Raw genomic sequence first — 69,899 nt, forward strand, 5'->3', positions numbered from 1 at the left:
AGCCTATGGTCTGGCTGCCATGTGCTCCGAGCCCTCAGTGGCGGGAAGATGCCACCGTGGGAGCATTTGTGTTCGGGACTTTAAAACACTGGACACAGTTTTGGGTGAGGTAAATGGCCATTTGTGGCCTCAGGAACTCTTTGTTTTTCCTGGTTTGTTATATAAATCCCATTATTGTTGTTTCCTGAGCCTGTATAGTCTTGCAATTGTACATATGGGTGAAGAACTCAGACCATGACCAGTAAACTATTGGGGCAGTGTCCTTGGCCAGTTTTTGTGCCCCGTGCAGCCTGGTATCAATCTCAGTACCTCAGCTATTTCTTATACTCTCTATAATTCACTATTTTCTGGTTCTACCTGCAATTCACTCAGGGTGTGCTTTAGAAGAGCCAAAAGAAGAGATTCGTTTCCTCTATCACTAAACAGCCTCTCCCACTGACCTTGCAGCAGGTGTCAGAAGGGTCTTGGTGGGGAAGGGGAAATGGAGGCCCTCAGTCACCCTCCCAGGGACCTGGAACTCTGTGTCTTGTCACCAAGGAGTGTGGGTGAGTGATCCTCTGGCCTCCCGACTCTGCCTCTGCTGCCATGTGCTTCTTCTCAGCTACAGTCCAAACTGCTTGTGTTGCAGGCCTGCTTCTTGCCACCGCAGAGCAAGCCCCTCAGTTTGGCTGAGGTCACAGCAGCCTCGCAGGAGCTGTACTGTTACCTTCCACACCAATTCCATTAATAGCTGCTGCACTGACCCTTCCAGCTCTCAGAGGCCCCTCTTCCTCTAGCTGCCCCACCCACGCACCCATCTTCGCTGCTTGAAAACCAGGTACTTTTTCTAAGACGTCGCTGATAATTCCTAAGTCTCCTGGAAGGAGGAGTTAACTCTTCTTTCCCTCCTAGAGCTTCCCAGTCCCTCGCTTCCGGGAATTTATTCTTGCAACAGGTGGGGTACACTCTGCCCCTGGCAGACTCCATACTTCAACATTCTTCCCAGGCCAGGACTAACATCAGGCAGGAAAAGGTAATTACTGAAAAGCCCTCACAGGTATCTGCTCCGCCTTAAGCCTGCAAAACCCTGTCAAGCTATCCGGATGGCTGCGGACAGGTTCGCCAGAGTCCAGGACAGACATGTCTGCAGTAAGACGGCTTTTTGTGGGTGAAATGGGGCTCAGCGATGTAAACTGTGGTGATGTGGCCTGTGCCGCCAGGAACGGGCTTCCCCTACGCCCCGCAGCGGCCCCTCCACAGTAGCTCCACAGGTCTCAGCGCTGCAGCTTGGGCGTCAGAGCCTCACAAGAAGTTGCTGCGGGGGCTCCTTCCCGCCCCAAATGAGGACCAATCGAAGGGGTCATCTGGCCAGTCTGCAAAATGGGCAGTCGCGACTGGGCTCCCGGCCTGGGTCCAGCCCCGAAGCGGTGGGAGCCAATGGCCGTGGCCAGGCCTCTAGCCAATAAGGAGGCGGGGTGGCGGGGCTGGCCGGCCTCTGGGCTCGTGTTCAGGTCCGGAGGTGGCAGCGGCGCTGGAGCTGGCGGCCGGCACCATGGTGAGGCTGGCGGCGGGGTGGGGACGCGGGGCGGGCCTGGGGTGGCCGCGGGCACAGGGCGCTGCCGGGCCGTGGCCGGAGCGCTGGCGCGGGCTGGGCGGGTGTGGCGGCTCCTGAGAGCAATGTGACAATTGCCACAATTTCACATTAATTGGGTGGCTGTGCTAGTTTGGCATAATAAGCCCCCTGCCCCTGTGCGCTGGACTGGACAGTCAATGACGGGTAAGATCAGGAAGTGAATTCTGACAACCTAAGACAGACGCAGTCCCCGAGGGGAATTTGGTTCCCACCTTTGCAGCCATGACGAATAATTGGAACAATTAGGCCTGGGCGTTGTTAAGGCACCACCAAAATATGTTGTTACTCATTGCCAGCAACTAGGCGCCAGAGTAAAGGAATGCAACTATGGAAACAGAAACTATTACTTAGTAAATAATATAGCCAAACACAGGTACGAGAATAGATAATAGTATATGGAAGACATAATGAATAAAGTAATAATAATAATGTAATCATAATTCAGATGTTCTAGAGCGAACCTCCAGTATGGAGGATAGAATATGAAATGTTCTTGATTTGCACTTGATTTCTTGATAGATAATAAGCAAGATGTAATGATATATGACACAATATGCACCTATGCCTTGGTAAATGATTAACCAGACACTGTGCAAAACACAATGAAGTAATTACTGTAAAAATGTATAAAAAGAGAAGATTGCTTTCAATAAAGCGCACTCAGATTTTCACTCTCCCTTGAGTGTGTCTGTGTGTCATTCCTCTTTGTCCCTATCCCTAATTCCTTCGATCACCTTTTGCTCATTCACATTCAACCCTGAGATTGTCTCAATCTCCCGCCACTGCTGGGCTGGTCCGCGGCAGCTGGCGCCCAAATTTAAAATTTAAAATAACTCGTGAACAAGCTCGAGCCATTGTAAGAAATTGTGAACATTGTCCTGATATTCATCATCCATTAAAAATGGGGGTGAATCCCAGAGGCCTGAAACCCTTAGCTTTATGGCAAATGGATGTTACACATTACTCCTCCTTTGGGAGGTTGTCATTTATTCATGTTGTGGTAGATACTTTCTCTCATGCTATATATGCCACAGCTAGAACTGGTGAAGCTGTGCGTGATGTAGTCCAACATCTTATAGCCTCGTTTGCAGTACTTGGAAAGCCAATAAAATTAAAAACTGATAATGCTCCAGCTTATACTGCAAAAGCATTTAAATCGTTCTGTCAACAATGGAAAATTGATCATGTTACTGGAATTCCTTACAATCCTCAAGGACAAGCTGTAATTGAGAGGACTCATCAAACATTAAAACACCAGTTGGATAGATTACATTCGGCATCTCACTATTCCCCACATCACCAGCTTCAGCATGCTCTTTTTGTTTTAAATCATTTAAATGCAGATGAAAATGGCTTAACGCCTATGGTGAGGCATTGGGGTACTGTAAAATCTGTTCCCTTGCCACTTGTTATGTGGCGTGACTTGCTCACTGGAACTTGGAAAGGGCCTGATGTACTGTTAACTGTAGGCCGAGGCTATGCTTGTGTCTTTCCAAAGGATGCCGAGTCGCCCATCTGGATTCCAGACAGGCTCATCCGTCATAGATCACGGCCGGCGGGCACAACGCCGCCGTCGCCTGGCGGCATCGATCCAGAGGATGAGGCAGGTGTATCTGGAAGCGGTGTCCCAGAGGACGGGGTGTGCGGAGCCTCCCCGGAATCCCAATCTCCCAACGGCAGAACAACTCCTCCTCCTTCTACGAATGGCTGAAGCTTTACTTCAACGGATGAATCAACCTCTTGGGCCTACATTAATAATTATGGCTACCTTAGCCATAACAGGAGTTCCTGTACAAGCTGAAAAATACTGGGCTTATGTGCCAGATCCTCCCTTGCTGCATCCTGTTAGTTGGAGTGAAGAAACTCCAATTAAGGTGTTTGTAAATAATACTGACATAATGGGTGGTCTGGCTGACTTTCATTCTAAAGCTGAAATGTCTGCTCCTTTTGATTATGAAGGACGTTCTGATGATGCTCCAATGTGCTTTACCTCGTCTGAACCTGTTCCATCTACATGTATGATTCTTACTACTAGATCTTTCTTTACTGACTCCCCACCTCATAGGCCTCAGACTGGACGCAATATATGGGTTTTAAGGTTTTCCTATTTGAATTTTCCTGTGGGGAAAAAACAATATTCTATGGTCCCGGATTTCCCCCTCCCATTGCAAAACTGTAATCATACTTATAGAGATAAAGATCAGTTTTGGGACTCTTTAGTTAAATATCCAGTTTGGCTGGACTGTGGCTTTCGTGATGCACTTGAACTGCTGCCTACCAGAAGTTCTGATCGTCTCTATGACTTTTCAGTCAGTCATCAGGATCCTCAACTGACGGCGTATGGAAAAGCTTGGTGGTGGTTTTCTCCTGGATGGGTGGCACCAACACTTGTCGTGCGCCCTGCTACATCACAAAAGACTATTTTGCAGCCTGACATTTTTCGGTTAACTGCGGCTGCACAGCCTTTGCATTGGACTGCTCCTACTGTTAAAGCAACTTATGTGGGTCTTCGTGCATGTGTTGGATATCCATATGCATTACTGTTGGGTAATAATAAAGATGTTAGCATTACTTATGTTAATAATTCATATTCTGTTAAATGTTCACAGTGTGTATTAACAAATTGTTTGTCTTCAGACAGAGATAGAAGACGCTTTACTACCTTTTTCATTGTCAAACGCCCTTCTTATGTTATGGTTCCTGTGGATTTACAAGACATGCCTTGGTATGATGATCCTGCTTTACAAATGTTTAAAGAAATTAATGCCTTGATCAGGCCAAAAAGATTTATTGTCTCTCTATTTTTGGGAATTGCTGCTTTAATTGCAATTGTTACTTCTCTTGCAGCATCATCTGTTGCCTTGGTGCAGGAAACACATACTGCTCATTTTGTAAATGATCTTACACAAAATGTGACTTTGGCACTTGCTTTACAACATTCCATAGATAGAAAAATGGAACAAAAACTTAATGCTCTTGAAGAAACTGTATTGGCACTGGGAGAGGAAGTACAGCAAATCAAAAAACTTCTCTCCACTCGTTGTCATGCACAATTTAAATTTATTTGTGTTACACCTAAACCTTATAATGCTTCTTTTGATTGGAATTTTGTTAAAAATCATTTGCTTGGTGTTTGGCGTGAAAGTGACTCTAGTCATGATATGTCATCGCTTCAGGCAGAAATTTCTGCAATGAGTCAAGCACATTTGTCTGAACCAGCATTGTCAGATTTTGCTTCTACATTTTCTGATTCCTTGCGTTCTTTGGCTCCCTCAAATTGGCTACATTTTTTAATTTCATTTGGAGTGATTACACTCATTGTTTTGGTTGGTTGCCTTTTAATGCCTGTATTCTTGAGGCTACTTAGCAAAAATCTGAAGATTCTTCGTCGTGATATGCATTTTATGCAGCTTCAATTTAAAAAGAAAGGGGGAACTGTGGCGGCTCCTGAGAGCAATGTGACAATTGCCACCATTTCACATTAATTGGGTGGCTGTGCTAGTTTGGCATAATAAGCCCCCTGCCCCTGTGCGCTGGACTGGACAGTCAATGACGGGTAAGATCAGGAAGTGAATTCTGACAACCTAAGACAGACGCAGTCCCCGAGGGGAATTTGGTTCCCACCTTTGCAGCCATGACGAATAATTGGAACAATTAGGCCTGGGCGTTGTTAAGGCACCACCAAAATATGTTGTTACTCATTGCCAGCAACTAGGCGCCAGAGTAAAGGAATGCAACTATGGAAACAGAAACTATTACTTAGTAAATAATATAGCCAAACACAGGTACGAGAATAGATAATAGTATATGGAAGACATAATGAATAAAGTAATAATAATAATGTAATCATAATTCAGATGTTCTAGAGCGAACCTCCAGTATGGAGGATAGAATATGAAATGTTCTTGATTTGCACTTGATTTCTTGATAGATAATAAGCAAGATGTAATGATATATGACACAATATGCACCTATGCCTTGGTAAATGATTAACCAGACACTGTGCAAAACACAATGAAGTAATTACTGTAAAAATGTATAAAAAGAGAAGATTGCTTTCAATAAAGCGCACTCAGATTTTCACTCTCCCTTGAGTGTGTCTGTGTGTCATTCCTCTTTGTCCCTATCCCTAATTCCTTCGATCACCTTTTGCTCATTCACATTCAACCCTGAGATTGTCTCAATCTCCCGCCACTGCTGGGCTGGTCCGCGGCAGGCGGGGGACACGCTCCGCTGGCACGGCCGCCCGCCGCCCTTCCCCGTCCGCGTTACTCCCGAAACAACACTACGTGCTGAGCGCGAGCCCGCTGCCGTCGTGCTGAGAGCTCCTCGGAGGGGGTACTTAAGTATTTACAGGGTCTTGAAACAGGAATGCTAGAAAACGGTATGTGCAGAGACTGTTGCCTCCACCATTCCGTAGGATTTGATGGGTTGTTATGTTTTTGGTCGTTTATTTTTAAATCTCTTGAAGGCGAAACCAAGCAAAGGGATGAATCGATAGGCTGCTATTTATTACCCCCTGTGCACCAAAGGTGGCACACAGGGTCCATGCTTGTACCTTGTTCATCTATTGTACCAAAAACGCTGCCGTTTCCTACATATCCGCATACAGTATTTGCCCCTGCGAAGTATTCTAGAGTGTCCGACTAAGTAGAGCTGCATTGAGTAAAACTTGTGCACCCGCAGCTGCTTACCCGAGATCGAGGCTTGGGTTTTATTGATTTTCCTCCTGTTTCCGTTAGTTTATATCTGCTCTTTTTTATTTTTTTCCAGCGTAATTTCGATATTTGGTCTTTTTCTGGTTTCTAAGGTGGAAGCTTATGACGTGGATTTTGTAAAATTTGAATTTTTGTGTCTATGTTGACTTGGTCTGTAGTTTTGGTCTGTATTGTCTGCGGATTGTATTGGCCCCTAGTTTTCTTATAATGTCTTTTGTTTCAGCTGTAGGGTAATGCTAGCCCATAGAATGAGTTGGGAGGATGCTTCTTCTGTTTTCTGGACTGTCTTTTTAAACAGTTCTATTGAAGTATTATTAACATAAAATTAAAATGCTAATTTGGAATGTATAATTTGACATGGTTTAACATTTATTGATAACTCTTGGAACAATCACCTTGAGAAAATGAACATATCACCCCCAACTTTCCTTTTATTTCTTTGTAAATCCTTTCTGTTCACCCAAACTTCCCCTACCACTACTCTGCTTTTCTGTATTTTCTGGAGTTGTATAGAAACGTGATCGTTTGTTTGAATTCTCTGCTCAAAATTATTTTGAGATTCATTCATGTTGCACATGTATCAATATGGTACTTTTTATTGTTTTTCTTGGGATAAAATAGGGATGACACAAAATTTATCATTTTAAGTGTGTAATCCAGAACATCGCTTCTATTTCCAGAACTTTTCCATCATTAAGTCTTTCCTTCGGTAGTATATATAATCTGTAGTTCATTCCATCCAGTGTATTTTTCATTAGACAGGGTTTCTTTTTCGTCATTAGCATTTTGATTTGAGCAATCATGTCTCCCCTTATATTCCTTTTTTTTTCTACCAACTTGAGCATATAGATGTTTTGTAGTTATTTTAATGTTTGTGTCTACTAAATTCGATCATCTGTCATTCTGGGTCTGTCTTTGATTTTGATTGCTTTTTCTCTTAAAGGGTCATGTTTTCTGACTTTTTAAAAATACACTGACAAGTTTAAATTGTATACCAGACATTATGAATTAACAATATTATTGGGTGCTAGTTTCTTTGTTATCCCTTTAACAATTGTAGGGCTTTTTTCTGTGATGCAATTAACATACCTGGAAACTATCTCTTTGAGACTTGGTTTGATACTTTCTTAGGTGGATTCAGAACAGTCTTCAGGGTTGGCTCATTTAGCCACACAGCTGTGGCTAAATGTGGGTTAGCAGCTCTTTATGGGCTGTGCCTGAGACTGTGTCCTGAGAGTGCTCAGCTGTGGACTCAGAACGACCCTTTGATGACCAGCGGGGTGCATTTTTGTGTCACTCTTCTCCAGTATAGTTGTCATTCCTGGCAGAGAAAACCTTACATAAATGACAGTAACATCAGTGAGGTGCTACAGGTTATTGAGAGGAATGCTGGGTATTTAGGACAAAGGGCAAAAGTGGCAAAAGAAGAAAAAAGGGCAAGTGTACTCTTGCTAAGGAGACTAACAATTGTTTTGTGTTGCCTTCATTAAAGTATGAAATACAAATTTCTCACAACTAATGAAGATTCTGAAGTTTGTGGGCAATTTACCTTTCAATTTACTTTTAAATAACAGCAAGTCTTGCTGCCTCAGTCTCTCTCACATGGACTTTTCTCTTCTTAACTCATAGATTCCTGGACTTTGGGTTTCTCTTCCCTGTGCTGCAGCCTGAAACTAAATTCCCCATCAGTCTTCTGGGGCAGTGTAGAATTTATTGTTTTTCTGGTTTGAGAAATCACATATATTGTGTTTGCTTTTGTAGACCATTACTTCAAATGGGGTGTTTGTGGACCTGGAGCCCACCGTGGTTGGTAGGTACTCAGACACTTAGACAGTTTTCTTGAGAAGGTGGGAGAACCCCACTAAAGCCCCTCCTCTGCTCCTTTCAATCCCTCTGCAGAAAGGCTAGGACATACAAGCAAACGCCCTCAGCCATGTTAGGTGAGAAATGGAAAAGTTTCCTTGAGTGAATGTGGGGCGCTGGCTCCTGATTTAGAAAATCCTCAAGTAGAGCAAAAGGCTGCTTTGTCAGCAGCAGGATGGCTGATGAGGGACCAACTGGTGGCTGCCTCAGCCCTGGTCAGGTGGGGATGTAGACTCTGCCTGCGGGGAACGTGGGCGCTCGCTGGTCCCTGCTTAATGCCATGCTCTCTGTCCTGCTGGTGCACAAGTCTTGACCCGTGTATGAGACATAGAAAGTTACGTGGAGAACATTCATAGTGTTCTTCCAGGTTAGAAGGCCAGTAGTAGATTAGAAGGCCAAGGAGAGCTGCAGAGAGAGAGCGAGCAAGTCCTTTCAGTGGCCCCTCGGGAAGTGACAGAAAGGGCACCCTATGTGGCCTTTGTCTCCCAGGCTTTAGGGTGACAAATGGGACTGACTGGCAGAAGTCATGCTGCTGACCTGGTGGCTGTGTAGTATATAAGGGGTCTGGGGGTGTGAGAGCTGTTTCCCTTCTTGGGAACTGGTGGAGCTGGCATTTGTACCCTGAGCTGACAGAACAACACATGCCTAGTAGAAGAGACGTGCTTGCGAACCTCTGCCCTGATGGGCTCACCATGGGCCTCAAAGATGGCAGCACCTGTGTCCTCTCCGCAGATGAAGTGCGCACAGGGACCTACAGGCAGCTCTTCCACCCCGAGCAGCTGATCACCGGGAAGGAAGATGCAGCCAATAATTACGCCAGAGGCCATTACACCATCGGCAAGGAGATTGCTGACCTGGTCCTGGACCAGATCTTGGTGAGAACGCGGGGAAGGCTTCCCGGGGACATTGTCCTAGACTGAAGAGCAGGACAGGTCATTCTGGATAAATTCAGGCTGGAATGGTGAGTCCACAGGCTGACGCTGTGGTGTGACCACAATGTGTGCACAGTTGTTTAGTGTCTGCTTAGTTTTGCCTCTGAGCATGATGCCCGTTCGCCGTGGATGATTTCAGTACATGGACACATGCCAAGGAATGTTGGGGGTGGCGGTGTGGCTGCTGCAGGCGTTGACCCTGGTCTCTTGTTTGCTCTCAGGTGGACCTGTGCACGGGGGTGCAGGGTTTTCTCATTGTCCACAACTTTGGTGGCGGCACCGGCTCCGGATTTGTGTCTCTGCTCATGGAGCGGCTGTCGGTGGACTATGGCAAGAAGTCCAAGCTGGAATTTGCCATTTGCCCAGCCCCCCAGGTGTCCACAGCTGTGGTGGAGCCCTACAACTCCATCCTGACCACCCAGCGACCCTGGAACATTCCAACTGTGCCTTAATGGTGGACAATGAAGCCACCCATGACATATGTCGGCGCAACCTGGACATCGAACGGCCTGCCTTCACCAAGCTCAATCATCTGATCGGGTAGATCGTGTCCTCCATGACAGCTTCCCTGCACTTCGATGGGGCCTTGAACGTGGACTTGACGGAATTCCAGACCAAACTGGTCCTATACCCTCGCATCCACTTTCACCTGGCCACCTATGCCCCAGTCATCTCTGCAGAGAGGGCCTATCATGAACAGCTGTCTGTGGCTGAGATCACCAATGCCTGCTTTGAGCCGGCCAACCAGATGGTCAAATGTGACCCTCACCACAGCAAGTACATGGCCTGCTGCATGTTGTACAGGGGTGACGTGGTTCCCAAAGATGTCAATGCAGCCATCGCCACCATCAAGACCAAGTGTACCATTCAATTTGTGGATTGGTACCTGACTGGGTTTAAGGTGGGACTAGGTGACATTGGGGGGTTTTCCCTGTTGGCAAGCAGCAGACCTGCAATAGAAGGCTTCCCCTTTGTGGAGAATACCTGTTTTTCCATGTCAGCTCAGTACAGGGGGAATAACCTTACTAATTAATTTGCTAAGTGCCTTATTCTTCAAAATGCTGTATGTGTCCTGTTGCTTACAACCACTTTGTAATATCCATGGGACATACTGATATTTTATGACACCTTGATGTATCAGATTGACAACTAAAGTGACTCAGAAAAGTCTAAATGACAGATTTCACCAGATTTGTGAACATTCATTAAATCTTACAAGTTATTGGTTGGAATTGAAACCTTCATTCCATATGTCTAGTTATCATGCTCTTGATTTGAGCAGAGGAAATTTTCTTCCATTCACTCAGTCACAGTGACCTCTGGAAAGTTAAGACATCCAAGCAGCCTCTGGGAGGTACTGTGAGAGGTGCTGTGCCTTGTGTCCAGGTCTCCTCTCCTGAGTCTCTTGTGCTTCTGAGCCAGCAGGGAGGCCGCTCTGTTGGAGACAGTGAAATTGCCGTTTCTACTGTCCCCACAGCAGACAGTCCAGCCTGGAGGACCATGTTGAATTTTCACTTCTCCTAGTGTGACTTCCCCATCTATTTACTCGGGGATAGCATTGAAAGTAAAAGACTGGAAAACTAAAAGCCTCTTCCCCTTCCCCCGGGGTGTTTGTGCTTAAAGAGATACTCTGTACATATTCATGGTATATTGTGCTGCTTGTTTTATGGATGATATTGACCGAAAGAGGCCAGCAAGATGAGCAAAGGATGCACACGCCTTTCATGAAGGTGACAGACTGCAATCAGTGTGCACAGGTGGCCAAAGAGAAGAGGGAGCTGGCAGCACTCCCAATGGGAGAAGCCAGCTGGCCTGGCTTTAGAGCTGTGGGAGGGCAGGGTGAGAAACCCCTCTCCTTCTTTCTGCCCCTCCCAACTCTTCTGGGGGCTGCCTGTGTGCCTGACTCTTGCTAATGGCTATCTACTCCAAAGGAAAGAGAGCAAGAGACTCAGTGCACTCTCAGGTGTGTGTTTGTCTCCCTAAGGCTCTCTCTGCTACTCTACGGATGTTTTTATTTTTTTAAAGATTTTATTTAATTTATTTATTTAATTTATTTATACAAGCACTGGGTACAGTCAGAAGCGCGGGAGGGTGAGAGAACTCACCAGAGCCAGAGCAGGGAGCAGAGCAGGCAGAAGGACCGAAGCACACTGCTGAGGGGAGCAGCGGGCGGCAGGAGAGGTCTGCGTGCCATATGGGACCCTCCTCCGGTGGCCGGGGAGCAGCCGGGGATTGAACTGGCGCTGCAGAGGCTGCGGGCAGCTTCGCAACCCAGCGCTCAACCGCTGCGCCACTGGGGAGGCCTTCTACGGATGTTTTTAAATATAAATCTTCACATACAATTCAGCTAGCTTTTCTTTTAAAGAATACAATATCCTTTGAACATAAACTAGAATAGATTTCCTGTTCTTTTGCATGATCACACAATGTAGTGTTTCATTGTGTGGGTGTCTAATTTAACTAGCTCCCAATGATGGATATTTGTTTCGTTTTGCCATTACAGTGTTTTAACCTAAATATATAAAAATCTTTGTGCTTTGTGCTCTTAATTGCATTAGTTCAAAAAGTGAAAACAGCTACTACCAAAAATTAATAGCTACTACCAAAAATTAATACCAGTTTCTAAGGGCATCATTTAATCTTGGTCCACAGCTTGTTTTTAAAATAAGCCACCACTTCTGAGCCTACAGCATAAACTTCACTCTTACGTTCTTTTCTCTGGCAGGTGGGCATGAACTACCAGCACCCCACTGTCGTCCCTGGGGGAGACCTGGCCAAGGTGCCGTGGGCTGTGTGCATGCTGAACAACACCGCTTCCATTGCTGAGGCCTGGACTGGTAGGGTAAATGGTTTTCAGGCTTTTCTGTCCTTTCACCATTAGGATTGCCCTGCCTGATGGGGCATCTGCATTTACATTGTTGCAAACTATCTTGTTTACTTTTGTGGGCCATGGTGGGAGTATTGAGATAGTCCCGAAGAGAAGTAGAGGCAAGAAAGAAGCAGGAAAGAGAAGGGGAGAAAGAAAGCTAGGAGAGAGAGAGAATCCCAGAGTGAAGACTTGCCTGCTGGCCTTTTGGCCCCTTGGCCCCCCTGCCTGCCGTGTACCTGGTTGCTGCAACACATGTAAACATCAATAAAAGCTTGAGAAAACCAGAGGGCTCCAGGACTCCTCCTTTACCCAGTCTGCTTGAATTCTAGAAAACCTGCACTGTGGGCTTCGTGCCCCTACAGCTGGCCTGACCACAAGTTTGATCTCATGTATGCCAAGCGAGCCTTTGTGCACTGGTTCATGGGAGAAGCCTTGGAGGAAGGGGAGTTTTCCGAGGCCCGGGAGGACCTGGCAGCTCTGGAGAAAGATTACAAAGAGGTGGGCGTGGATTCTATGGAAGCAGAGGCCCAAGAATGGGAAGAATACTGAATGGAAGAATGTGGCTGGCAGGTGTTCCTCTTCTTCCACTCTCTTCCCACCCCTTGGCATGGGTGCTTTCAAATTGTTCACCATTAACGTTTCCTCACCCTGTTGCTGTAATTGGCTAGGACAACCGTTCACAGGAGTAGACGTGACCCCATGCCAGTCCGGGGCGTGTGGAGGCCAGTTGGCTGCCGAGTGCTGTGCTGTGGGAGGGGGTGCACCTTGTGTGTGTGAGGCGCCACTGTGCATCTCCGCTAATGTGCCCCAGGGGAGATCGAATTTTCAACTCAAGGTCTCCAAGTAGAAGGTCTACTCAAGTCTAGGAAAAGAAAGTTTTAAGTTGGCCATCTTTCAAGCCTGAGGTCCATGGGAGGGGGTTGTCACCAAAATGCCCAAAGCTGTAGGTCAAATGTGTAAGGATATTTCTTTGAGAAAAGTGTTTATTTAGATTTCTGCATGACATTTATGACCTACAGAAGTTTGACACAACTCCTCTCTGAACTCACTGTCCATGTAAACTTGAAGGCATTCTCCTCTCTCTGCTAAAACCCCTGCCCCCATGGCACTGAGCACTGTGGGAATGGGCTCAGCAAGTGTTTAACCCTTTACTTTAGGTAAAATGTGTTAATTGTTTGTTTATATAAGAGCTAGAAATATATTTTTTTCCCGAAGTCCAGAAAATGAAGTCCAAAAAAGGAAGTCACTAGGTTAGTTCAACTGTAGCATAACAAGCACCAGCACACACAACAAATCCTCAATCTTTCTGCCTTCATATATTCAAAAGGTAAGAGAAACCATCTTCAACTGGACACTCAGTTTTTCATAAATGTTTATTACCAATCGAAGGAAACATGTAGCCTCCACTAGAAGGTGGCATGAGGAGTCTGTCTCAGGTACTGCTCTGAGGTGGGCTCTTCCCTGGCCCACACCCCTTGGGCAGCCGAGTTGCACTGGGTTGTCGGGGCATCCTTTGGCTGGATCCTTCCCTGCTGCTGCGTTCTGCCAGTGCTGGGCCTCCACTAAGGGCAGTGCTGCCTTTGTTTCTCCCTGAGCAGACATAGAACACGATCATTAGGGACAAGGCAAAGGCCACGATCACAACAGCCCTACTCTATTTGTGTTCCTTAGCAATATCAACATGTAGACCTCCCTGTCACAGTCCCGGTGGCCAGAGTTCCTTTAAGTGTCCTGCGGCCCAGGACTGCCTGCGGTAGCACATCCTAGAGAAGGCAATGGCAGAATGCAGGGCAGAGCAGGGCAAGGAAGAATGGGGAAGGAAGCTCAGCTTGGATGTGGTGGGTCCCTTGGCAGGCAGTGCCAGAGGGCTGCATTTCTCCCCTCTGCCCCCGGCTCTTCCCTCTGATTGCCAGCTGATGAGAAAATGATGCAGGAAGCATCAAGAGTGGAGTTGGGTTTGGGGATTTGGATCTTGGAAGATTTCACGTTTCCCTACTTTCATAGTATCCTGTCAAGCCTCTGGTCTCAAGTATGTACCCAGATCCTGTAATGGGGTTCCTGCCAAGGCTGCTATGGCCTTGGCCTGACACAGTGGCTAATTACACTTAGATGGGGACCATTGGTTCAGCTATTCCTTCGTCATTTATTTTACTCTTCGTGAAGACCTGTAACCACACCTGGGCCAGAGCTCTATTTTAAAGGAGTGGCTCTTACTCCAGAGGCAGGACAGGATTTGGTTTCTTAAGTAGGCTGGTCCATAGAGCATGTCTGCTTAGGTATAGAAGGACCCATTCCAAGGGGCTGACAGAAATTACGGGATATTGCCACACACACACACACACACAAAAAAAAAAAAAACCCAAACACAAAAGTGGCTCCTGAGTCTCAGGACGATGCTTCCCAGCATCAGTAAGACCGAGAGGACCTTACTGGGGACAGGCTGGCCCATTTGGTCACAGTCCCTTCCTATGGCCTGGCAGGGCATGCTCTGTGGGTATGCGTCCTCAGCATGAACCCCAGCTCCACCACAGTTAGGCAAATAGTTGGCAGTAGGAAATTGAGTTCTTGGAGATGAGGCAGTGAAGTTTCTGAGGGACTTAGAAGAAGACATTTGTGTTTTCCCATCTGTATCTCAAACAATCGGAGGAACCTGTATGTGTGATGCTGTAGACCCTGGCTCCTTCAGGTCAAGACTCATTTTCCATGTTCTTTAATACTGAAACTAAATTCCCCCCAGATTCCTGCAGGAATTGGCCCTTGAGAGAATTTCTGGGCAAGGGTCTTTGCTGCCTGTGGGTAGGAAGTGGTGATGTACCTAGAGCTGACAGCTCAGATATGCCTGTGTCCCTGGGATTCACATTCGAGTGTTCATACACACTTGTTTCAACGAAAAAGGGGTTCCCCAGAGCTGAGGCTGGTGGGGTGGCCGGAAGAAGGTGGGCCAAGTGACCCATGGGAAAGAGAATTGGCACCAAACACGGCCTTTGGTAAAATGACAATATTCTGGTCCCCAGTGACTGGTCAGTGGGCACGGGTCATCTATGCATTCATCGCCCGTGCCACCCTGCAGGATCGCCCACAAAATGCTAGTTTCCCCGGAAATCACAGCCTTCCCCAGGCTGCGACAGATTTAGCTCTTCGGTAGCAACTGGCCTGACCCCAGGTGCCTCAACAGCCCATAAACTTTTGGTGAGGCCAGAAACAGTTTTTGGACTCAGGAGTACAGCTCAGGTCCAGCTCAGCCTCAGCACATGGCAGGGTAGGTCTCTGATAAGGCCTATGTTTGAAGCCAGCTTTTCTTTGTCCTGCTACACACCTGAATTTCCTCTCTCCTTAGGATAATGACCGAGATTGTTCTGGGAACAAGGATGAGAGCAAAGTAGAAAAGAGCAAACTGTTCATTTTAAAATCTGATGAAGGTGATAAACCCTGGAAATAAACCCAAGTAACTTAGAGTCATAGGTGTTAAGTAAGCCATCTAACAATGAAAGCAGACCACTTCGCCAGCTCTGCAGTTCTTAAAGTCTTCAGGAATCACGTTTTCCATGTGGAGATCCCCGCTTTGTTTCCTGGCTCAGTCATGCCCTCCCTGGGGGGCCCCAGCCAGGGGCTTTTTGGACTGGTCCCTGGGAGATGTTTGCTCAGCTCCCCTGCAGCTGGTTTCTTAGGGTCAGATGGAATGGAGGCTGGGGCTGAGCCATGGTGACTGTAAGCTGAAGTAGGGATGGGATGCGGGTAACGAACTAGATGCTCCTAGGCCTACACAGACAGTAACTGAAGGTGAAAAACAGTCCTGCTGTTTTCACAAATTGGTGCTTATCCTTGTAACCACTCAGAAATTTGTGACCCTTACCTAATGACGCAAAACCCCAAAATGCACCCGCTTGTCAGTCACCAGTGACTTGGGGAGTCCTGAAGCTGGAGAGATCTCACAGCTGGTTGCCATTTACCGTTGCGGTGGCCCTCCTGATCCCAACTCGCCATCCCTGAAAGCTCTGTGGCAGAGTTCGTGGGGATGGAAGGTTTAAAAGGACAAGCTGAGGACAAGCTGCTTCTCCTCCCTTCCTGCCAGTCCCGAAAAGCTCCATGGTAGAGCACCCCCTCGTGGTAAGATGGTCTATGGGGTCATTGGCTGTGTGCACTGTGCACTGAATACACTGGGGCAGGGAGGACAGGCAAGAATTGCCTGTGAGAAAAAAACTACAGTCCTGCTCTGGAGCACACTGAAGCCAGGAGCTGCCAACACAGCAGGTCACCCCCAGTAGCTTGAAAACTGGCCGGCGGCCAGGGCAGTTCATGGCTGCTGCTGGTGAGATCACAGGAAAGTCTGCTCTCCAGTTATATGGTACTGATGCCTTCTCTGGCCAGGCACACGATAAGGAATTAATGGTCCCAGAACACAGACATGATGACAAAGACCCACAAACACACGGATGTGCTCTTTAAACCTTTAACTCAGCCTACTATTCTTGGGAAGGTGCTCTCCCAGGCATGCGCGCCCACAGCCATGCCTCGGTGTTTCAGGGAGTGTTAGTGTGAATGTCCTAGAACAGCACTGTCCAAGAGAAAAAGGATGCAAGTCACAGTATAATTTAAAATATTCTAGTTGCCACGTTAAAAAGAAAAAATTACAGGAAATTTAATATAGTTTAATCAACCCGAGATATCCAAAATATTATGTGGTCGATATAAAAATCACTGATGAGATGTTACATTCTCATTTGTGCCAGTTCTTCAGCATCTGGCGTGTACCTCTACCTACTGTGTGCCAACCACTGCAGCCAAGCAGGCTTGTAGTTTCAAACAACTCCATCTTACACTTGCCGAAGGAATTCCTTTTTAAAACATAGTTGCCCTAAACTTAAACAAAAAACACTCAACTAAATTCTTCCTCAGTCACTCCCTTACCATGATAAGCGTGACCCCTCTGTGCTTTGGGGATCTTCTGACCCCCGAGATCTGTAAGCTTGTTGGTGACATAGGCCACTACGTGGTTGGGGAGCAGGAACCAGGACGACCTAGTGTCCATGCTGCGGCCTCAGAGATCCTAGTCTTACCTGACGGCTTCTGCCTCTCAGCCACAGCGCATTCCTGGCACGACCCCTCATCTGCCCTACTCCCCCTGACCCTTCCCATCGGCCACTCTCCCAGGCTGCCCTCTACTCTCACTGGCCACCTCCATAAGGCCTGTGTACCCTGGAACCCTGGCCACCGGCCACCTAGTCCAGCAGGAACAAGGCCTGCGCATTAAAGGAGAAAATGACCAGATGGAGCCCAGTGTTCCATGCCATGCCTGTACCTTCCCACCTCCTCTATCCTCCAGACCCCTCAATGTCAGTGTTTCTAGTGCCATAGCCATGACCTAGTCGCTTACCCTCCCAATAACCAACTCAGGTCCAGCTCCTGCCTTCCTCCTCAGCTGCCTCCCTGCCACTGCGCCCTGCCCTCCAGTCTGGTTAACCCCTGCTGCTTCAGCAAGCAGGGAGCACTCCTCCCATGACTGGATGGGGTTCCCTGTGGTGCCCGTCCATCTCTGCCACTGTTGGTTCATGTTTCTCCCTCATGGGTCCAAGACCACGTCCATCTCACCGTAGACCCACTGTGCCCTCAGCACCGAGCCTGTCCGTCACCCAGTGACTGGGTGAGCAGCTTCTGTGCCCAGCTTCTCTGAAACATGCCCATTGATTCCTCAGCTCAGTCTCAGAATCCACTCACTCCACCCCTGACCTGCCCTTATGCCTCCGCTCCCCTCCTGTGCTTGAGTTCCAGGTGCCACCTAGACCGGCAAGGTAGGAGTTTGGGGAGGGATGTAAAAGTCATGGCGAGAGCGCTGATGTGGGAACTCAGGCCCATACACACTCCAGGCCATGGGCCCCCACATCATCGCCTGGCAACACCTGGAAGGTTTCCCCAAACAGAGCCACCAGGCAAGAAAGGGGAATCTTGGTTTTATCCTCCAGGATGGCCACTGAGTGATGACAGCAACTAAGAGGCCAAGATGGTTCTCATATCTAAGGCTTGCTCCCCACTGCACACCATGCTACATTTCCCTGCCCCTCGACCTGTTGTCCTTCTCTGGGGTGGGGTGACTTCCACAGGAGTGCAAGTGTTACCCAGTAAAGTTAGCCTCTGGAGGGAAGGAGGTGGGCAGGTGAAGGAATTGGACCCACACCAGAAGTCTGCAAGTTGCCTCTGATAAATCAAGTTGTGAAGTCACGTTTTCAGTCTCTAAGCTACGTAGCAGGGATGACCCACGGTCCTACCTTGCAGCTCAAAACTGCTCTGGCTTTCTGGGGCCACAGTTTCCATGGAAACAAGAGAGTACACCACCCCCAGAGATTAACCAATAAACACGACCTGCAAAAGGAGAGAACAGGCAGCAAGAGAACCGGAGGGAACCGGGGGGCCCTGGAGAAAGAGGCGAGTGCGTGGCAGCTGGGCTGTAGAGTAGAACCGGAGAGGCTGCAGGCCGTGGGGCCGAGGAAAAGGAAGGCCTTGCAGGGGGGCTACAGTTCTTGGCAGAGAGAAAGGAGGCCTCTGGAGGTCAGAGAGAGACACAAAGAGAGCAGACAAGAGTGTGGGTCAGTGAGGAGGCCTGAGTGCCAGTGCCCAGGGCCTCTCAGGACAGAAGCCACGTGTACCCAGGACCCTGGCACACGTACCCACAGGGGTTTGGCCTCCACCCAAAGGTAAGCTCCCTCTCAGGCTGTTTGTGAATCCTGGGTGTTTCTGGTCAGGGAGCCAGCCCTAGAGGTCCTGCTGCATTTTGGAGAGTTTTTGGTAGCCAGTGGGGGCAGGGAGGATGCAGGTGGAGTTCCACCATGATACCCCTATCATCGGCACCTGCCCATCCCTCAGTCATGACCAGAGAGATTGAGGGGCACCATCACCCTGAGCCCAGCTCTGGCCCTCAAGCATCTGAACCCTGTGTGTGAAGGGCAGCAAGGGGCTGCCACGCTGACTCCTGTCCCACAGGCCTCAGAGGGGGAGCCCAACCGGCCAGACTCCTGGGCAGGACTGGGGACACCCCACAAGGAGGCTGCTCCTGAGCACTTCCTAGAGACTACATACCCTCAGGACAAGAACCAAAGTTGCCTTCTTTCAGTGTTTGTGGAAAGAAAGCCTGAGTGAAGAGTTGGAATGAGGCTGGGGCAGCCAAAGTTCCAGATGAGACATGGCCAGCTTGCCACCCTGGGGCATCTGCTCTGAGTACTTCTGATCTAGCTCTGCCCTCTCCACGCTAGCAGCCCAGCCCAAGATGGGCACCGGCACCCAACTGGCCAGCCCTTGGATGGGCCAGCGATCCTGGGAAATGACCAACAGAAAGTTCCAGTCACTGAGGGCCAAGCCAGAGCTGTGCCAGGCACTGCCCACACCACCCCAACCCTGCCACTCCCTGCTGCCTGGGCCACAGGAGCAGGGAGCACCAAGCCCAGCTCTGACCTCTGATCTCCGGCACACTGGATGTGGGCAGAGTCACGGCGGCAGGGTCCTGGGCTTCGCTTGCCAGTCTCTGGCTTGCACACATGGACTTGAGCATCTGAAAGACGGCAAGGGGCGCCACGTTCAGCTTCAGCAGGTCCACCAAGATCCTGGCGAAAACAGACGAGGGGAGCAGTGACCCCTTCTTGCTCGAGACCAGGCGTGGGTGCAGGCTGGGGCTGGGCCCAGGAGCCCCACCTTCCTCCACCCTCCCCTGGGCTCCCAGGAAAGCTCAACAGGGGTGGGGGAGTGGGAAGGCGGTGGCGTCGGGGATACGAGGAGCCAGTAGCCTCCACCCACGCCCACTCACTTGAACACGTCGGGGTCCATGGCGCCGCCCGCCGCCTGCGCCAGTTCGTACAGCTCCATCTCCTCGGCGCTCAGCACCTTCTTCCGCCGCAGCGCGAGCTTCTGCAAGGCCGCCTCCAGCCCCGGGGTCCCACCGGGCCCCAGCCCCGGCCCCGGCCCCGGCCCGGCGCCCACCGCCGCCATCTGCGCGGCCCGCGGGAGGTGCACACGCCGCTGGGCTCGCGCCCAGCCCCGCCCCCCCGCAGCACCCTCTGCTGGCCGGGACCGCCTTCCTCTCGCTGCAGCGCGCCGCCTGGCCCCCGGCGCAGCCCTGTCACGGAGGGCAGGCACCGGTAACTGTCCCGTCCGTCATTCGAGCCTCAAATAGTTGTGTGGGCTGGGCGGGGTCAGGCGTGGGGAGACCGCGCCCACCGAGACTCTCACCCCCGGCCGTCAGGGCTTCCCTGCCAGTCTGCACTGGTCGTCCTCGCTCAGGGAGCAGCATCCAGCGCAGTGGCCAATGTATGGTGGGTGCGCGATGAATGCGTACGAGACGAAGAGCAGTTAATACAGTAACTGCTCAGCGCCGGGTGCCCCACCCCCATTAGAGGGCGCGCTCCGAGGGCCCTAATCAACGACCTCTTTCACGCGCATGCGCGCTCTTGCCGCTGGCATCGGCGTGCGTTTACGCGCACGCGCGCTCGGAGGAGGACGCCGTCTACGCGGCCAGTGTCTTCCCTGGGCGCACGCTTTGAGGCAGCGCCGGAAGAGCTAGCAGCGTGTTTCCCTCCAGGCCAGGAGACGTGACGCTTTCGCGCAGCTTGATGACGACATTTCGGCGCCGGGTAGCCGAATGGCGGCTTCCATCTCTTCGGAGAGCGGTGCGATGGGTGAGTGGCGGGAGCCGCGCGTAGGACGATCTCGCGTCCCGGCTGCCTCCCCGAACCTCCAGGGCGGCTGTCTCTGTTCTTCCGCCGGGCCTTGGCGTCTCTCTCATGCCACCTTCCCCTGCTGTGCATTCATTCTATCTTCCCGCGCGCCTGGCACACCTGGTCCCGAGGGGAGCTCGGCCAACGTACGTTGAACGAGTTGGAGAAGGAAGGGCTTCCCGTTAAAGTTGAACTTTGGGTTCAACAAGTGTGGGAGGAAAAGTCGGGACTGAATATAGGTGTGTCTCGATTTTTCCGAGTCTCATCTTCCTCATCTGTAATACAGCGATCCCGGTGCTCGCTTCACAGGGTAACTGTGAGCAGTTAACAGCAACTGCTTCTTAGAGGGAGGCCTTGGCAGTAGCGTGATTTGCTTTTCTCAGAAATTACCCGCAGACACGGTCCGAAGCGGCACTGAAGAAAGTGGGTGTTGAATGGAGGGATGAAGAGTTCGCTTGGTGCACAGGGCAGGCAGCAGGGTGTGATTCAGGCTGTTGCCGTGGCAGAGTCAGATAACAGCATGTGGGAGACACTGCTCTCCCTTGGAAAATTGCCTGAGTTTTTCGTGAGGAATGAGGCGCTGCTGGCCTCATTCCTTCAGTAGCTGCCTGTGCAAGCATTGTCTGAACAAGGAGGTGTTTGCACCTTATCTCTAAAATTCTGTCCCTTGCAACAGTCCAGAGCTTTTTGTTGCTTTGATAATTTTGGAGTCTTGTATAATGTTCTCTAGACCATTTGTTGCAGGAATGAGGCTTTTTAAGTCTTTCTTAAAGCTGAAATTGATAATATTTACTTAAGAATTGAAAAAACCAGGGAAATCTTTGTAGTGTTGAATGGCAAAGATGGGTGTCTCTTCTCAACCCCGCAACGGTCTACACAGCCTCCTTGCATCCAGCTTCTCTCCACCCACGTAGACTGCCAGTGCTCTTCCTGGGAACTTGGGGCAGAGTTTCCCCAGGTAAGGCATCAAGTAACAGCCCAGGAGTGGGATTTCGTGTGCTTCCTCTCTGCTCAGTTCTACCGTGGTTATTTTCAGCTTCCACCCTGCGTGGGCAGAGAAGTAGGCATCTGGAGAACTGCTCCTGATTTTCTGTCCAAAGGCCTCTTTGGTAGAAACTCTTTCTTCCCCTCCATTCATTCATTCTCATAGAACACAGGTAATGCAGAGGGGACTTGTCCACCTGTCTGTCTGTGAGAAGATGAGGGCAAGGAGGATACTCCCACTCAGTATCCCTTTTCTTCATCTTAGTGATCTTGTAGTGTTATTGTGAGGATGTATTTTCTATCTTGCCTAATATACAGCTTCAAATTACACCCATTTCCTATCTCATGTAGTGAGAAGTACAGGTTCAGCTTGGTTCTCTGGTTAGGCTGTCACAAGACTGAAATCAAGGTCTTCACCAGTTTTGTTTTTATCTGAAGACATTCAGGAAGAATCTGCTTCTAAGCATATTCAGGTTGCTGGCAGAATGCAGTTCCTTGGAGTTGTTGGACTAAGTCCCCATTCCTTTGCTACCTGTCAGCTGGCACCCCTCTGTGTTTATGGTCCACCAACTTGAGATGATAGTTGCACCTGCACGCTACCTTCAGAACAGTAGCAAGATGAATGTTGGAATAGGAAGGAATCAGGGAGGGCTCTCTTTAGAACTCTGCCTAGCACAGATTTTTTTTTTTTTTTTAACATTTTAAAATGACAGGTTTATTAAAAAGAAAAGGAGAAAAAGAGAGGCACCTGCATAGTTGCAAGTGGACAGGACAGCTACCCCTACCACAAGGATTTAATGAGGACATATAGGGAAAGCTCATAGGACTGAGCTGGGCACATACAAGAGTTACCAAGTGTTAAACCACCCGATACTTAGCTCTGAAACTGGCTGCTGAACTGCACAAAAATAGCATTTTTGCAAAACATGAGACTTGACATTGCTACGTGTTGCTTTCTATAAGCATTCTTGTGGGCATTGTGAGACAATACAGTATTTGTTGTGAGGCAGATGTTGAATTCTTGTCTTTGTTTTTTCACAGTGGTTTCCTAAGACGACCGTTTTAGACTCTCCACGGGAGGTTGTGATGGCGTTTCCTCACCTGCAGCAGCCCAGCTTCCTGTTGGTAAATATCGGCTACCTGCGTGAGTGTCAATGTGATAAGAGTTCTATAGCTGAGAGAATTGAGAGTTCTTGCCACTGACTTGAAAAACTCTTCAGTGGCTGTTTTTGGGGTATGTGATAGAAGTAACACCAGACACTGGGGTAGAATGTTTAGATTCAACTCTACCTCCTGTTTGTGCAGGACCTTTGGTTTATTCAACCAGTGAACCCTGGTTTTCTTTTTTCTTTCTTTTTTTTTTTTTTTAAAAAAAAAAAAGATTTATTTATTTATTTATACATACATACATACATACATACAAGCACTGGGTACAGTCAGAAGCGCGGGAGGGTGAGAGGATTCACCAGAGCCAGAGCGGGGAATAGAACAGGCAGACTGACGAAGTGCACTGCTGAGGGGAGCAGCAGGCGGCAGGAGAGGTCTGCGTGCCATGTGGGACCCTCGCCGGCGGCTGGGGATCGAACCAGTGCTGCAGAGGCTGCAGGCAGCTTCGCAGCCCAGCGCTCAACTGCTGCGCCACCAGGGGAGGCCCAACCCTGGTTTTCTTATCGTCAAGACAAGTTGATTCAAATGCCATTTTCATTACTTTTCCCAGGTTGTAGGGAGGAGCAAGTGAAAACAACATACATCTGAATTTTCCTATCTTGTGAAGCCTTACACAAATGGGATGTGTTACAGTAATCATAATTTGTCATCAGTGGAAATGAGGGATACAGCTCATTGGGGGCCTACCAGGACTGCACTCTAAGGATTAAACATGATGCTGAGAACTTATATGTGAAAGAAATATCAATAATTTCACCTTCAAAAAGATACTTTTCATAAATATTCATTTGAAAGGGCGTTCTTCCTTGGTGTACCCCTTGAGACTATCAGATCAACCATGACCAAAATAGCCTAGGTCTCCGCCCTTGGCTCAGGCACTGGGACTCCACCCTCATTTGGAGGTGGATGAGGCCTTAGATATCCTTAGGCAAGCTCTCTTAGGTAAAATTTTGGCATTTCTTCCTGATCTTCCTTCATTTGCATAGGGGCACCTTTTCTTCCTGTAGTCAGGTTATACACAAGCTTTTCTCATACTCTGACCTCAGGTAGATTTCCTTAGTTCTTGTCCTGAATGTTTCCTGCCCTTTCTGTTGCCTTTCTGATTAGTGTCGACACTTCACTGAAATCATCTGTAGTTTTTAGCCTATCTTATTTCCTTTCTTGCGTAGAAGAACTGGGGTGTAGGCCAGGGGTGCAGGGGGTGAGAGGATTCTCCAGAGACAGAGTGCAGAGCAGAACAGTGGATTTACTGAAATACATTGCTAAGGAGAGCAGCAGGCGAGACAGGAGAGGTCTGCTGCACCATGTAGGTTGGCTCCCTGGCCTGATCAAACTTAGGCTGCCACCGTTATAGAGCTGAGACTTAACCCCTAGGCCACCGGGGTGGCCCTGTTTCATTTCTTAAGGTAATTAGTTCAGTTGGGTCATTATCTACTGAAGAAGGGATGCCTTGGTTAAGAGGGTTTAAATTACAACCACTGCTTGAGCGCTGGGCTGCGAAGCTGCCCGCAGCGTCTGCAGCGCCGGTTTGATCCCCGGCCACCGGCGTGGGTCCCACGTGGTGCGCAGACCTCTCCTGCCACGCCAGCTGCTCCCCTCAGCAGTGTATTTTGTCCGTCTGCCTATTCTGTTCCCCGCTCTGGCTCTGGTGAATTCTCTTACCCTCCCATGCTTCTGACTACCCAGTGCTTGTATAAATAAATAAACAAATCTTTAAAAAAATTAATTACAACCACTGCCACTCTCATTTTGTTGGGCATGCTCACTAATGATCACTGTAGTGTAATCTCAGGTGGTCTAGCATATAGGAAATTTCTAATTCGTATCTTACTGGGAAGCTAGTCTGAGGGTCACTTTTCTGAAAAACAAAGCATCTCAGCCTCTCCTGGTAGCATCTTTTAGGTCACTGACACATGCATGACCTAACAGATGAGGTCCTGGGAACCAGGTCAGTGGTGTGTATCTGACTCGTCTACTTTGATTCCCATTTTTACTTCAGCCAGAAGATCAGCAACAGCCACTAAGTGAAAATGCTTATGTCTTTGGGGGTTTGTTCTGTCTTCTAGGCTAGCCTGAAAGCTGACTCCATAAATAAACCCTTTGCACAGCGATGTCAAGACTTGGTTAAAGTCATTGAGGATTTTCCAGCAAAGGTATAGACAGCCCCGCTAGAGTCTCTTGAGAGCATGTCTTATCTGCTCTTTGAAAAACATCATCGTAGCCCTTGGTTCCCACCTCTGCATGCTGACCTGTACAGAAGCCTGAACCAGTATTGTGACATACGTTTATGGATACATACGTTTATGTGAACATGTAGACCAGGGCATCGCAACCACAGTGCTCCTGCCCACATAGGACCCTCGGTAATGTCTGGAGACCTTTTTAGTTGTCACATGGGAGTGGCACTACTTTCATCACATGGGTGGAGGCCAGCCATGCTTGTAACCAGCCCCTGATGCACAGGGCAGCCCACACAACAAAGAAATGTATCGCTCCAAATATCAGTCGTGTAAATACTGGAGATAGGTATTTATGTCTCTCTCACCTGGCATTATGAAAGAAGAACTGTAATAAGCAAGCCCAGGAAGCTGACCTGAGTAGGGAGTTCATACCAAATAGCAGCAAGTCATAGTTTCAGCGGCTCACTCTGAGCGAGACAGGACATTGCCACCCTTTTTAATAGAATTCTTTTCATATCTGATCAGAAGTTTATGAAAAAAAAAAAAAAAAAAAAACCTCTTAATCACAGACTGACTAGTTTGGCTCAGATGTAAAGCGGTACTGCTTGGTCTACCACATAACTACAGTGGAAAACTCCAAAGCTGCCCCTCTCTCAGTGCTACTGCACCAAGATCCCTGTGGGTGCCAGTTGGTCTGAACTCTGTAGTGACCTCCTCAGAGGGCAGGGCCAGTGAGGAAGGAGGGCAGCGTGTGGTGCAGGACGAGCTGGGAGGGCACTGGTCTTTAGCTGGTTTCTCTGAAGCCTCACCAGCTCACTGTTTCAGGAGCTGCATGCCATCTTCCCATGGCTGGTAGAGAGCATCTTCGGCAGCTTAGATGGTGTCCTCGTCGGCTGGAACCTCCGCTGCCTGCAGGGGCGCGTGAGCCCTGTAGAGTACAGCATTGCGATGGAATTTCTAGACCCTGGGTAGGTAGGTTTGTCATGTAAGAGGGACGGGATATTTGCTCATAATGATCCTATTTTTTAATCACTTTATTTCTCAAAGTTAAACAATCAAAAACTGGTGGTTTGCAGTTCATTTGTCCTGTTGTTTTTTGTTTTTTGTTTTTTGGTTTAATTTCATGTTCAGTGGCCCAATGATGAAGCTGGTTTATAAACTCCAAGCTGAAGACTATAAGTTTGACTTTCCTGTCTCCTACCTACCAGTAAGTGAACCGCGGTGGTCAGAGCCATGCCTGGGGCAGAGAGCCCTGCATATCTGCGGTGGTGGATGGGCAGGGACTCCCTGAGAGTGGACAGGAGAAAGCCATGGTGTCTGTTGAGGGGCAACAGAAATTAGAATGCCAACAGTTAGTTTTTTATTTGTTTATTTATTTACTTTTTTAAGATTTATTTATTTGTGCATACCAGAAGTGGGGTACAGGCCAGAGGTGTCGGAGGTGAGAGGATTCACCAGAGACAGAGCGGGGAACAGAACAGGCAGATTGACCAAAGCACACTGATGAGGGGAGCAGCAGGCGAGCCAGGAGTGGTCTGCTGCACCATGTGGGTTGCTCCCTGGCTGGCCAGGAGTCGAACTCGTGCCACAGTGGCTGCAGATTGCTTCATAGGATGCTTCTCAACCCTTGTGCCACCAGGGAGGCCCCAACAGTTTTTCTAAAGATCTTTTCTTACTCTTTCAGCAGTGAAGGCACCATACTGCCTGGCTTGTGTGGGGTTGCTTTGTTTTTCTGTCTCTAGTCCTTCAGGGGCAAATGAAAGGGTTCCTTACTCAGTGTGTATGAGAAATGAAGGAGATGGAGTTAGGTGCCCTGCGAGGCTCAGGTGCACAACCACTGCCCTTGCCATTGTGGGTCTTTGTAAGGATGGTATGAGAGTGTGAAGTCTCTCCTGCTCGATTGCTATGCAGAGGAAAGTGCTGTTCCCATGGCGGGCTCCGTGTGCCACTGCTCCTCAGCAGCCTTCACAAAGGGCCACATCTCCCGAAGGCTCTGCACGAACCCACCCACAAGCCCCCCTCCCTCTCTACAGGGCCCAGTGAAGGCGTCCATCCAGGAGCGTGTGCTCCCCGACAGCCCCCTATACCACAACAAGGTTCAGTTCCCCCCCGCTGGGGGACTCGGCCTGCACCTGGCCCTCAGTATCCTTTGTCCAGTGGGTAGGGGAGCTGTGGGTGTGGAAACTGGGTGGCCAGCGCAGTGCTGAGGGGTGATCCGCCAACCCTGCCTGTTTGACCTCTGACATTTGCCATCAGATCCATTCGAGTATTACATGTTCTTCTTTGCTTTGAGCCTCATCACGCAAAAGGTACGGAGGGGTTGCCTCTGAGCACAGATAGCCTTATGACAGTCCCCAGGGGAGGGTGGTGGCCATGGCCTGGTCCGTAATTTTCCCTGTCGGGGGGTGGGGGGTGGGTGTGTTTGGGGGGGATCTTTGGACTCTCCTAGGAGCCAACTTTGGTCTTTATCTTCTTTTGTTTCTCCTTTTCCCTACCCACCTGGTTTCTGTGTGTCCTTTCCTTCTTCCTCTAGCTTCTGCCTCATATACATTTTCACTTATGAGGACCACAGACTAGCGGGCAGACTTTGACAGCTGATATGAGGTTGTCTTACCACCCAAGTGGTGATCAGGGAGACTTCCTGCAGGAGGTGTTCGCTGGGCATGGAAACAGGATTGGGATCCTCAGGGGGGTTGAATTCTGGTTGAGGTTAAGAGGTCTAATCAGGTCCTGTACAGTTGATTTTTTCCTAGCATCACCCATGGTGTGTTATGAATCAGGCCCTGTGATTGCTGGGTTTGGCAGCAGGAGCCAAGCCTAGAGCCCCATGCTAACACTAGTTTTGATTTCCAGCCACTACCAGGGGCCCTCCATGTTCGTACTTCAGACTGTGCCTATTTCATCCTAGTGGACAGGTACCTGTCATGGTTCCTGCCCACAGAAGGCAATGTGCTCCCCCCACTCTCCTCCAGTCCCGGAGGACCCAGCCCCTCACCAGCTCCCAGGTAAGGTTCCCCTGCTGCTGACTTTGGCCAGTACTTAAGTGGTCCTTGCCTGCTGCTACCATTAAGAACTCGTCCTTGCGTGAGGGAGTGGTCTAATCAGTGCATTGGTTTTAGGGGCTGTGGTTCTACTTTTTGCCCAGGACTCCTCAGGGTTTTTGGAAGGGTAGAAAATCAAGCAGTTTTGATGGGCTTTAGGGGAAGATCCAAGGGCTGGGGACCTGAGATCTGCTGTTCTTGGGCCAGTCAGAATCTCCCCCAGCTTTATAGTCACAGAAATCCCCCCAAATTTTTTATGCCTAAGAGTCCCCAGCCTAGTTGCTCTGGCACAGACTGGATGGTGGGGACGGGAGGATTTCAGTAGCCATCACTGAAGTGGTTGGGCCCTGTGGCTACATTGAGGAGGCCTCACTGTGGGTATGGCAATAGGCTGTGTTCTGCCGGTAGCAGTCCTCACCACACAGGGTATCCAAGGCCTATATCGAGGAGGTGAGCAGGGTCCCAGGGGACTTGAAGCTTTGTCATAAGAAGTGACAACGTTGGTGATTGATGGTTCTGGAGAGAAAGGATTTATGGGCAGGATGAAGAAGGTTTGACCAGTGGATGAATAAGATTAGTAGGAATTTTTGTGATCCAGAGGACCAGGTCTTGGCCTGAGCTGGTGATCCTGGGGTGAAGAGACTGTTGTGGCAGTCCAGGCAGATTGGGCTGTTCAGGAGGGAGCACGCAGCCAGCTCTGAGGCCTTGGTGGGACCTGTAGCCTGGTACCTCTTGGCCAGCTCTGCCTGGGAAACCAGATGGTTTCTCGGCCCAGTTTTGTTGGCTTTTTTTTTTTTTTTTTTAAAGATTTATTTATTTATTTATTTATTTATACAAGCACTGGTACAGTCAGAAGTGCGGGAGGGTGAGAGAATTCACCAGAGCCAGAGCGGGGAGCAGAGCAGGCAGAAGGACCGAAGCACACCGCTGAGGGGAGCAGCGGGCGGCAGGAGAGGTCTGCGGGCCATGTGGGACCCTCCTCCGGTGGCCTGGGGGCAGCCGGGAATCAAACCGGAGCTGCAGAGGCTGCGGGGAGCTTCGCAACCCAGCGCTCAACCGCTGCGCCACCAGGGGAAGCCCTTTGTTGGCTTGTTTTAACATGAAGTTCAGATTTACCGAAACGTTGCCGGGTATAACAAAGAACTTAATAACCCCATCAGCAAGATATTTGCGTTGTTTTACCCTCTCTGTATAGAGTGTGTTCTGGACTGTATGGGTAATGTACATACATGATACCCTGTTACCATTTAACTCTTCAGAGTCTTTTTTCCTAAAAGCCAGTGCATCCTCAAAACTCCCTTGGGTTTGACCTTTCCCTGATGGGTTTCGGTGCAGGGTCTCTTGCTTCATGCAGATGTCTTTCTAGCCCTCTTCCATCCTCAGTCTTTTCCAGCCTGACGCCTTTGAAGCATGCAGCCTGGTGTGTGCAGCATCCTGTGGACTTGGGTTCTGTGGTGTTAACCTCATGATTAGGCCCAGGTGGGCTTTATGGGCAGGAGCACGATAGTGGTAGCCAGTGGTGTCCACGTGCCCCAGCATTGCACCGTTAGCTTGATCACTGGGCCAAGGGATTGTTCACTTTAATTGTGAAGTTGTGTTAATGAGTGCCTAAATTAATCAGAAAGGGAATTTAGTGAGAAGATACTGAGACTGTAAGCACTAGTGTTAGAGGAGAGTTTTCTTCCCTGCTTATCTGTCTGTGTATCATTATGGATGTGGGAGTCACTGCGTGCTTCAACAGGTGTAAGTGTTACCATTGGTTTTGATGACCAGATTGCCCTTGGCTAAGGGAGTGGGAGCTGAAGGCTTGTTTATCTATCTCCCGTAGGACGCCAGCCATGCCCTTCACTTCCTACGGCCTCCACCATACCAGCCTCCTGAAGCGACACATCTCTCACCAGACGTCTGTGAATGCAGACCCCGCCTCCCATGAGATCTGGAGATCAGAAACCCTGCTCCAGGTGAGAGCTGGGGCAGCTCTTCTCTGCTTCCATGTCAGAAAGAAATGCTTAGCCCCCTTCTATCACTGGAGAAAAGACTGCCCATGTCCTGGGGGTGGTGCTGTGTTGGTCTTTTCCTGCTTCGATATTCGGCAAAGGGATTGTCTCTTTCCTGTCTCTTTCTTGTCTCACATGTCTAACCTATGTCACTGGCAGTGTTTTTCATCCCAGGATTCCTTGTCCATAGAGTTTTGCTTTGTTTTTTGTCCTGGTGATATAATCATTGCCAAGTCTTGTAGTTTCCCATACATCTCACTAGAGGTTCCCCCCGTCTACTCTGTCTCTCTGACACACTCCTGTTTTTCTGGGGAGATGTTTCCTGCGATACCCATCACGTGGATATTAAACCCAGACCCGGTAGCATGTTTATGATGCTGAGTGGGAGGGCCTGTGATGCCTTTACTTAAGATTGTCAGCAGCCCATCATCCTTTCATGCCAGGGCACCCTGATGGAGGGTAGTTGGGCCCCTTTTCTACCCTTGTATGGGCTCCAAACTCTCCCACAGGTGTAGCTTGGCTCTTTCCCAGAGCATAGCACTGGCTGCCTCCCAGACTTGACTGTGTCGTCTCTTCCAAGCATGCCTTAGAGAGTTTGGTTCCAACACTGCAGTCTGGAGCTGGGTTGTTAGCCACAAGTATCACTTGCTGATAGCCTGGAATTGGATGAGATAGAACTGTGTCCCTTCTCCCCATACATCACCCACACATGGGGGCCGCCGCAGCTTTAGAGGCTTCCACCATACCCTTGCAGCAGACGCAGACTCAGTGGAACAGAACTGGAGAGTTGTGTCCAGGATCAAAACGCTAATGCTGTTTTGTTTTTTCTTATCTAAAAATTTTTTTAAATTATGGGAAAATATATGTAACCAAGTTTACCATCTTAGTTGTATTTCAAGTATGCAGTTCGGTAGTGTTAAGCTTTGTTGTGTAATGGATCTCCAGAACTGTTTTTATCTTGTAAAACTGAGACTCTGTCCCCACTTAAACAGCAATTTCCTCATTTTCCCCTCTTCCCGGTCTCTGGCAACCAACATTCTAATTCTGTTTTTGTGAATTTCATTACTCTGCGTATCTATAGAAATGGAAACAAACATTACTTTTAGATTTACTAATTTCACTTAGTGTGTTGTCTTCAAGCTTCATCAATGCTGTAGAAAGTATGAGAATTTTCTCTTTAAGGTTGAATAACATTTTTTGTATGGACATAGTACACTTTGTTTATCCATTCCTCATCAATAGACATGGGTTGCTTCCATGTTTTACCTATGTGAATCATGCTGCTATGGACTTTTAATTCTTTTGCGTATACTCAGAGTTAGAAATGCTGGAATGTCCGGTAGTTCTGTTTATTTATTTATTTGGTTTTTTTTGTTTTGATAAAGATTTATTTATTTATTTATTTATTTATTTATTTATTTATACAAGCAGTGGGTACAGTCAGAAGCGTGGGAGGTTGAGAGAATTCACCAGAGCCAGAGCAGGGTACAACAGGCAGAAAGACGGAGGTAAAGTGCTGAGGAGAGCAGTGGGCGTGGCAGGAGAGGTCTGTGCACCATGTGGGACCCTCGCCAGTGGCCGGTGCGAACCAGCACTGCAGAGGCTGCGGGCAGCTTTGCAGCCCAGTGCTCAACCACTGCGCCACCAGGGAGGCCCTATTTATTTGTCTGAGGAACTGCCATACTATTTCCCAGAGCCTGAGCCCTCTACTTTCCCACTGGTGAGGCATAAGGAGTGCAGTTTCTCCACATCCTCGCCAGCACTCCTTATTTTCTATTGATTGTAGCCGATCTAACATGAGATTGTATAATAGGTCCCCCTTGTCCACAGTCTTGTTTGCCACAGTTTTGGTTGCCCTGGGTGAACCAGCCGTCCAGAAATATATGGAGAGAGATCACAATCACATAACTTTTGTCATGGTTTTTCATGATGAATTACTATTGTTTATATCTTACTTTATCACGCATATAGAGGTGTGAGGAAACTTGGTTATCTAAAGGACAGGAGCTGAGGTTTTAAGCACCACGGTCCCACAAATAAGGGGGCCTGCTGTCTCTCATCATGGGCTGGATTTGCATTGTCCCAATAGTGATGTTGAACGTCTTTTCATGTCCTTGTTGGTCATTTGTGTATCTTCTTTGGAGAAATGTCTGTTTCGGTCCATTGCCCTTTTTAAAACTGGACTGTGGGCCTCCCTGGTGGTGCAAGCGGTTGAGCGCAGCACTGTGAAGCTGTCTGCAGCCTCCGCAGCGCAGGTTCAAGCCCAGCCGCCAGGGAGCTACCACATGGCGCAGCAGACCATTCCTGCCTCGCCTGCTGCTCCCCTCAGTAGTATATTTCAGTCAGTCTGCCTGTTCTGTTTCCCGCTCTGTCTGGTAAATCCTCTCACCCTCGCACATCTGGCCTGTACCCTCGCACATCTGGCCTGTATGAATAAATAAATCATTAAAAAAAAAAACTGGGTTGTTTTTTTTTTTTTGTTGTTGAATATTAGGAGTTCTCAATATGTTCTGGATATTAATACCTAGCCAGAAGTGTGATTTGTAAATATCCTCCCCCATTCCGTGCATTTCCACTCTGTTGATAGAGTGTTTTGAAAGTGAGGTTTTTTTGATTTTCATGAAGTTCAATTTAGCTCTTTTCTTTTGTTGCCTGTGCTTTTGGAGTCAGATCTAATCAATCATTTTTAAATTCAGTGCCATAAACCCCCTCAACCCCATGCTGTCTTCTAAGAGTTTTATACTTTAGACTCTTACATCTGGGTCTTTGATTCATCTTGAGTTATGTTTTATATGTGATGTGAGGTAAGAGACCCACTTCCTCATTTGCACGTGGCTGTACAAAAGAGCCTGTATTGAAAGGACTGCCCTTTCCCCACTGACGTTTTGGCATCTTTGTCAAAAATCATTTAACCATCTACTGCTGCTCTTTTGCAGGTTTTTGTTGAAATGTGGCTTCATCATTATTCCTTGGAGATGTACCAGAAAATGCAGTCCCCGCACGCCAAGGTATGTTGCTGCAGCTTTTTTTCCCATCTCCTGCAGTGACCCTGGTGTGCATGGTCAGCCTGCTGCTTCTTGTCCTTGAGTTCAGTGAGTTTTCAAGGACTGCATGGAGGGAGGCTGAAAACCCCCTCCCTTCACTCTCAGATGCTGAACAGCAGGCGGGTTTTGTTCTGTGGTGGACTTGCACCCCTGAGGACTGGAGGCCTCTCTTCTCTGGGGTCCTCCCCATGCTTATGCCAGAGCTCGCTCCCTAGCAGCGGGAACAGATGAAGTTGTAGCACTCATGCTCTGGGGGTGGGGAAGCTGCCCTGTCTCTGGGACTCACATCTTCTCCCCTCTACCATCACAGCACCTCCTGCTTTCCTCTTGAGGAGGTGCCCAGCAGCCCCCACCCACCCATCGGTTATTGCTGCCCTCTAGAATCTCCAGATCATCTGTGGGCAGCGAGTTGCAGTGGGTAGAGTCTGATGACCTCCTGCATGTGGCCTGTCTCTTCCTTCTCCTTGCCTGTACCGCCTTCCCTGGGTGGACAGGGCTCCTTTGCAGAGGTATAGAGGCAGCTGTGTCCTTGCAGCCCTCCTGGGTTCACTCTCCCCAGGCCAACGATCCCCTGCATTCATCGGGGTAGTAGAACAGTTTGGTCCAGGTAGTAAGAGGCCAGTAGGCACTTAGATTTATATTTGTGTAAGAGTTTGAGTCACCTGGGCCCCGTTGAAGGCAGCATCAAGCCTCATAGTTCTTTAGTCTGTGACTTCTGTGCATCAGTTTCCTGGTTAGACTTTGTTTTTGTCACTGCTAGACAAAATTTGAGGCTTACCAAAGAATTAATAGGGATCCATGTGTTCAAATTGAGGACAGCAGGGCCTTCCTGGTGACCTAGGGGTTAAGTCTCAGCACAATTACTGTGCTGGCCTGAGTTGGTTTCCTGGCCTAGGAGCTATCCCACATGTAGCAACAGACCTCTCAGGCCTCGCCTGCTGCGCCCCCTAGTGGTGTACATCTGCCTGCTCTGCTCCCCATTCTGTCTCTGGTGAATCCTCTTACCCCGCCCCCCCCCACCTCTGGCTTACACCCCATTTCTTCTGTGCAACAATTTTTTTTAAAAAAAGAACTGAAATCTATATTTAAAAAAAAAAAGTGGGAATACGGGCCTCCCTTGTGGCGCAGGCAGGTGAGCGCATTGCTGTGAAGCTGTCCACAGCCTCTGCGGTGCCGGTTCGATCCCCGCCAGCCTCGGAGCAACCCACATGGTGAGCAGACCTCCTCTGTCTCACCAGCTGCTCCCCTCAGCAGTGTATTTCATCAGTCTGTCTGTTCTGTTTCCCACTCTGTCTCTGGTGAATCCTCTCACCCTCCCGCGAATTTGGCCAGTACCCCGGTTCTTGTATAAATAAATCTTAAAAAAAAAAAAAAAATAGTGTATAAATAAATCTTTGAAAAAAAAATAGATAGTAGCCTGCAACTTTTTCCCTGTGATTCTGTGGAGAAGCGGTGCTTCTGCTCTTGCTACAGCATCTCAGCAGCCAGTTCTATGACAACAGTCCTCTGGCATGTGGAGACTTGGGACACAGCTCCCACTATTGCTCTTTTAAAGTGCAGGGCAGCCCACATCTCCATCCTTAGTACCATATGTGTGGGGAGAGGGGCAGTACTCCACCCTGGGCCCCTGGAGTCACAAAGCATGTGCACTGCCCTTCCTGCTTCCAGGGTGATCCCGGGATCCTGAGAGGCTCACCTAGCCCTATGCCTGTAAGCTCGGTCTTGGAGAGGCAAGGGCGGCATCACTGCATTACCCTGTTTTCTGTACATTCTGTCTTCTGAGCTCCCACTTTAATTTTTAGCAGTAGATCATTAAAAGGCCCTCTGTGCTGTCTGTCTCCTGTGAGGATTCTGACTGCACATGGGGAAGGGGCAGTGAGCTGTCCTTTCCAGGATAGGGGCTTCTCCTTGCCCACATTGGTTCCTCCTGGCCAGACCTCAGGGTGGGTGAGAGCTGTTCAGAATGACTGGCAGTGGGGAGGTCCATGAGGTCCCCAACCAGAAAGGATCTGCTTTTTGATTCATATTCAGGCAGAAAATAAAACCAGTGAGGGAGAGACAGCCTGGAATGTCTGCTTTATTCCCAGCCCCTTACTGTTGCGCTGCATCAGACAAAAATCCTTGCCAGTTGCGGTGTAGCCCTGGGGTCATTGTTTTCCTGATTTTAGGGATGTAGCAAGTCCTGGAGGTTCCACAGTCCTTCTGTGGCTGGCCAGCTGGCTGCAGCATGCCTGGTCTCCCTAGAGATTGCTACTCACCCCTATCTTGCTGAGCAGGGATTCTGAAAGGGCAGTAGTCAGGGCAGCCACAGCCCTGCAGGTCCCTGTGTGCCTTCTCTGTGTCCCCACAGGCTAGGGCAGGACCCAACAGGGAACTGTGCTTGCCAGTACCTTACTGAGAACTGCAGGTGAGCCTAGAGTCTGGCCTGGAGAAGGCGCAAAGGACCCGCATCTTGCCATGCTCCTCCCCACCCCTGCTCTGTGTGTCTCTGGCTGTGCCTGTCTCCTCAGTCTTGCATGGGCTTTCTGACTCTCCTGTATGAAACATGCTGTTCAGGCAGGAAGCATGGTCCTTGCAGGGCAGGCCCTGAGCCTGCTGTGCGCTGCACTTGGCTGCAGGGGTTTGCTTCACAGCACACTGCAACACTGCTAGGGGGTAAGGAGGAGGGTCCTGGGGTGGGGGACCAGACAGCATATCCACTCAACCGTCATCCCAGTGTCCCAGGCAGTCCAGTCTCAGGGTTCCAGCTGCCTCTGAATGTGTATCACCATGGCCAGAGTCTCCTGGACTCTTGCCACAGGACTGATGTATCTGGAAGCGTGTCTTCATGAGGTAGGAAAGGCTGAGCTTACCAGAATTAGAATCAATGAGTGTTTGTGTTTTACTATTTCTGGAATGTGGAGTATAGAGGGTACCAGGTGGGACCTGTTAGACTGAACCTGTACTCACTTCCGTGCTGCTTTTTGGAAACCAGTCCTTGTATAAGAGGGGATAGTGATTGGATCTTTGATGTGTGGACCTTGATCACATCATGTTCTGTTGGGTAAATTTCTCCTTGGAATAACCCAGAGAAGTTCAGTGAATTTTCATATTTTTCTTTTCTGGGCAGAGAGGCCTCCGTCTGCAACTGGGTCCCCCAAAGTTTATTTTCTGAGCCTCGCCTTCAGGGCCTTGGTGGCTGGCAGCGGAGCGTGTCCCAGCAAGGCACGCTGGGCTCCTGGCAGCCTGCACATAGTGCCATCTCTTAGGGTTGGGGCTGAGCAAAATCCTCCTGGAGGGAAAGTGAGTTGGTCCAGCCTCAGGAAGCTGGAGAGGCCATCTGGCTCCAGTGACATGGAGAGGACCAGACATCCAGGTGATTTGGAGGGTCTGTTCGTCCCTCTGTCTGGCAGGTGGAAGAGTGTGCCCACCAGGAGGGACTCCATCTGGACAGCTGAGAGGGTGGTGTCTCGCTGGCTCAAGGCTGCTGGGCTGTGATGGTTTGGATTGTCACTGATTTGCTTTTGTTTTTGTTTTGTTTTCTCTCCTTACTTCTGGGCTCATTCTCACCTTTTTCTCTCTCCCCATTCTCTCCTCTCCCTCCCTTGTCCCCACCCCTTTCCTCCCCTTCCTACCCATCCTCATTCTCTACCTTCCCTGCCTCTTCTCTCGGTTTCTGTTTTGTTGTCTCTCAGCTGGAGGTTCTGCACTACCGACTCAGTGTCTCCAGCGCCCTCCACAGCCCTGCCCAACCCAGCCTCCAGGCCCTCCACGCCTACCAAGTACTGGCCGTTATCATTTTGTTCTGTTTCACCCCTGCCCTGCGGTGTAAGCCACAGAGCTCATGTCAGTGCAGTGGTAAAGCAAAGGTCTGACTGGGGGCTTGCTGGGGCGATTCAGAAATTAGTTCTAAGCAGAGTAAGGCGTGTGTGTGTGTGTGTGTGTGTGTGTGTGTGTGTGTGTGTGTGTTGGGTCAGGCTTCAGAACAGCCCAGTCTCCAGCTTTGCAGTCTAGCCTGGCCTTGGGGTGTGTGGTCATGTGCCAGGGAGCAAGGCACAACACCATAGCTCACTGTGGGGTCGCTGAATCTACCTAATCAAGTCCCAGGCCAGCTTAGATGTCACACATTCTTGTATGTTGGAAGACTCCGTGCATGGCCGTGGTTCAGAGGTGTGAAATAATGTGGACATCTAGGTGGCCCAACTCTCCCAGGAGTGCAGGGCTGGTACTCCTTGGTTACTGACTGAGGATACAGAGGCCCTGGGGCTTGTGGGTAGTATGACTTTGTGTCTCCCCTGCCCAATCCAGTGTATGATGTCTGGGGGCAGGAAGAATGTGGGCCTTGGCCTCTCAGTACAGAGATGATGATGGTCCCTAGGCAAACTGGGGACCTGGTGTATTTTGGCTTCATGGCGACTGGTCCACTGATGCAGAAATGAGCAGTGTGTGGATGGGTTTGAAGTCAGTGAGGTATAGTTCCGACCTATCGGGTGCTTCACAGCCAGTGGAGTCTCCAGAGTTTGCTGATTCATGAGATGAGTGCCAGGAAATCTGGGGGGAAACATGCATCTGGAGCTGTGCTTGCGGTCGGGGGTGTGGACAGTTCCTGCTCAGTGGGAGCACATGGCATTGAATTTGGATTTGAACATAAGACCAGAAACCATGTTTTGCTGAGCTCGGGTGAGGAGCACAGCACAAAACAGGGTTCTGCTCAGGAGCAGCAGCTCAGTGAGGAGGGAAGGGAATAGTCCTTAAGGGCCAGTGTGCGCAGGTGGGGCACAGGTCTCACTTGGGTAAGAGCAGGGTCCCCAGAGAAACCTCTAGGGGAGCAGGGGTCTGACATCTCTGGGAGGCCAGTTCAGGGAAGCTGGGCCCAGGGAGAGGTGCCTCGGGATCTTGGAAAGTGCCCTTAAAAGGTGGAGGAGGCCATGTGCAGGTGTAACCACAAGTCACAGGGGGATTTGGCTCAGGAGGGTGGAAAATTGGAAGAGTTTGATTTGACAAACCTGGAGGGAAAGTAGCCTAAGCGGGTACCAGTGTGATTGCTGGGGATGTGCAGCGGGGAGCCTGGTCCAGCAACTCCGCAGCAGGGCCAGGCTTGCCAGTTCCCAGGTAGACACCACCCTGAGCCAAAGGGACGTCACTGGGATCAGGGCAAGGGACCAGACATGAGAAAGGGGGAGACCCAGGTGGCCCTGGTGTTTTATTATTATAATGAAAGTATCTTGTGCTTTTTTCTTCAAAATGATGATTCATTGCACCGGGACTTAAAAATACAGAAAAGCATTGGAAGATTACCTTGTGCCCTGTAGTTCCATCCCTAGACACAGCCACCAGGGTATGTCACCTCAGCCTTTGGAGGCATTTCCGTGGCAGGCAGGCCTGCGTGGATGGTGCCTCTGGTAGCAGCTGCCCAGCATCCTCTGTGACAAGTCTGCTGCGTCCCAGGGATGCCAGGAAGCATGGCCTGAGTGGCCTCAACATTGCTGAAGATTTGGATGAGGCTGCCAAAGCTTCTTTATAAGTTTGTTGGGGTCCCAGAGGGCCGGGGGTGAGTGTAAGGAAGGAGCTTATCAGCCTGGACACTCGAGAGCCTGAAGCTGGTGTGAGGAGGTGGGGAGTAGATCCTGCCTTCCAGTGCTGTCCTCCACCCTTCCACTGTTCCCTCAGCAACACCCCCACCCCAATACTCCATCGCCGATCAGCCGGCAAGCAGATTTTTCTCTTGGGTCTGGGTCCCAAAGATCCTACATGACCTTTGTGAACCAAAAGTTGGGCCACCAAGATGGACGGTGCTCTTGTGTTGGGGCTTGTGCTGACCTCAGGTCCGTTAGCAGTGGAGGAGGGGCCACCCTGGGCTGAGTCCTGGTGAGGGGGCAGGTGTGAGGGTGGATGTTGCAGTTGCTGAGGGCCCTGGCACGCTGTCTGCCCACACTCAGGAGGTAGGCAGAAACCCTGAGTCCAGTTTTAGGGTGGGGTGCAGGCCTGCTTCACCCTCTAGGACCAGGGTTGGCGGTGGTGACCCAGTGACCTGAGTCACCCACAGAAGGAATAAAGTGGGATTTGTTGTATGCAGGGAAGCACCTAGCAGATTTGTCTGTTTCGGGGAGCTGTCTGGGGTGCATTACAGGCTTCACTGCTGCTTAGCAGGTCTCAGCCTGAGCAGGGCAAGGTTCCCTGCCAGGGACCAAGCACCGGAAAGGTCCAGAGGGACCCACTTGCTGATCTGCACATCCTGTGAGGAGAGGGGGACGGGTGGGTCCTGGTCAGTCCTGGGACCTGGCCACTTGGCCCTGATGCTGCCGCCCTCTCCACCGTAGGAGTCATTCACACCCACAGAAGAACACGTGCTGGTTGTACGCCTGCTGCTCAAGCACCTGCACGCCTTTGCCAATAGCCTGAAGCCAGAGCAAGTTTCTCCCTCTGCCCACTCCCACGCCACCAGCCCCCTGGAGGAATTCAAACGGTGGGTACAGGTGCATGTGTAGGGCTCCCAGCCTCTGGCGCCTTCCTGGTGGATGCACAAATACTGCTCCATTGACTTTCCCCCAGGGAGGGGGCGGGATGGGTTAGGTCAGTGAGGCAGTGCAGGAGGGGACGCTGAGTCTGTTCACTCCTACCCTGGCCCCCAGTCTCGGCTCTAGAGGTGGCTGGGGCTGCCTGACTGCTTTTCTGGCTGCCTCTCCAGCTTGCCTTCTGCAGTGGAGCGAGCCAGCCTGCTCTGGGAGTGCCTTCACAACGAAGTGGCTCAGTTGTCAGGTTGCTCTGTGCTGGCTCCTTCCTCCTCCTTTCTTCCTCTCCCCAGCTCCCTCCTCTGTCAGGAGGAGAGCTGGCGATGACAGAACAGGCAGCTTGAGTGGGGCAAGCTGAGATGAGGTGCACATAGGAGCCACACTGGATCAGCCTCAGAAGCACTCTGCGTCCTTGGGACATTCCTTGTCTTTTCTGAAGGGCCTTATCTGGTGGAAGGATTCTGTTTTCTCGAGTTTCCTCTGAAGGATGGAGCTAGAAGTAGGCCTTAACCCTAGAGGTTGCTTGGTGCTCACCCTGGCAGAGCCAGTCTTTGCAGATGGGAGCTTTTAGGCTGGCCTGCAAGGTGACCCTCCTCCTCCTCCCCCTGCAGTGCTGCCGTCCCCAGGTTCGTTCAGCAGAAGCTCTATCTCTTCCTGCAGCACTGCTTCGGCCACTGGCCCCTCGACGCATCCTTCAGAGCCGTGAGTGTTGTCCCATCTCATCTTGCTCTCATCTCTGTGCCCTGATGAGGGAGGGCCTTCGGGTCAGAGAACTGGCTGTTCTCTCAGAGGTTCTGAAGACTGTTTGAATATCCAAGGCCAACCCTGGGATACAGAAAAACTCATTCAGACTTGACCTTAAACCTTGCTGCCAGTGCTCATGGGTTCCTACTCACATTGAACTACTCTCAGCTCCCTCAGCTGGGAGACGTAAGCTCAGTAATTCTTGCTTCCAGGGCTGAGGTGAGGGCGAGATGGCATCAGGGTATGACCAGAAACTTTTGTGCCCTCATGGGGTGGGTGGGGCCGCGGGAAGAGGTCAGAATCTGGCAGCACACCAGGGAGCCTGACCCTAGGCTGCCCAAGGATTTGGTCCAAAGCACCATTGCTCACCTGCGTGCCAGTCACCACACCCTCAGGGCACACATCTCACCAGGTGCTGGAGATGTGGCTGAGCTACCTGCAGCCCTGGAGGTATGCACCTGAGAAGCAGACTCAGAGCAGCGACAGTCAGGCCCGGGCTGTGTCGGAGAGATGGTGAGCCTCGCCACCCTGTCCCCACCCAAATGGCCTGAGTGGGGCCTCCTGAGGCTCCTTTCCAAGGTCCTGCTGGCCGGGAGCACAGGCTGCCCTTTCTGAACCATGCTGTGTTGCTCCTGGGCTCTGGCACCGATCTCCTGCAGAAACAAACCATCAGTGGCTGTCTTTCCCTCTGTCCTGCCCTGGCCCCATTCCCTTTGACTGTGTGCTCGCATTCAGCCCCCCAGCTCCCCTGAACCCTTCCTCACCAGCTGTGATAGAGCCCCCCAGCCTTCCATCGGCACCTCCTCCTTGAGTGCCTTCCCCTATGAACCCCTACGATACCAGGGCCAGCCTCCACCACGGCAGCCTTGGTCTTCTCAGGCTGAGCCTCACTCGACGGAGTAGTCCATTTTTCTCGGGCGTTTGAGGTCCCTTCTGCCTCTTTCCTACCTCCCCTGCCGACATCCAGACCCCTCAGCCACCATTGCTCACACCTTCATGAGATGGATGCTGGGGAGATTCTGGGACCTAATGAAGTGTCCTGGGCTGTGACCCTGCCCTCAGTGGGAGGTCTGGCCCTGACATACTGCCCCACTCCCAGGGCACCCTTTGTGCAGGAAAACCTACTGATGTACACCAAGCTTTTTGTGGGCTTCCTGGGCCGTGCACTCCGTACTGACCTGGTCAGTCCCAAGAACGCACTCATGGTGTTCCGAGTGGCCAAAGTCTTTGCCCAGCCCAACCTGGCTGAAATGATCCAGAAAGGTGAGCTCTTAGCCAGTCGGAAGCAGTGCTCTTAGAGGCCCCCATGGACCTAGGAGGGTGGTGTGGGGTTCTTGGTATGTGTTAGCAGAGCAGAGGGCAGATTCTGGCTGCATCCTGTCTTTCCCCATGGCTTGCAGGCTGGGCTGAGGGATTGCAGGTGTGCCATGAAGGAGGAGGGGCATCTTGGTCCCTGTTACTTTTGTCTTAGCCAGCTTTGTTGGGTACTGGCTTATCTTTGAGTTTCAGTTTTCTATTTGTACTGGCTAGGGCTCCAGGAGCTTGACTACTGTGCTGCATAGCCCCAACCCCTTAGAAACCTCTGGAAGTACCCAAAAAGCCTGCCAGCCTCAGCTGAGTATTCTGTGCCCTTGGAAACTGAATCCATACTCACATTCTGCCTTCCAGGTGAGCAGCTGTTTCTAGAGCCTGAACTTGTCATCCCCCACCGCCAGCACCGACTCTTCACAGCTCCCACATTCACTGGCAGCTTCCTGTCATCCTGGCCTCCAGCTGTCACCGACACCTCCTTCAAGGTGAAGAGCCACGTGTACAGCCTGGAGGGCCAGGACTGCAAGTACACCCCGATGTTTGGGCCTGAGGTCCGGACACTGGTGAGTGAGTAGGGACTCCACTGGAGCCCTGGGCCATCCTGAAGTTCTGGGGCCGCAAACTCCAGGGTGGGGGTGTTGGGTTGAAATACTGCTACTACACCTACTACCTTTTTTATTTTTTCAGTGATACTTAATTTTTTTCTGATAGTAAAGACAGTGTTTGCTGCAAAGTTTTCATATTTAGAATATTCATTCTTTAGTTTCTAAAGGTTCTCATCATATAGAAGGCACCTGTCCTGACCCTCCTGGGAGTTTGCAGGCTACCTGCTGCTCTATTGATGGCCAGATACCATGAGACAGGCCCCCTGTGTTGACTGACTGTGCCCTATCTGCCCCTCAGGTCTTGCGCCTGGCTCAGCTCATCACTCAGGCCAAGCAGACTGCCAAATCCATCTCTGACCAGTGTGGGGAGACCACAGTCAGCCGCCCCTTCCTGTCATGGCTAGGCCTCTGCTCTGTGGACACAAATGGCTCCTACCCAGCCAATGATCTGGATGACATGGGGCAAGACAGCGTTCGCAAGACAGACGAGTACCTGGAGAAGGCCTTGGAGTACCTGTGCCAGATGTTCCGTGTATGGGCTATAGAACTGTCCCCTGCCCTAGTCTTGGTCCAAAAACCCTTACGCCCTTGGCCAGGGACCAGGAGATGCAGGCCTGTACCTGCAGCGTTATGTCTGGGTTCCCTTGTCACTGTAAGAGGCCTGGTGGGAGGGGCAGTGGTTTGTGAAGGCCATTCTTCCTTCTTGAAACTGAAAGCCGGTCATCTCTGATAGCTCAGCGAGGCCCAGCTTGCCCAGCTCACACTTGCCTCGGGGACAACTCAGGATGAAAATGGAAAGAAACAGCTCCCAGATTGTATTGTGGGTGAGGATGGACTCATCCTCACACCCCTGGGACGGTACCAGGTAAGATAATGGAGGGGCCTGGTCTTCTGGGCAGCATGGCCTTGCCAGGGTCTTGCTGGCCCACATTTTCCCTCTTCCCCCCATAAACAGAGACAGCTTCTCTGAGTTTGTTGGCAAACATGTATTTTCTGGCTGGCTTCCTGGGTTTTACCTGAGTCTTGCCTTTCCTCCCACTTATAGATCATTAATGGGCTTCGAAGGTTTGATATCGACTACCAGGGGGACTCGGAGCTGCAGCCCATCCGGAGCTATGAGATCCCCAGTCTGGTTCGTGTGCTCTTCCGCCTGTCGTCTGCCATCAACCAAAGGGTGAGTGTAGGCCACAGAGTGGCACCTCGCTTCAGCTCCCCCTTGTAGTCCTGCCAATCTGTGGAGAGGCCAGGTGGAGATTGGCCCCGAGCCTGCTGCCCCCTCCCACCATGCCTTTGTGCTCTAGTTTGCAGGTCAGATGGCAGCCCTGTGTTCCCGGGATGACTTCCTTGGCAGCTTTTGTCGCTACCACCTTACAGAGCCCGGACTGGCAGACAAGCACCTGCTGAGCCCCGTGGGGCGGAGGCATGCAGCCAGTCATGTCCGCAGTCCCAGGCTCAGCCTGCGCTTCCTGGGCAGCTACCGGACGCTGCTGTCATTGCTGCTAACCTTCTTTGTGGCCTCTCTTTTCTGCATTGGGCCCCTGCCCTGTGCCCTGCTTCTCATACTGGGCTATCTCTTCTATGCTGTGGCCATGACACTGCTAACCGAGCGGGGCAAGCTGCACCAGCTTTAACCAGGGGCCTGTGCCTGTCCCTGAGCAAGCGGGTGGCATGGCCACAGGACCCCTCCCCTCCACCCGGGAGGCCACAACCAAGCCCATGCACAGTCTCCTTCTAGCTGGTGTTTCCCCACAGCCATGGAGCCAGAAGAGAACCTGAAGTAAGAAGGATGAGGGCCAGACTTGGCAAGGACAGAGCTGTGTCAAAAGGCTTAGGACCTAAGCCAGGGACAGGGTCAGCCTGGGGCCCAAACCCTGGGCTCTCTGTCCCTCCTGCTCTTTGCTGGAGGTCATCAGTGAGATGACTAGAGGCCTGGCTTGTGTTTAATCATCTTATGATTGAATTGTGTGAAGCTCAGGGGTGAGCCAGGCCTCAGTTGCTGTCCTCTGCCCTTGCTGTCCTTGGGGGGCAGAGTGCAGGGTGACTCTCTTCTCCCTGGGTGTACCAGGACAGTCGCTCACGCCTCCAGCTTCAGGGAAGAATCAGAGAACCTACAAGAACCCTGAGAAGATTAGATCGGTTTTCTTCTGATTTCATGCTTCTAAGGCCAAATTTTGCCCCCATGGTTGTTCAAGTAAAGGCTGTCCTTTGTGTTCCCCCAGCTTTTCCTGGCCTGGGCTGACCCACTCTTGGAGAGGAAAGATGCTGTGGGCTGTGCTTCTCCTTCTGCTCCCCTGCTGCTCCCCTGCTGCTGAGCGTGTCACTCAGCTCAGCCCTGGGCAGGCGCTGTCCCTCGGGCGGTGCCACCAGAGTCAGATTCTTCCTTTTGGACAACCAAAGATGGTCAGAAGCATGACTTTTATCCTCAGTAAAATTGAGTGCTCAAAGGCACAGTAAGCTTTGGATAACAGATATTCAGACTACACAATTATATGTTCATTGCCAGAAACCCCATGGGTTCTCATGTACTTTTCATCCTATAGATGACACACCAGAGAGAACTTTCAAAATGATATTAAACCAAGCCTTTCTGTTTTCAAACTAAATGTTGGACTTTGTATTTTGACATAAACTCAGAATAAGGGCATTCTGGAGCCTGTGGCCAAAAAGTAAGTCAATCTCGTAACCAATTGTGGATCTGAATAAACCCCATCTTGCTCCTGGGTCTCCTGGTGCCTGGGAGGCTACATAGTGGTACGCAGTACCCCAAGTGTGCAGAGATTGCAACAATGGGCCCTGGCTGCCCTGACCTTCCTCACCTGGGGTGTGCTGGACACACAACAGCAGTGGGCCCACGCAGATTTAAACACCAATGGCCATGATGGAAAAGGACCCGGGTTGGTCAGATTAAAGTTGACTTTAATATGAAAAGCACATCATTTTGCCTTTTCTGTAGCTTCTGGAAGCTCAGAGGGTTGTGTGTACAGTTGGGAACAGACTGCTGAGGCCCAAGTGCCTCACTAGCTCTTCCTGACTGAGTGTTAAATGCGCACTTTCCCTGGCATCATAGCTACTTGAGTCACATGTGATGGAAGTAGAAAATAGGATAGAGTATAAATGATGGTTTGGGGTCAGATATTAATGGCATAATGTCCCCTCACACCCTCTTCCCAGCTTCCCCATGGGTGTCTACCCTGTTTCATAGCTTCACTCATCCATCCCTACGTGCCTTTATCACCCACATTTCTCTCCACTTGTAAACATTCTCCAACACCTTGCAAAGAAAATGCTCCATGAGCCGAAACACCTTCAGCTGCTATGGGGACATTTGGGACCATCCATTGCCCTGGGATCTCATGCTGAGTCCCAAAGTCCTAAAGAGCAGACTGTGAAGTGTTTGCTCAGCAGCAGGTGCTAAAATTGGAACCATACAGAGATTTCCATAGTCCCTGCAAGACAGAGTATAGAGTAAATGAATTCATTGGGTTTTTTTTTTTTTTTAGTTTTTTTTAATTTATTTTTTTTAAATAATAAATTTTATTTTTATATTCCCCCATTCTGACCCCAATCCCTCCCCTCCCGCCCTCCACCCCCCCAAAAGTGTCTCTGGTTCATAGTTTTTGTTGATTTTGATTTTCACTTTCTTATAGTTATTCATTTTCCTGGTCCCTTATTTAAGTTTTCTAGATTCCTGCTATGAGTGAGACCATCCGGTATTTTTATTTTTATTTTTGGCTTATTTCGCTGAGCATGATCCCTTCCAGCGCATCTGTTAAGCCCAAATGCTCTAGGTCCTTATTTATTTATTTATTTATTTATAATTAATTTATTTGTTTGTTTTGTTTATACATGCACTGGGTACAGTCAGAAGCACGGGAGGGTGAGAGAATTCACCAGAGCCAGAGCTGGGAGCAGAGCAGGCAGAAGGACCGAAGCACACTGCTGAGGGGAGCAGTGGGCGGCAGGAGAGGTCTGCGCGCCATGTGGGACCCTCCTCCGGTGGCCGGGAAGCAGCCAGGGATCGAACTGGCGCCGCAGAGGCCGTGGGCAGCTTCGCAACCCAGCGCTCAACCGCTGCGCCACCAGGGAGGCCTCTAGGTCCTTATTTAGAGCTTTAGTTTCTTTACTTATTTTTTGTCTTGTTGATCTATCCATTGTTGATAGTGGTGTGTTGAAGTCTCCCACTACATATGTGTTTTCTCTGATGTCTGTTTTCAGAGAGGACAATAGTTGTCTGATATATTTTGGTGCTCCTTCATTTGGTGCGTATATGTTAATGAGTGTTATTTCTTCTTGAAGTATTGTCCCCTTAATCATAATGTAGTGACCATTGGGGTCTCTTTTTATTTTTTTGAGTTTGAAGTCTGTTTTATCTGATATAAGTATAGCTGTTCCTGCTTTCTTTTTTGGCCCATTCGCTTGTAGGATTGTTTTCCATCCTTTAACTTTGAGCCTATTTTTATCTTTTGTAGCTAAATGTGTTTCCTGGAGACAGCAAAAGGTTGGGTTTTGTTTCTTAATCCAGGCTGCAACTCTGTGTCTTTTTATTGCAGAGTTTAGTCCACTTACATTTAGAGTTAATATTGATATGTTAGCATCTGTATTTGCCATTGTGTTTGTCTTTCCTTTGATTTTATTTATTTATTCTTTTAATAACTTTTTTTTTTTTTGGTCTTCTTTCGTTGTTATTCGTCCCTCTGAGGTTCTGGCTTTAGGAATCCTTGTAGTATTTTTTGGAGTGGGGGTTTAGTCGTAATGAAATTCCGGAGTTTCTGTTTGTCTGGGAAGGTCCTTATTCTTTCTTCATGGAGGAAAGAGAGCTTTGCGGGATAGAGTATTCTTGGTTGGCATCTGTTTTCTTGGAGTCTGTTGACTATGTCCCTCCACTCTCTCCTTGCCCGTAGTGTTTCTTCAGAGAAGTCTGATGTCAGCCTGATTGGTTTTCCTTTGAATGTTATCTGTTTCTTCCCTCTTGTCAGCTTCATTATTTTTTCCTTGTCCTGGATTCTTGGGAGCTTTACTATTATGTGTCTTGCTGTGTTTTTCCTTTCGTCGTGGAAGTTTGGTGTTCTTCTTGCTTCTTGTATATCAATTTTCAGCTCCTTCTTCGCATTTGGGAAGTTCTCTTCAATTATCTCCTGGAATATTTTCTCTGTTCCTACATCTCTCTCCTCTCCTTCTGGAATTCCTATAACTTTTATATTTCCTTTCCTCGTGGAGTCAGATAGTTCCCGAAGTCTTTCTTCGTTCTTTTTCCTTCGTACTTCTCTTTCCTTTTCTGTTTTGGTTCTTTTTATTTCTGTGTCTTCAAGAGTACTTATTCGTTCTTCCATTTCATCTATTCTGCTTTCATTGCTTTTCCCAGAGTTCTTTAGTTCCTCCATTAATTCTTTGATCTCCTGCATTTCTTTTACTTCCCTCTTTAGGGACTCAATTTCATTCTTCTGACCATTGTTTTCCCTCTTTAGGGACTCAATTTCCTTCTTCTGATCATTGTTTTCCTTTATGACTTATGTCACTTTTTTAATCATGGCAATTTTAAATTCTCTTTCTGGAAGGCTCAGAAGTTCTTCCAAGTTACTGTCGTTGCAATCTGGGGGGTGGTTTTCTTTTTGTGGTGTGCTTCTTTCCTGAGGAGTTGTTAGGTTGCGTGTGGTTCTTCTACTCCCTACTGTCTGTTTTCTAATTTGTCGTATGAATTGGGACACTGTGTTGCTCGGACTGGCCGGCATCTTGGGTGAACTTCTCCGCTATCCTCTGGCTCTTCCAGGAGCCATCTCTGGCTTCTGGGGGAGCTTTCTGCTGGTTTTAGGCAGTCTTTACTGGAGAAATGTCCCTGATCTAAAATGGCGAAGTGGGACGTAGTCCCTGTGCATCCAGTCTCAGGCACACTCTTGTGCGTGCCTGGTCTGCCCCGGACATGGGTGCCTTCTCCCTCTGTGGGCTCAGACTGCTGGTTGGAAGGGGTCTGGCGTGGGATAACTTCCCAGCTGGCCACTGGGTCCTCCAGAAGCCTTCTGCCCTTTTTTTTTTTTTTAAGATTTATTTATTTATTTATACAAGCACTGGGTACAGTCAGAAGCGTGGGCGGGCGAGAGAATTCACCAGAGCCAGAGGGGAGAGCAGAACAGATAGAGTGATGAAGTACACTGCTGAGGGGAGCAGCGGGCACAGCAGGAGAGGTCTGCACGCCATGTGGGACCCTCCTCCGGTGGCCCGGGAGCAGGCAGGGATCAAACCGGCGCTGCAGAGGCTGCGGGCAGCCTCGCAACCCAGCACTCAACCGCTGCGCCACCGGGAAGGCCCCTTCTGCCCTTTTCAAGAAGTCTTTTCTTAAGAAATTTCCCTGTTCTATGGGGTGTTAGTGACTTTTTTTCTGGTCGCTAGGTGGCGTCAGAGATCTCTCCTATTGTCCTTGGGGGGCTGCTTTTCGATGCCCCCCCCCTCCGTGGGGCAGGGAACAGAGCGAGAATGGTAGGGTAAACCTCAACGGCTCTGGGGTGCTGTCTGCCTTGTGCCCCACCGTTGTGGAGAACCCACACCCTGAATTTCGTGCCCCAGGTCTCAGTTCCAAAGCCCTCAGGTCCAGGACGCGGGCTGTAGCCCAGTTCAGTGGCGCGGGAATGGCGCCTTTTGCACCCCGCTCCCGTGCCTGGGTGCCTGGTTCCTGCTTACTCAGGGAGGGACTTTCACCTCAGTGAGGGCCTCCGCGCGTCCCCCCGCAAGCCTAGGTCGCAGGCGCGGGGACCTGGGCAGCCGTGGCCCTGATCTGCGTTTGCTTTTCAAGCACGCCAAGCGGGCCGCTTTTCCGCGTGAGCTTACCGGCCGGCCTGGGGCTGTGTGCGGGTCTCCTCCAGAGTCTCTTTGTTCTCTAATGGCGCTGGGAGCCATTCGCTCACCGCCGCGGCGAATCCTGCAGGGTTCTCCACAGCTCCCGTTCACGGGGTGTGGTGGCTGCAATAGTTCCTTTCCACTCACAGTCCCGCTTGCTGCGTAGTTTGTTCTTGTTGGTCATTTTATTATAGGACAGGGAGAGGGGCAGCCCAAACCCCGCAAACCTGCCTATTCTACATGGGTTCTGCCATCCGCCACATCAACACAAAACATAGGAGACTTTAATGGGAAGGAACTTTAATAAAACTAGGAAACAATACAGGTAAGGCAAAGAGTCTAGTTTCTAAATGAAGCATCCAGAGTTACCCGTCCCCTCGTGGGTAAAAGTCCATCCAAATGGGATCGGCCCAGAGCAAGGCCCCAAGGCCTTCCACAAGTCTAAAGCATCTTCCAGTGGGGACACACAGAAAAGGGTCAGAAACAACCGGACAAGCCCGGAAGGAAAAGAGCAATCAACATCAAGATAAAAGCTGCCATTGTCACCTCCCCACGGGTCTCACCCACATCTGTGTCACCCAGTCCACGACCAAAAGACAAGCGCAGTTTCTTCACGTGTCTCTAGGCTCCATGCGCCTCCTCCAGGTCTCCTGGCTCCATCCTGCTTCCTACCTCAGTCTCTTCTTCAGCTTCTCCTCTTCCTGCTCAGCTCCACCTTCCCTTGGGTGGGGCAGGGAACCTCCCCCTTTCCTGGGGACCACCCTGTTACAGTTTTAGTTTGTTGTTTTCCTCCCCTCTGCTGGTGGGAGAGTGCCGACTCTGTGGGTGGGGGAGGGGAGCAGGGGTCTGCGCTTTCCTCCCTTCTAGTCCTCTTTTATGGCAACTTTCTTCTTCGGGCACTTTGCTGGAGTCACCCGTTTATCTTCCTTGTCCCACTTCTCACTGGGACCTGCCGCTTTTCCTCCCTATTAACTTTTTTTTAATGGGAGATCTTACTCGCATGTCTCCTTGCTGCCATGTTGCTCCGCCCCTCATTGGGATTTTTATGCCACTAGCCTCTGGCTATCACCTGCGGTCATGATTGTGTAAACGCAGAAGGCATTTGAGAGCATGGGCCTGATTATGGACACCTGGAGTGTGGGTGCACACACATTGTGTTAGTGTGCATACCTGAGCCTAGGAATGCAAGGGCAGCATCACTCAGAGACAGGGCAGCTATGAGCCAGTGCTTCTCGCTGTCACTGTATCCCCACAAAGCCCAACCCTGCGATTGCCTCCTCTGTCTTGTTTCTTTCCCTATTTAGCAATGATGCAGTTTTTCATTTACAACCTCATGCTTTCTAGACACACTTTAGCAACTTCCTGATTTGAGCCAAAAAATATGGACTGCTTCACAAATTTGAGTCACCCTCCAGTGAAGCATGCACAGAACAGGTTCACTACTGATTACGGCAGATGATAAAAGAGAGTCCCAAGCCCTCGGTGGATTTTTCAGGCTTTAATGCTCTCTCAGGGAACTGGGCACACAGGTGCCCCAGGCAGGGAGGCTAGCATGCAAGGAGGCAGGCACCGGCCGGGCAGCGGGTGCTGAGAGGCAGGCAGGCAACTGAGTCTTTACTGTTTACTCTTTCTCTGGGGTCTCTGGTGTTCTTGCCTCTTCTGTGGCCACTCATCTTCTCATAGCTGCCCTCTGTTTCTGAGTGACGCCGGCCTTCTATTCAAGCCTAGGGACCCCAGAGCCTCCAGTGAGAGCAGTGGGGAGCTACACTTCACAATAATTCCTTACAAGTTTTCTAAGATAAGGACTGGGCGGACCTTGAGTAGTGCCTGGAGGAAGCAGGAACCACATCATAGAAGAAACTCAAGGAGGGGCTGATGGCCCTGGCTTAGGAAGATCAGGCAGGAGCTGGCATTTCTTGCCCTCCCCTTCCACCCCCTGGGAGCCACAGGAGCATGTAGCTGCCTCCACCACACCTCAGCATTTCGCCATTGTGACTTCTTGTTATAGGCCCAAATCCAGATGCCTCAAAGCACATGGCCAAGGCTTGCCAGCATCCAGGAACTACAGCTCCATGGCCCTAAGGCTCCACTCCGCCTTGGGTACCTCCAGCGGGGTTCACCAAGTCCAGCATCTTGTCACGAACATAACCCACAGACTTCAGCCAGCCCCACCCATGACTAAAGCTCAAACTGATCACTTTGTACATAGGACCCAATGCTTTCTGTCCTGGTTAGTTCCTAACATCCTGATACTGACTCCCTCTACACCCCCTTTCCAGGTGAAAAGAGTAGTTTCACCACAAGCACAGCCCTGAGCTGACTGCACACCCACTGTCTTCCACAGAACAGGTCCCCCTGGGAGTGCCGCCTTCCAAGAATCTTCCTAGCTCAGCCAGCTGACTTGGCCCACCCTGTGAGATCATCAGCCCACTTCTCCAGGAAGCCTCCCCTCCCCTCCCTTCCCCTCCCCTCCCCTCTTCTCCCCTCTCACCGACCTGACCCCTCCTCCCGGACAGGATTAAATGCCCCCCTCTATTCTCATTGTCACCACTTAACAAATGCAAACAAAGAAGCACTTTATCACTCCCAGGTGCTGGCTACTGCAAGGTGCTGAATAAATACTGTGGCTGAATCTTCAACTGGTCTATTTACTCCTTAGGACCAGTATTGTATTTTACTGTTTTTCTGTTCTCGCTCCAGCACCATGCAAACACAGAGGAGATGCCCAATGAATAAAACATTTTGTTAGACAACTATTGATTACACATATTATATGTACACCCAGGCACTAACATCTTCAGGAGCCAAATTAGGAACTACTTACAACTAAATGGTAGGTGTCACTCCCCATTTGCTCTCTAGCTCATAAGATTTGACCTGATGAAGCAGGAGAAGAGCAGGAAACAGGCACACTAGCCAACTTCACTTTTCTCTCATTTTCAAGGCAGAATTTGTACTCAGGACTAGTTCCCTGCTTGTGCGGAGAAGACTTAGGGGACTGTAGACAATAAGCCCACAGGAGCTCTGGAGAGCACTGCAGAGTCACCTCTCAGGTCAGCGACTCACCCCTTTAAGAGACACAGTGAAACCAGCCTCAAGATGATGCCAAACCAGGATTCCAGACCACAGACCTGAACCATGGACAAGGAGGGGCAAGCACTCCACCGTGCTGCCCCCGCGCCAGTCTGAGACTCTCCAAACCACCAAATCTCGCCCTCCTCCCATCCTTCCACCCTCCCTTCACCCTCCCATTCCTTTTCTAATGTGCTAAACACTCTTTTAAGTGAAGAAAGTAAACTTTTTTTAAAAGATTTATTTATGCATTCAAGAACTGGGGTACAGGCCAGAGGCATGGGGTGGGTGGGTGAGAGTGGGGAGCAGAATAGGCAGATCTACTGAAATACACGGCTAAGGGGAGCAGTGGATGAGACAGGAGAGGTCTGCGCAATGTAGGTTGCTCCCTGGCCGTCCAGGGATCAAACTCATGCAGCAGTGGCTGGCAATAGCTTCATAGTGCTGTCTTTAACCCCTGCGCCATCAAGGAGGCCCTATTATGTTGTCTTTTATTGATTTATTGGCACTCTTTACATATTTTGGTTGTGAGCCATTTATCAGATATGTCTTGCATGTATCTGTTCCATCTGTGACTTGCCTCTTCACTTTCCCAATGATGTCTTTTGAGAAACAAATTCTTAATTTAATGTAGTCCAATTTCTCAGTATTTTCCTTTAGAGCATCTGCCTTTTGTGATCTGTTTGAGAAATTTTTCCTCACTCAAGATCATGCAAATAATTTATCTTCTCTTATGAAATTTTCCTTTTTAACATTCATATTTAAAGCTACATTGTCAGGCCTCCCTGGTGGTGCAAGGGGTTAAGCACAGCACTATGAAGCTGTCCACAGTGGCCAGGGAGCTACCCACATGGTGCAGCAGACCTCTCCTGTCTTGCCCACTCTCCCCTAAGCAGCGTATTTCATTCAGTCTGCCCGTTATGTTCCCCACTCTGTCTCTGATGAATCTTCTCACCCCTGCACCTCTGGCCTGTACCCCAGTTCTTGTATGCATAAATAAATAAACCTTTAAAAAAATAAAGCTACACTGTCTCTGAAACTGATTTTTATACTTCGAAAGGTTAGTTTTGAGATGTGCCTTTTTACACACAGCTATTCAATTGACATAGACGGTTCATTTTATTTTATTTATTTTCTTTTTTAAAAGATCTATTTATTATGCATACAAGAACTGGCATGTAGACCAGAGGTGCAGGGGGTGAGAGGATTCACCAGAGAGAGTGGGGAGCAGAACAGGCAGATCCACTGAAATACACTGCTGAGGGAAGCAGCGGGCGAGACAGGAGAAGTTTGCTGCACCATGTGGGTTGAGATCCAACTACTGCAACAGTGGCTGGCGATAGCTTGATAGCGCTGTGTCTTTAACCCCTGTGCCACCAGCGAGGCCCAACAGGTTCATTTTAAAATGTGTTTTTATCACTAGTCTACAGAGCTTCCTTTCAGTAGATCCTGTGTCCACATAGGTGTGAGTCTGTTTTAGGGCTCTGATGGTTGCCATTACTCTAGCTTCTATTCTTGTTTCAATATTGTTGCCTTAATTCTTGTAGCTCTACATTAAACTCTATTCTATAGAGTAGTTTCTTCTATTTAGATCATCTTTAACAGTATTTGGCTTTCATGGTCCTTTGAATCTCATATAAATTTTAGAGTCAGACTGTCAGGTGAAGTGTGGAAAAATGGACATTTAAGAGATACAGAGAGCTGGCCTGGAGAAGAGGATCGTGTGGATCCACACCACAAAACTCTGGTACCCACAACACAACAGGAAGTTCAAATTCCTGTGTGTACTGGAGGTGATCCTTTGGTGCCCATTGGCCTGGTCCTGCTACCCCTCCCTGGCATCAATTCCTGGATTACTGCAACGGGTGCAAAGACAATAGTTGAAAATATATCCCTATTAAAAATCATAAAAATTGAAAATGAGGAGACAGAAGACCACATCGGAAATGCCAGAGCAAAAACAAACAAAAACAAGAACAAAAAACAAATAAAATCCTAAAAGGATCACCAACGGAGTGGAATTATGGAGCATAACAGAAGGGGAATTCAGGGCAACAGCTCAAGCAGCTTAAAAAAAAAAGTGAGGCTGTAAACAACAGAATAAAGATAAGAAAACTATGAAGCAGCCACAATTAGAAATAATAGAGGTAAGAAATACGACAGATGATCTAAAACATACAATGGAGGCTCTCAATAGAGGCAAACAGTACGAGTTTGAAAACACAATTATAGAGAACAAAAGAATAAATGTTAATACAAAATAATTTAAAAAATGGAAATACTGTAAGATCTCTCTGAGACAATTTAAAGAGAAACAATATCCACATATGCATGTCCCAGAAGGAGAAGAGGAAGAGAAAGAAAAAATATTTAAAGAAATAATCATTAAAAACCATCTAAGCCTGGGAAATGAACAAAATATTGTGATCCAAGAGACCCAAAGTGTTCCAAACAAAATAATGCCAGACAGACATATACCAAGACATAATAATAAAGCCATTGGGACCCCACAATGAGGACCAAATATTAAAAATACCAAGAGAAAAAAGGGTAATCTATAAGGGAATCATAATGTCAGCAGACTTTTCAGCAGAAACATTACAAGCATGAAAGAGGTGGAAAGAGTTATTTAAAGTACTTAAAGACTTTCATCACAGAGTCCTTTACCCAGCAAGGTTAACATTCAAGACCAAAGGATGAGCAAAGAACTTCACTAATGAGCAAAACTAAAAATAATTTATCAACACTGAATTGCACATGAAAGAAATTCATCCTGAAGGATGGATATTGCTATTACCAAACAGTACAATGACAAATATCGAGGCAACAGACACTTAAATCACTTAACATGGAGGAGGAAAGAAGGAGGAAAGAAACAATGTGGCGCAACAGAACCAGACAGACACCAGCCTGTCAAAGGGGTCACATAAATAGCCATCCTACCACAGGAATTCGGTAAACAAAAGTTAATAGAAGTAACACTTAAAACCATGGAAATACAACTAAAGCAAAATATAACAGAAATTTCTTAAATAAAAAAGACAAGACAAGAGCCTCCATAGGGGCCTAGGAGTTAAGTCTCAGTTTTGTCACTGCTACAGCCTGAGTTCCATCCCCAGCCAGGAAGCAGACCCATATATGACGCAGCAGACCTCTCCTGTATGGTCTGCTGTTCCCCTTAAGGTGTATTTCAGCAAATCTGCCTGTTCTGCTCCCCACTCTGTCTCAGGTGAATCCTCTCACCCCCTACACCTCTGGCCTATACCCCAGTTCTTGTGCACACAAAAAAAACAAAATGAGAAAACCACTAATATTGGGGGGCGGAGCAACATGGCGGCGAGGAGACGCTGCGAGTAAGATCTCCCATTAAAAAAAGTTAATAGGGAGGAAAAGCGGCAGGTCCCAGTGAGAACTGGGACACAGAAGATAAACGGGTGACTCCAGCAAACTACCCGAAGAAGAAAGTGGCCATAAAAGAGGACTAGAAGGGAGGGAAGCGCAGAACCCTGCTCCCCTCCCCCGCCCACAGAGGCGGCGGCAGAGAGGAGGAAAACAACAAACCAAAACGGCCAACAAGAACAAACGACGCAGCAAGCGGGACTGTGAGTGGAAAGGAACTATTGCAGCCACCACACCCCATGAACGGGAGCTGAGGTGAACCCTGCAGGATACGCAGCGGCGGTGAGCGAACGGCTCCGGGCGCCATTAGAGAAGAACAAAGACCCCGGGAGATGCGCACACAGCCCGGGCTGCGGTAAGCTTGCGCGGAAAAGCAGTGCGCTGGGCGCGCTTGAAAAGCAAGTGCAGACCGGGATCGTGGCTGCCCAGGTCCCCAGGCCTGCGACCTAGGCTTGCGGGGAGACGCGCGGAGGTCCTCACTGAGGTGAAGGTCCCTCCCTGAGTAAGCAGGAACCAGGCGCCCAGGCACGGGAGCGGGTGCAAAAGGCGCCATTCCCGCGCCACTGAACTGGGCTACAGCCCGCGTCCTGGAACTGAGGGCTTTGAACTGAGACCCGGGGCACGAAAATTCGGGGCGTGGGTTCTCCACGACGGTGGGGCACAAGGCAGACACAGCACCCCAAATCTGTTGAGGTGTACCCTACCATTCCCGCTCTGTTCCCTGTCCCACGGGGTGGGGGGAGGCGAAAAACAGCCCCCCAAGGACAATAGGAGAGATCTCTGGCGCCACATAGCGACCAGGAAAAAAAAGTCACTAACACCCCATAGAACAGGAAATTTCTTAAGACTGCTTGAAAAGGGCAGAAGGCTTCTGGAGGACCCAGTGGCCAGCCGGGAAGTTAGCCCACGCCAGGCCCCTTCCGACCAGCAGTCTGAGCCCACAGAGGGAGCAGGCACCCACGTCCGGGGCAGACCGGGTGCGCAGAAGAGTGTGCCTGAAACCGGAGGCGCAGGGACTGCATCCCGCTTCGCCATTTTAGAACAGGGACATTTCTTCAGTAAAAACTGCCTAAAACCAGCAGAAAGCTCCCCCAGAAGACAGAGATGGCTCCTGGAAGAGCCAGAGGGGAGCGGAGAAGTTCACCCAAGATGCCAGTGAGTCCGAGCAACACAGTGTCCCAACGCATACGACAAATTAGAAAACAGACAGTAGGGAGTAGAAGAACCACACGCAACCTAACAACTCCTCAGGAAAGAAGCACACCACAAAAAGAAAACCACTCCCCAGATTGCAATGACAGCAACTTGGAAGAACTTCGGAGCCTTCCAGAAAGAGAATTTAAAATTGCCATGGTTAAAAAAGTGATAGATCAGAAGAAGGAAATTGAGTCCCTAAAGAGGGAAGTAAAAGAAAGGCAGGAGATCAAAGAATTAATGGAGGAACTAAAGAACTCTGGGAAAAGCAATGAAAGCAGAATAGGTGAAATGGAAGAGCGAATAAGTACTCTTGAAGACACAGAAATAAAAAGAACCAAAACAGAAAAGCAAAGAGAAGTACGAAGGAAAAAGAATGAAGAAAGACTTCGGGAACTATCTGACTCCATGAGGAAAGGAAATATAAGAGTTATAGGAATTCCAGAAGGAGAGGAGAGAGATGTAGGAACAGAGAAAATATTCCAGGAGATAATTGAAGAGAACTTCCCAAATGCGAAGAAGGAGCTGAAAATTGATATACAAGAAGCAAGAAGAACACCAAACTTCCACGACGAAAGGAAAAACACAGCAAGACACATAATAGTAAAGCTCCCAAGAATCCAGGACAAGGAAAAAATAATGAAGCTGACAAGAGGGAAGAAACAGATAACATTCAAAGGAAAACCAATCAGGCTGACATCAGACTTCTCTGAAGAAACACTACGGGCAAGGAGAGAGTGGAGGGACATAGTCAACAGACTCCAAGAAAACAGATGCCAACCAAGAATACTCTATCCCGCAAAGCTCTCTTTCCTCCATGAAGAAAGAATATGGACCTTCCCAGACAAAGAGAAACTCCGGAATTTCATTATGACTAAACCCCCACTCCAAAAAATACTACAAGGATTCCTAAAGCCAGAACCTCAGAGGGGCGAATAACAACGAAAGAAGACCAAAAAAAAAAAGTTATTAAAAGAATAAATAAATAAAATCAAAGGAAAGACAAACATAATGGCAAATACAGATGCTAACATATCAATATTAACTCTAAATGTAAATGGACTAAACTCTTGAATAAAAAGACACAGAGTTGCAGCCTGGATTAAGAAACAAAACCCAACCTTTTGCTGTCTCCAGGAAACACATTTAGCTACAAAAGATAAAAATAGGCTCAAAGTTAAAGGATGGAAAACAATCCTACAAGCGAATGGGCCAAAAAAGAAAGCAGGAACAGCTATACTTATATCAGATAAAACAGACTTCAAACTCAAAAAAATAAAAAGAGACTCCAATGGTCACTACATTATGATTAAGGGGACAATACTGCAAGAAGAAATAACACTCATTAACATATACTCACCAAACGAAAGAGCACCAAAATATATCAGACAACTGTTGTCCTCTCTGAAAACAGACATCAGAGAAAACACATACGTAGTGGGAGACTTCAACAATGGATAGATCAACAAGACAAAAAATAAGAAACTAAAGCTCTAAATAAGGACCTAGCGCATTTGGGCTTAACAGACATCTATAGAACACTAAACCCCCAAAAAAACGGAGTACACATTTTTCTCAAGCGCACACGGATCATACTCCAGGATCGATCACATACTGGGGCACAAGACAAACATCAACAGATACACCAAGATTGAAATCATACCAACCATCTTTTCTGACCACGAAGGCATCAAACTAGAAATAAATCATAAAAAGAAGGCAAGGAACTATCCTACCTCATGGAGATTAAAAGCCACACTACTTGAAGACCACTGGACTAACGAGGAGATCAAAGAAGAAATTAAAAAATTCTTTGAATTGAATGACAAGAAGGACACCAATATCCTAAATGTATGGGATGCAGCAAAAGCAGTAATAAGAGGAAAATATATAGCAATAGAAGCTCACATCAAAAAAAAAAAAAAGAAAGAACTCAAAGAAACAACCTAATCTCAAAGCTCAAAGATCTAGAAAAAGAACAACAAAAAAAACCCAAAACCAGTAGAAGAAAAGAAATAATAAAAACCAAAGCAGAAATAAATGAAATTGAAACTAAAAAAACAATCCAAAAGATCAATGAAACCAAGAGCTGGTTCTTTGAAAAAATAAATAAATTAGACAAACCCCTAGCCAGGCTCACAAAGGAAAAAAGGGAGAAAGCACAAATACACAGGATCATAAATGAAAGAGGAGAAATCACAACGGACACAGCAGAAATCAAAAGAATAATCAGTAACTACTATGAACAGTTATATGGAAACAAGTTCAACAATCTAGAGGAGATGGACAAATTCCTACAACTCTACAATCACCCAAAGCTAGATAAAGAAGAAATAGAACACCTAAACAGACCAATTACAAGCAGTGAAATTGAAATGGTAATCAAAAACCTCCCCAAAAACAAAAGCCCAGGACCTGATGGATTTACAAATGAATTCTACCAAACATTCAGAGATGAATTAGTGCCTATCCTTCACAAACTCTTCCAAAAAATTGAGAAGGAAGGGACAATACCAAACACGTTCTATGAAGCCAATATTACACTAATACCAAAACCGAATAAGGACAACACAAAAAAGGAAAACTATAGGCCAATCTCCCTAATGAACACTGATGCAAAAATCCTCAATAAAATTTTAGCTATCAGAATCCAACAATGTATCCATAAGATAATTCACCACGACCAAGTTGGATTCATTCCAGGGGCACAAGGATGGTTTAACATCCGAAAATCAATCAACGTTATCCAACACATCAACAAAAAGAAATATAAAAACCATATGATAATATCAATAGATGCTGAGAAAGCTTTCGACAAAGTGCAACACCTATTCATGATAAAAGCCCTTGAAATTCTTGGCATACAAGGAACATACCTCAACATCATAAAGGCCATCTATGACAAGCCAACAGCCAGTATCATTCTCAATGGTGAAAAGCTGAAAGCAATTCCATTAAGATCTGGAACAAGACAAGGATGTCCACTCTCACCACTGCTTTTCAATATAATACTGGAAGTCCTAGCTAGAGCAATAAGACAAGAGAAAGACATCCAAGGAATCCAAATAGGAAAAGAAGTCAAACTATCACTATTTGCAGATGATATGATAATATACATAGAGAACCCCAAAATCTCCACAGAAAAACTAATTCAACTCATCAATCAATTCAGTAAAGTGGCAGGATACAAAATCAACACGCAAAAGTCAGTAGCCTTCCTATACACAAACAATAAATCTGAAGAAGAAGAAATCAAAAAAACCATCCCTTTTATTATCGAAACAAAAAAAATCAAATATTTGGGAATAAATCTAACAAAAGAGGTAAAGGACCTATACAAAGAAAACTATAAAACACTGTTAAAAGAAATAGAAGAAGACACAAAGAAATGGAAAGACATCCCCTGCTCATGGATTGGAAGAATAAACATTATTAAAATGGCCATCCTACCAAAAGCAATATACAGATTCAATGCTATTCCAATCAAAATCTCAATGGCATTCTTCAAAGAAATAGAACAATTATTGATGAAATTCATATGGAATCACCAAAAACCCCGAATAGCCAAAGCTCTACCGAAAAAAAAAGAAGGAAATGGAGGCATCATACTCCCAGACTTCAAACTATACTACAAAGCCATAATCATCAAAACTGCATGGTATTGGAACAAGAACAGACATACAGACCAATGGAATCGAATAGAAAATCCAGAAATAAACCCACAGATTTATGGTCAACTAATCTTTGACAAAGGAGCAAAGACTATGCATTGGAGCAAAGAAAGTTTGTTCAATAAATGGTGCTGGGAAAACTGGGTCGCTACATGCAAAAGAATGAAGCTTGACCACTACCTCACACCATACACAAAAATCAACTCAAAATGGATTAAAGAACTAGACATAAGACCATAAAATACATAGAAGGAAATATAGGCAAAACACTACGGGATTTGCACATCAAAGACATCTTTACAGACACATCACCCAAAGCAGTGATAGTGAAGACAAAGATAAACAGCTGGGACTACATCAAATTAAAGAGCTTCTGCACAGCAAAAGAGACAATAACAAAAGCAAAGAGAAACCCCACCAACTGGGAGAACATTTTTGCACCCAACACTAATGATAAAGGACTGATCACAAAAATCTGCAAAGAGCTGATGAGACTCAGCAACAACAAAGAAAATAATCCAGTCAAAAAATGGGCAGAAGAGCTAAAAAGAAACTTCTCTGAAGAGGAAATGCAAATGGCCAACAGACATATGAAAAAATGTTCAACATCACTTGTCATCAGGGAAATGCAAATCAAAACTACCATGAGATACAATCTCACACCAGTGAGAATGGCACATATTAAAAAAACTAGCAACAACAAATGTTGGCAAGGGTGTGGAGAAAAAGGAACTCTTCTGCACTGTTGGTGGGAGTGCAAACTGGTCCAACCACTATGGAGAGCTGTGTGGAGATTTCTGGACCTACTAAACATAGAGCTTCCATATGATCCAGCAATTCCACTCCTAGGTATTTACCCAAAGGACACGGAAACATCAATTCAAAGAGCACCTGCACCCCTATGTTTATAGCAGCACTGTTTACAATAGCTAAGCTTTGGAAACAACCCAAATGCCCAAAAATAGATGACTGGATCAAGAAGATGTGGTACATATATACCATGGAATATTACTCAGCATTCAAAAAAGATGAACACATGCAATTTGCAGCAACATGGATGGCGCTAGAAGGGATCATGCTCAGTGAAATAAGCCAAAAAGAAAAAGAAAAATACCGGATGGTCTCACTCATAGCAGGAATCTAGAAAACTTAAATAAGGGACCAGGAAAATGAATATAAGAAAGTGAAAATAAAAATCAACAAAAAACTATGAACCAGAGACACTTTTTGGGGGATGGGGGGGCGGGAGGGGAAGGATTGGGGTCAGAATGGGGCGTTTGCAATTGTATGGGGAATATAAAAATAAAATTTATTATTTAAAAAAAAAAACAAACCAAAATGACAATGAGCACTTTTGTCTCAATAATCATCTTAAATGTAAACAGTCCAAATTCACCAATCAAAAGATGTAGTGTCACTGAATGGATTTCGAACAGAGTCCAACCATCTGCTCTTTACAAGAAACTCATCTTACTAACAGAAGCAAGCATAGCCCTAGAGTTATAGATTGGAAGAAATTTTGCATGCAAATAGCACTAAAAAAAAACAAACAGGGCCTCCCGGGTGGCGCAGCCCTTGAGCGCTGGGTTGCAAAGCTGCCCACAGCCTCTGCAGCGCCGGTTCGATCCCCGGCTGCTCCCCGGCCACAGAGGAGGGTCCCACATGGCGCGCAGACCTCTCCTGCCGCCCGCTGCTCCCCTCAGCAGTGTACTTCGGTCCTTCTGCCTGCTCTGCTCCCTGCTCTGGCTCTGGTGAATTCTCTCACCCTCCCGCGCTTCTGACTGTACCCGTGCTTGTATAAATAAATAAAATGAAATAAAATAAATCTTAATAAATATATAAATAAATAAAAGTGTGCCTTCCCTTTAAAACAAACAAACAAACAAAAAACAGGAACAGCTACACTTATATCTGATAAGTGCCAGACCTAGGGATGCAGAGAGGAGCAGCCCCTGTCCCCTGTCTCACTCCCTTGGGGGGTGAGAGGATGACAGATGGGGGGGGGGGGCAGCAGGAGCCCAGAGGAAGGGCCACTAAAGCTTCAGCTGAAGAGGTGACCTCCAAGCTGACACTTGCAGAATCTGAAGTTTCTACGTGCAGCTCTGAAGAGGGATTTTCCTACTGGAGGAAGCAGCATATGCAAGGGCTGGAGCCTGAGAAGGAACCTGCATCCCGGGAGGGACTGGTTCCAGAGGGGAGGGTGGTCCCGCTCTGCAAGACTCCCCAGGATCTCCTGAGTTTTCCCCACTTCCACCCCACCCCCAAGCGCAGAGTCAAAAGTGCTGGCCATTTCTGCAGCAACCAACAACACCGGGTTACCAGGGCCTCTGCGACCGGGAGTGCGTCTCTATTGGCTGCCTCCGGAGCCTGTTCCCTGCAGGCCACTTCGGTTGGTTGACGCAGCCCAGTGTCTGCCTGCATTCTTGGCGCACTTTAGGGGCGGCCCCCCGCAGGGCCAGTCTCCATGCTCAGACTGCCACAGAGAGGTAACCATGAGGGGGCCCAGCAAGACACCTGGAGAAGAAGAAGAGCAGGAGAAAGAGGCTGCTACAGTCGCTGGGCATCCTGCAGGGGTCGCGGAGGACAAGGCAGATTCAGATTCCGACCTGGAGACTGAAGGTGCCCCCAGACAGGCGGAGCGATAAGGATCGGTGTCAGGCCAGTCTCCTCACCTTGAGAGCTTCCCTCCCTGGCTAGAGGGAACAATCTGGGGCCCAGGTGTCAGGGAACCGCTGTCCATCAGGAAGCTTAGCCCTACGTGCCCACCAGGGCAGAACACAGCCCCTCAGCCTCCTGGTTCCTGGCGGCATCGGGACTTCTGCTATTAGAATACCCTTCCAGGATGAGGTTAACGTGCAAACAAGCCCACCAGTGCCAAAGGAGGCCCCTTCTGAAGTGAAGTCAGGTGGAGTTTCCCCAGCACATAGGACAAACTAAGCTGAGGGGTGTCTTGAGCTTCGAGCTGTTTCAGTTACCCCTCCCCCTCCCCCCATGAGAAAGCCCCAAAACACAGGTGGGCTGCGCTCCCGCAGAAAGACACAGAATGACTTTGGCATCGGACAGACTGGCTCTGCCAGGGTTAGCTTCTTCCAGTGGTGAGAGGATTTTACTTTCTTTGAGACTCAAAGTCCTCAGCACAGGAAAAGAAATGCCTCAAGAGGGGAAGCACCTGACAGGAGGGAGGAGGCCGTGGCTGTGCCTGCAGAAGGATCCACATTTGTCCCTGTGACTTTCAGACACCCGTGGACTTGGAGAGAGGGCTGAGGCTCCCCACTACTCGGGGTCTTGCTGGGCCCGCGGTGCTGGGCCTGCCCCCTGCTTTCTGCGCCAAGGGAGCTCCCCAGAGCTGAGCCTGCGACACCGTGGCCTGGGGCCTCAGGTACCCTTGGAGGGACCCTGGTGCCACATTCGGAAGGGAGGACCTGGGGCAACAACTAAGGGTGTGGCCCTTCTGAACCCACCCTATACACTCCCCTGCCCCGCTGTGTGCCAGGCATGTCCCATCCCCCACATCTGGGTGACAGATGGGCCCAGGCTATGACCCAGAGCAGTATACTGACTTGGGAGTCTGCAGGGGGCCCCTAACCCATTGGAAAGGGGTCAGGGAGGGCTCCTGGAGGTGAGGTGTAGGAGTAGCCTAGAGAGAGGAGCAGGTACCCCCTGAGCATGTGGGAAGGGGAAGGCCTTCCAGCTGGAGGGCAACGAGTAGGCTGACCCCTGGGAACGCCAGCCAGGTAGTAACCGGCTGTGTCTGGGGCCTTTAGTCCTGGAAAGGAACAGGCCCCTCCCATTGTTCTCCTCTCTCCAGGGGGCACAGGCTCTGGCTTCTGCGCTGATCTCTAATCCCCATGTCAGGCGGCTGGACCTTGGGGACAGTGGGCTCCGTGGGGCTGATGTGGAAATCCTGGCACGTGCCCTGAGCAAAAACAGCAGCATCTGTGGTAGGTGCTCAGCCTGAGGCAGGTGGGCAGATTGGAGTCCTTCCTTTCCTGAGGGATGTGCGCTCCCCCAACTGGGCCCTCTCATATGGGGGCTGCTGGTATTGCTGAGGCCTCATTTCAGGGTGGGGCAGGTGGAGGCGTGCATACAGCTGGGCATCACTCTTTCCAACCACCCCACCCCATTCACTCTCCTCTGCTGGCCAGCACCCCTCCTCCCCCTGCATTTGGTGGCCTCTCAGTGACTGAAGGTGTGGGGGGGAGGGTCCTGTGACACAGAGAGGCAGGGCCTGGGAGGTGTGAAAAGAGGGAGGGTGGCGTGGGAGTATGGTGGGGCTGGATCCAAATGCTGCCTCTGCCACAAAGATCTGGATGATGCAAGGAAAGCAGCTCAAACTCACTGAGACTCAATTTTCAATCTGTGAAATGGCCCCAATAATTCCCGCCCACCCTTGAGGCTGTGGTGATCATAACATGCTCAGCAGAGAGTCTGAGGCATGTGAGTGCATGGCCACCTGGGCTGTAATTGCCAGCACGCAGAAATGCAGCTTCCAGGGCTTCTGTGGGTGGGGTGTATTGCTCTTGGGCACAGATCATTTGCAAGGTGGCTGCTGATGTGACTCCATCACAGGCATTCTTCCCAGGACTGCAAACTTGGAGGTGTTAGCCCCTTGACAATGACACTCCTGGACACATAAGCGGGGAGCTGCCTGGTCCCCAAAGGTGGCAGAGTCTCCATGTCAATCCAGAACAATCTGACTGTAAAGCTCCTCAGGCCTGGAAGCTTGGAGGATGGGGTGAGGTGGAGGAGGTGGACCTGACTGTGGAGCTGTCTGGCTGAGGGGTTGTGCTGGTCCCCAGATGTGGACCTGTCGGAGAACCTGCTGGGAGCAGTGGCAGCCCAAGTCCTCTGTGCCTCCCTCACGGTGAACCAAGTTGTACAGAAGGTGCAGCTGGCAGGGAACCACCTGGAGGAGCAGGCAGCCCAGCACCTTGCTGAACTTCTGCTTGCCCATACAAGCCTGAAATCCCTGGACCTGAGTTACAACCAACTGAGTGACCAAGCAGGTACCATCCAGCCAAGGCCGCATGGGGCGCTCCTCAGACAGGGTGGTGCTGAAAGGGACATGCTGAGCAGCCCTGCTTCAGCCTTCACCCACACACTCCACGCAGGCCTGCCCCCCTCCCTCTCCTTCCACACACAACTCTTGATTCTTCCCAGGGATATTTCATTGTCCTCCTCTGCCTGTGCTGGGTGCTGATTTCAGGGCCCAACCATGAAAATTCTGCTGTCACAAAAGAAACAAAAAGGGTGTCATTCTAGAGAAGAATGGGGACCCCACGCTGGAGAGGGGTGCATGGGGAAGATTCTGTGAGGTGAACATTTAAGCTGAAATGGCCTGGGTGGGAGGAAATCAGCTGCGAGACAGAGGAAGAATATTTCAAGTGGACAGAGAGCATGCAGACCTGTTCCCAGACTGGCAGACCCAGTGCGCCTGAGCTCATGAGCCAGGGGAGAGAGGCCAGGCTGAAGGGTGGAGAGAGCGGGGAGCTGCAGCGCTACCACTCATGACACCAGGCATGAAGATTTCTTCTTTTTTGTTTTTCCAGTTTACATGCATGCCTGTGCTGTTGGGTTTTCTTTTCTTTACAATTTACATGGAAGATTTTGTTCTCAGTGGAAGACACCAGTGGGATTGCTAGAGCTGATCACTTTTTTTTTTTCATCCCTTTTGCACAGGCTATCTGCTTTGCCAGGAACATGCAGTCATATCTCTCTGTCTTCAACCAATCAATTACAAGAATAATCTGGGGCCTTGGGTTAGGAATACAGATTCCTGCATCCCCAGACCCATTGAACCAGACTCTTGAGTGGCTGCTGTGCACTTTATTTTATAGGGGTGCCCCAGGAGATTTGTCTGGTTCAGAATGTTTGGGAAGCACTGGTCTGTCTCAGACTGCTGAGAGCAATGAGGTGGCAGCCTGTGAGAGTCAGTCGTGGAACCTAACTGCCAGGAGTGCATTCTTAAGAAAATCACTGTGGGGAACCAGTAAAATTAAAAGAGAAAATCGTTTCAGACTCTCTGGGCCAGCATGGTCAGAGGATGAGTGACAGAGAGGCAGCCAGCATGGATGGGACTGGAAGCTAAAACCCTGTAAAGGCTCACAGATATGGGGTCAGGGCTGGGTCTCCAACGCTGACTGGGGGAGCGCTTCTGTTTTCCCTTGGGATCCGTGGTGGGGAGCTTGACTCCCTTAAGGGGTGAAGGAGCTTGGATCTCAGTCTCCCCACCTGCAGAACGACTGTGGTAGCCCCTGCCTCTTCGACTGACTACAGCAGTCACTAAGACCAAGCATTAGAATTAGAAGAACCTTCTTACCCTCTAGCTGTTCAGCAGGAAAGGGCTGCACAACGAAGTGGAGGGCACCACTGCTCCTCCCAGGCCTGAAAATGTCTAAGGAAGGAGGAAATCACCCACATTTGAGAACCCGAGGGTGTCAGACCCAGTGCTGGGTCCTGGTCTCAGGGAGGCAGCACAAGGGGCCCCTATGCCCCCATCCCCACCGCCTGCAGAGAGCTCTCCATGGTGCTAAAAATGCCTGGGGGGAGGGGGGGGCCTCATCCAGGAGGAGCAGACTGAATGCTCTGCTCAATTAGCAGCTGTTTTCCCTCTGTGCATTTCTTCCCACCAGCCTTCCTGGACCATGCTCAGGGATGGGACTATGCAGAGGAGTCAAATTCAAATCCTTGAGGGGCATCCAGGTTGATGGGAGAGAAATCTAACAGCTAGGGCTTGGAAGGAGGGAAGCCAGTGGACTCGGGCCACATGAGCAGGCAAGGCTTCCCGATGGCAGGAACCCAGGCTGAGGAGCTATTCACCAGGTGAAGGGGGGTCAACAGGTCCACACAGGGTGACAGCTGAGAGGCATGCTGGAGCTGGTGCTGAGGGCTGACAGTGGGGAGCAGGGTGGTAGGTGGGACTTCTGCCCATTTCGCATGCTAAATATCTCTCAGGGTGTCTTACCCCACATGGCCTTCCCTTTCTTTTCTCTGAAACTTGCCTCACTCCTCCACAGCTGCTCCAGCCTTGTTCTACTGTTCCCCTAGGCCCCGCACCACCCCAGACTCTCATCTCTGCCCCTGCTCACCCAAGTCCACCCCCTACATCCTCTGCTAAGGAACCCAACCTCTACTCTAAAGCCCTCCCTGCCTCCTCACCACCTATACAGTGGTGCCCAAGATCCTTGGCCTGGCATCCAAGGTCTCTCAGTCTCTCTCAAGTGCCCGTCGCTCCTACCTCATTTTGCTATCTTTCCCCCAGCTCACCCCCAGCTGAAGGCCTGCACATGCTCCCTGAGGCTCTGCGTGTAATCCTGTCCTGTGTCTGCTGGCCTCTGTGCATGTGTGTACGTGTGGTGACTCCCTCGGTGTCCAAGCTCCTCTCTTCTGTCCTCACTGTCCTGCCCCCTGCCCCCAGGCAAGCTTAGCTCCACTCTCTTCCATTCATCCTTGTCTGTCGTTTTTGTTTTGATGTTGTTTTTAAGGCTTATTTTTATTTATTTATGCATATAAGAACGGGGGTGTAGGCCAGAGGTGTGGGGGTAAGAGGATTCACCAGAGACAGAGTGGGGAGCAGAACAGGTGGATCTACTGGAATACACTGCTGAGGGGATCGAAATCATGCCTCAGTGGCTGGTGATAACTTGATAGTGCCGAGACTTAACCCCTTGCATCACCAAGGTTTGTAGTTTATAATACCCCCATCCCATTAATTTGTATTTGTACCTTCTCCACTCCGTGTGAATTCCTTGAAGGCAGGCTGGAGCTATGTGCAGGTCCACTCTGTGATCCTCATGCCCAGAGGAGACCCTGGTACACAGCGGGCATCCGTATCATGTTTTGAAGGAATGAACTAGGTGAGTAAGGAGGTCTCTCTTGGTGTTTCTGAAGGGGAGATGCTTGGTCCAGCCCTGGCAGAAAACACAGGACTCACCCAGCTTAACATAAGCTGGAATCACCTTCGAGGCCCAGGAGCCATAGCCTTTGCCAAGGGATTGGAGGTAAGAGGCCCCCAACTCACCCTGTCATCTCCTTCGGCTTGTCTCTGGGTCCCAGCTCCCCTGCCTTTGGAACTCTTCAGAAACGAACCTTTCATCTTGAAGCAAAGCTTAAAGATTATTGCTTTAGGTGACTAATTTTCCTGGCTCCCATTTAATGACTATGACCTACTTGTGCACACTCTCAGGGCACTCACTGAAGGGGTCAAGCTCATGTGCACCTTCTCCAGACATTCTGCTGGTGGGGAGCATCAGGCAGTGAGGAGACACATTGTCACTGCTGGGCATGTATCCATGTTCCCTAAGATGACTCCCTTGCACCCTTGGATCCCAGCACACGCTCTCAAACACCTCACCCGCTCCCTGTGAGGTTCACAGTAAATGGGCGGTTCAAGAACCTGCCAGGATGGCACAAGGCACCTGCAGTGCCCCAAGTGCCAACCACCTTTGTCAAGTCCTTCTCAGGGAATGGATGTTGCTGCCTTGCCCCCTGACGGGGTGACCTGAGGGCTTCCCCACAAGAAGACATGTCAGGCTATCATCGCGTGTACTCACAAGCTCTCCTCCTTCCTCCCGTCACAAATCCCTGGATAAGCTTTAGCCAACAGCCTTCACTGGAGCCTCCTCTGGGCTCCTGGGCTGCTCTGTGCCTGGGGGCGCTTGTCCCTGAGGGGTGCCCAAGCAGATATGAGCACCGTATCTCCGGCAGCTGCTGCCACATGGCCAACCTGTAGTCTCTGAAGGTCATTCACATCCACATCCACCTTCCGCACTGTGTTTCTGGCCTTTGGACTCTATCGGTCACCACCACCCAAGTCACATGACTTCCCCGGAAACTCTGCCTGTCCATACGCGGCCTGTGATCTTTATACCTCGGGTCTCTTGGGTCCTGCGACTGGCTCCTGGCTTTCTCCACCATTGCATGGGACCCCATGGGGTTGCTCTTTTTGTGCTCCAGGCAAACATCTTCCTGAAAGTCCTGGACATCTCTCACAATGGATTTGGAGACCCTGGAGCCTCTGCAGTGGGTGAGGCACTTGCGACCAACAATGTTCTGGAGGAACTCAGCATGAGGTGAGGAGCATAGGGTGCTGCCCATGTCAGTGTCACTATCCCCAGACTCTGTAGACGGGGTCTCCATGGTAATCTTTCTGGTCTCTCGCCATTTAAATTCTCTAACCTACCACCATCTACTCATGATGCAGCTTGGGCCACAAGGATCTCCCAGGTCTGTCCTTCCTTGAGTTCATCATTTCCATGTTGGGGCTCATGGTTCCTAGCACACAGGTAGTTGGTGTGAAGTGAGGCATCTTCAGCAGAGCCTGTGGGTGTGACTGGGTGCTCTGTGTGTGTTCTTCCCTTTCAGAGGAGGAGCAGAGTGTGAGTGGGGCTGGGCAGGGCCTTGACAAGCGGGCCCTTACTTACGCTCTGCTCAGCACATGACTATTGCCGGCATGCCAAGCTCTCCTGCGGCCCCCAGC

General features: G+C 49.3%; 3 protein-coding genes and 1 pseudogene across 6 annotated transcripts in view; 3 read left to right on the top strand and 1 right to left on the bottom strand.

The window, feature by feature from the left end:
* Positions 1-1,082: 1,082 nt before the first annotated feature.
* LOC311178743 (tubulin alpha-3 chain-like) lies at positions 1,083-12,543 on the top strand (annotated as a pseudogene). Its single transcript has 7 exons — positions 1,083-1,128; positions 1,491-1,534; positions 8,092-8,140; positions 8,926-9,068; positions 9,347-10,026; positions 11,851-11,962; positions 12,357-12,543. The product of its transcript is annotated as a tubulin alpha-3 chain-like (transcript).
* An 883-nt stretch (positions 12,544-13,426) lies between these two features.
* On the bottom strand, positions 13,427-20,338 carry LOC311178078 (mitotic-spindle organizing protein 2B-like; the record flags this gene model as incomplete). 2 transcript variants are annotated; one of them, XM_084244449.1, is made up of 4 exons in its annotated part: positions 19,787-20,338; positions 19,438-19,586; positions 18,352-18,531; positions 13,427-13,584 (listed from the first exon to the last, which is right to left on the bottom strand). In XM_084244449.1, exons 1-4 carry the CDS (start codon positions 19,966-19,968, stop codon positions 13,427-13,429), a joined length of 669 nt encoding a protein of 222 aa, XP_084100575.1. In that variant the 5' UTR covers positions 19,969-20,338. The 2 variants fall into 2 exon arrangements, with proteins under 2 accessions (XP_084100575.1, XP_084100576.1); XM_084244450.1 differs by lacking the exon at positions 18,352-18,531.
* A 250-nt stretch (positions 20,339-20,588) lies between these two features.
* Positions 20,589-43,888, top strand: SMPD4 (sphingomyelin phosphodiesterase 4; the record flags this gene model as incomplete). 2 transcript variants are annotated; one of them, XM_084246309.1, is made up of 20 exons in its annotated part: positions 20,589-20,654; positions 22,719-22,802; positions 24,911-24,997; positions 25,850-25,992; positions 26,156-26,231; positions 27,058-27,166; positions 27,281-27,333; positions 27,878-28,029; positions 29,894-30,026; positions 32,999-33,070; positions 36,781-36,867; positions 39,406-39,551; positions 40,209-40,299; positions 40,754-40,854; positions 41,441-41,604; positions 42,010-42,215; positions 42,556-42,789; positions 42,991-43,122; positions 43,303-43,431; positions 43,559-43,888. In XM_084246309.1, 20 exons carry the CDS (start codon positions 20,589-20,591, stop codon positions 43,886-43,888), a joined length of 2,595 nt encoding a protein of 864 aa, XP_084102435.1. The 2 variants fall into 2 exon arrangements, with proteins under 2 accessions (XP_084102435.1, XP_084102436.1); XM_084246310.1 differs by lacking the exons at positions 20,589-20,654; positions 36,781-36,867 and having other exon boundaries at positions 22,645-22,802.
* Positions 43,889-62,913: 19,025 nt separating this feature from the next.
* Positions 62,914-69,899, top strand: part of LOC311178744 (leucine-rich repeat-containing protein 74B-like) — a gene marked incomplete at both ends in the record, with an annotated part of 14,996 nt that continues 8,010 nt past the window's right edge. Inside the window, 6 exons of the mRNA XM_084245477.1 lie at positions 62,914-63,040; positions 63,658-63,800; positions 64,230-64,362; positions 65,221-65,427; positions 68,312-68,421; positions 69,377-69,492. Of these exons, the coding sequence (XP_084101603.1) occupies positions 62,914-63,040; positions 63,658-63,800; positions 64,230-64,362; positions 65,221-65,427; positions 68,312-68,421; positions 69,377-69,492 (836 nt within the window). The remainder of the gene's footprint in view (positions 63,041-63,657; positions 63,801-64,229; positions 64,363-65,220; positions 65,428-68,311; positions 68,422-69,376; positions 69,493-69,899) is intronic.

This window comes from Talpa europaea (genome assembly GCF_964194135.1).
Source record: "Talpa europaea genome assembly, chromosome: 10".
Classification (NCBI taxonomy): Eukaryota; Metazoa; Chordata; class Mammalia; order Eulipotyphla; family Talpidae; genus Talpa; species Talpa europaea.